Raw genomic sequence first — 56,428 nt, 5'->3', positions numbered from 1 at the left:
CGATCCTGTCGGACTTATGATAGCTACCTGAATCGTAACAAAGCACTGTTGGCCAGAGGAGAACTGGCCCCCCGACTAAGCCTGTTTTCTCCCAAGGTTTTTTTTCTCCATTTAAACAACTATTTGCCACTTGTCTGCCACCTGATGTCACCTGATGGAGTTTGGGTTACTTGCCGCTGTCGCCTTTGGCTTGCTTAGTTGGGGACACTTGACATTTGACTTGACATTTGATATTCAACAGTGCTTTGATCTGCCTGCATTGACACTATTCTTTTAAGAGCTGCTGTGCAGCCAAATAATGTACCAGTTATCAATGTAAAGCTGCTTTGACACAATCTACATTGTAAAAAGCGCTATATAAATAAAGGTGACTTGACAAGTAACGTGAGTTACGTAATCTGATTACTTTTCCCATTTACTAGCACATTACCACATTACTTTTAAATGTACAACTCAATATCGGAGTTACTTTTTCAATTGAGTAACGCAAGTTACTTTTTCCCATTTATTGACTGACACCTCTCCTGTCCCCATATATATATATATATATATATATAAATTGGTATATAAAAATTATTTTTCATTTTTATTAGTTTTTTAATGTTTCTATATAGTTTTAATTTTTATTTCAGTGGTCATTTTGTACTTCAACCTAAACTTTTTTTCAGTTAGTCTAGGTTTTTCATCTAATATTATTGTATTTCAGAATAATTTCAATTGCCAAAAACAATTGGGTGACTTTATTTTACAGTGTCCTTGTTACATATGTTACATGTTCTGTATTAATAACAGTGAATTATGCATAATTACATGCAACTAACCCTAAACCAAACCCTAATTATATATTAAGTACATGTTGTTAATTAATATTACTTGGTACTTAAATGTAAAGTTACACTGTAACAAGGACACGTTAAAATAAAGTGGATCCAACAATTTTACTAGTGAGTTTACATGTTTCCCTGTGCCAGTGTGGGTTTCCTCTGGATGCTTCAGTTTCTCTCACAATCCAAAGACATGCAATAAACTGTAGGTGAACTGGAGATACAAAATTGCCCATACTGTAGGTGTGAGTGAATGTGTGAATGCGGCAGCCCTCCTGCAACCCTACAGAGGATAAATGGTATATGGGGAATGGATAGATGAATTTTTAATAGTTAACAATAACAACACTGTTCCAGACAGGCCTACAGTATGATGGAACACCATATATAGAAACCATTTGATGTCGTATTTGATTTGTTGATGGATTTACTATGTCTTGTGTGCTTGTTTTTGTTTCTGCGCAGACACATTTGGAGGGAGGCGTGTGCATGTGTAGTAGGGCTGAGCCAATGACCTTGAGTTATTTATAGCCAGTTAGAGTAGCTGCAGTCAGTATGCAGGATTGTACCGTTCTGCTCAGACTCCCCTAAGAGAGTGAGTGAGAGAGGGAGAGAGAGAGAGAGGGGAGGAGGTAAGGGAAGATGCAGCATCCCTCTCTCTAATTTCTCAGTGTGCCAGCTCATCAGAATCCCTAAAGTGAGACCCTGAAAATGTAAAGAGATCTGAACATTTCTGTATAGCTCATGCACAATTACACACACGTGCACACGAATGCTAAATTTAAACTGTTGGTTTTTTTTCTGTCTGAGAGCTGGTTGATAGCTTTGCCTTTGTGTTTTACCTCTTTATTGTTCTCTCCATTTCCCTCTAGCACAAAATTTTGCATTGCTGATTAGGTGAATTTCACTATCAAAAGCATGTCTGGGTCAGATTTCACCCCATACTCAAAAGAAAGAAATAAGCATAAGCTATTTTTAGTGCTCTTAAAGGGATAGTTCACCCAAAACTGAAAGTTCTTCATAATTTAATCACCGTAATGTTGTTCCAAAGCCATTAGACTTTGGTTAATCTTTGAAACAAATTAATATTTTAAATTTGAAGTGTTTTTTGTTGTTGTTGTTGTTTATATGTAAATAAAAGCCTAAAATAAATCTGTTCGTCCTATAAAGAAATTGTATCTCTTCACAAGACTTTGATTAAACTGCTCAATTCATATAGATTTGTTTTATGACGTCTTTATGACTTTTTGGATCTTCTAATTTTGGTTATCTGAACTTTCAACATATAAGATTTAATTAAAAATAGCTTAATTTGTCTTTCAAAGTTTAATCAAAGTCTTATGGGTTTGGAGTGACATGAGGGTGAGTAAATGACAGAATTTTTATTTTTGGGTGAACTAACCCTTTAAGGGTTTTTGCATCACAACATTATTTTCAAGACAGTTTCCCCCATTCTCATTACTTTTATGTAAAACAAACAGATTTCATAAATTCTTAATTTCATTAATTCTTAAGTATATGCACATCATGGTATTTTTTGCTACATTGCCCTATTTTTTACCTGATTTAAATAAAATCATTGTATTGCATTCTTTTTTTTATTATAGTAATGTTAAAAGGACTATTATGGTCTGAGAATGAATGAGAATCCTCATTGAGAATGATGGGTATAAAAAACTTTAATTAAAATTTCTGGAGTCATTATGGTAATGAGAAATTGGGGGGAAAATGTGCTTTTCCAATTATTAATTCCTTAAATGCCACAATGTAAAAAGTCTTAATGGTCCTATAATCATAGGCGTAATTTGCGGGTGGGACATGTCCCCACCACTTTTTGAAACATCTCGCGGCACGGATGTATCTAATACAAAAGAAACATCTCTAGTTGATTAGCGAGTCGTACATTTGTGTTAAATAAGAGGCGATCTGGTGCTAGGATGTGTTGTTTTTTAAATCACGCTGAGTGCTTGTTGCCGCTGTTATCAGTGGCGCAACAGTTCTTTTGACGCTTGTGCACACTGCGCAGTCTTCACACGGACGAGCGCTTCAATCTATCGCTTAACACTTTGGCGGAGACTCTATCCGTTCTGGTGAAATAACAAAAACAAAATGCACACAAACGTGTCCCTACTCTTGATATACAATCACTGATGAACATTTTTGGTTTCAATGAGGAAAAAATAAAATAAACTATACGAGTGGGGATTAGAACCCAGAACCTCTGGCACGCTTGACAAAAATTCTACCACCGGAACATATGCATTTTTAAAGCGGATCTACGTATTTATTCACTAATGTAAATACTCTCAAGACTTAATATAGTGTATTTTTGTAGATGTAAGTATGAAACTATCACATTAAACATGAGTTCTATGTCAATAAATGTTGTTCATTTATTATTGATGACCCCCCTCCCCACCCCAACACACACACACACTCCTGTCCCACCCACTTTTTAAAACAAAGTTACGTCACTGCCTATAATTATATTTTTCTCATGATTTAGGGGTGAAATGTGACCCAGATATGTTTAACCCAGTAGCTGACTGCTGACTGCAGTTGCTTTGTCAACATTACACATTATGTAAATGAAGCCCTTGCATGAAGATATTACATATGCAAATATATGCCATTTCCATTCACTTCTTATACACAATGATTTCACGTTTTCAACTTTTATTTCATCACTTTTATTTACACATTCTGCATGACATAACAAAGTATATTCCCTTTTTGTCATCCTTGCCTTATTCACAAGCTGTTCATTTTGTGTCCATCCTCCATAGTCCAAACTCTCAGTTTCTGTTATCCCGTCTCAACATCTCACTTTCCGCGCAGCAGCTGTGCCTCTCAGTCGACTGGCCCTTGGAAGATGAGTTTGATGTGGCCTTGTTCCCCAGTCAGCCACGTTCCACAGAAAGGACAAGCAGCGTGGAAGGCATGCGTTCCGTGCGGCAGTGGGATCTGACTCCAGCCTTGCACCGTCTTTTCCGAGCACACGTGACCGCAGGGGCAGAACGCATGTGTTGGAGGCCCTGCATCCAGGTATAGGCCCCCTTCGCACCCAAGCCAGAGGGGCACATAGGGGCCTACCCCTCTGCACATGGGACACTCACGCTCTCCGGTCGTGGCCGGAGCTGTGCCTCCACCCCCGGTTAACGCCACTGCAGAGGATCCCGCTTTCTCCTTCCGAAACCCCCAGTTGTGGTAGCCATGCACGTGGCCGCAGTTCATATAGACCCAGGGCTGTTTCTTGTCAATGGTGGCGCGCTGTGCCAGGCTGGGGAAGGCGAGTGTGTTAAAGCCCACGGGGCACTGGGGACGGGCGGCGTTTAGTTCCTGACGTAGAGACTCGAGCTGTTTGAGAGTCGGGGTGTGACGAAGACCGCTTGGGGTCCGCCAAAGCAGAGTGGCCCCGCAGAGATCGATGAGAGAACCATCCTGCAGCATGTTTGACTCGTTCTCTACCTGTGAGGTAAAAACACACACATATATTCACTCAGGACATGCTTTGTGTTCCACAGAAAAAAGAACGTCATTAAGGTTTGGAATGAAATTAAGTTAATTATGACAGAATGTACATATTTGGGTGAACTGACCTTTTAAGCCTGAAACTGGCACATAATGTGCCATAATATCCAACTCATTTTATAGTTTGTTACTTAACAGGTGAGTAATATATTTTATTGAACAGATAAATTGCCATATGTAGCTCTCTAACAGAGTTCAATGTAAACCATTATCCACTGTGAAGAGTCATTTCATTATGGTTGTTGTAGCTGTGCTGGAGTTTATTTTCAAGGAAGTTTTGGGTAATGGGTAAAGCCACAGTAACGTCTTCAGATAGTCAGCTTGAGCTCCTTTCCAACTAAACTGGTTATATCTCTTAAACCTATCTTAATATCTTAAACCTATCTCTTAATATCTTTCTGTCTTTTTAGTAATGAGAAATAATCATATTCATTTGCACAGTCACACAGAGCCAAAGCACAACGAAAACAATGTTCTTCCACAAAATGCATTTTGTTTTTTAAGTTACGTAGTGTACCTTTAATGTTAACAAATGTCTGATTTATGTAAACGTAAAGATACACTATGAATTTTTTGTAAAATTAGAATTAAAATGACTTTAACTTTTAAATGTAGAAAAGCAAATTTAGTCAAGAATATCCTTTTTTGGCCTCTTTTACCTTGAATTAAAGTTTTGAACAATATTTAAAAAGCCTTCAGATCTGAACGTTTATAGGCCTTACAGACAGATAGTTTGTTTGATGTTTGAAATGCCACCTTAAGAATTTTGTAGTTGGTTTATATACACTACAGTTAAAAGGTTTGGGGTCAGTAAGATTTTGTACTCTTTTCAAAAGTCTCTTATCTCACCAAGGCTGCATTTATTCAATTAAAATACAGTATAAACACTAATATTGTGAAATATAATTACAATTTATTTACAATTACAATGTTTTCTGTTTTAATATATTTTAAAATTTAAAACAAAGCTGAATTTTCAGCATCATTACTCCAGTCTTCAGTGTCACATGATCCTTACAGAAATCATTCTAATATGCTGATTTGCTGCTCAGGACACATTTCTTATTACAGGGATGCAAACAGGTAAGGGGGGAAAAAGGTGAGAACATTGCGTGGGGCAGGGGGCATGCTCTGCACTGATTTTTTTTACATTCGCTTTGCTTTACATGCTCATTTGTAGTTATTTTAAGTTTTTTATTTTTTATTTTTTATTACTTTGTATGTCCAAAACTGTAATTTTTCACAAAAAAATAAATAACATATTGTTGCAACATTGGGTCATGTTATAAAAGATGAAGTGCTATGCACGCTATTTAAGGCGGTATTGGCTGAATAGACGGCAATACTGCGCTAAACTGCAAACTGTTTGCCCTCTCTCTCTTTACCGTTCCCACATCTCAGACCTTAAATACATAAAATATGACCCTTTATAGGCATAGTTTTTAAAGTAAAGAGTAAAGTAAGCACTGTACAGTACTTATTGAAACAACCAGTTCTTTATCTACCCTTGTAAGACCCCCCACCCCCCATAAAACACTTTCTCATTGGATCTATGCAAATCCCATAGGTTACCTGTTTTGATCTCAAAAAGGTGAGTTGTCACTGAAAGGTGAGGAGTTCGCATCTATGTATTATTATCATTGTTAAAAAACAGTTGCTTAATATTTTTGTGGAAACCTTGATACATTTTTTTTTGAGGATTCTTTAATTAATACAAAGTTCAAAAGAACAGCATTTATTTGTGTACAAGACTTTACTGTCACTTTTGATCAATTTAATGCATCCTTGCTGAATAAAAGTATTCATTTCTTTTAAAAGAAACCTTATTGACCCCAAACTTTTGAACGGTAGTTTATAGTATGTCAAACACAGATATCCATAGCGAGGCCGGAATTCCGCAGTGTACCTTTTAAACATTTTTACTGCCGATTCATTACTGAGATAAAAGCAAATTCTCACCAGTTTTCCTCTCTGCTGGGCGGACCGTGTCTCTCGAAGGGCAAAAACATTCCCACATACTGAGATCTCCCTCCACACCCCTGGAGCGGGCTCAGATACGAACTCCCCTGCTGGGTGCATTACCAGCACCCCATTGGTTGTTAGTCCATCCATCAAACCATCTGAGGTCCTCCATTTAGCAGCTCGCTCCTGGAAATCAAGCATATCAAGAGGATTTTACTAATCTCTAATGTAGATGACATCAAAACGTGTCGTGGCTTATTGTCAGATTATTTTGTTTGTAATAGACGTTGTGTGTTATATAATAAATCACTGACTAACCAAGCTTAGAGGATTATAATGCACAGACAGACACTGTATGCTTTCCGTTTATAGCTACTAGCTATTACACAACACACCTACTACTTGGAGCTGCATTATAGAGTGGGAGTCTGAAATATTTATACCCGACTGGAATACAGTATCCATTCTTTCTCTCTCGTTCTTCTTCCACCTCCACAGAACAGCAGTGGGCAGAGAGCCTGTCAAGGACATTTGTATGAGGCCATAGCCATGTGTTGATAAGTCATGCATCACTGCAGGCAACCGGACCATTACCGTCCTCGAGGTGTCTGTGTATTTTTCGGAGTAAAAGCGAAGCGTATCTCCACTAATGTGTTAACTACTATCAAGGTCAAAGGAAATATTAAGGCCACAATTTGAAAAGGCCTGGAATGAAAGCATACAAATACTAATGGATTAAAGCAGTGTTCCATTGAGTCAAATGCGTGATATTCCTATACCCTCATGTAGAGCTGCACGATTCTGGATAATTTTTTTTTGTTTGTTTCAAATAGAGATCACGACTCTCTGACTAAACAAAATAACATGTAATTTACTAGAGGTTCTGACAAAATGTTAATTGCTGGAGCTATTTAAAATGTATAATTAATTTGAATGAATTATTTAAAAAAAATCGGTTTGAATGAATGATTCAATGATTTGTTTCAGTACTGGATGACAAATACATTTATTAATAGTCATTTGTTGCCACTTGGTCGCGTAACAATGTGATCTATATAATCGTTATTTGAAGCGCTAAGTTGCTTTCAAAAAAGTGATTTGCTTTATTTTGATCGCTTCCGTAGACATCAGTGTTTATAACCGAACTATAAACTTTTATCCCAGTACTTCTGTGATAAGTTGACTATTTAACACAGAAATAACGATTCTGTGTGGTTGAAAAGACCGTTTGTAAAGCTGTTTCATACCTAGATAGCCTAACTACTTTCGGTGGATCAGATGCAGCGGAAACACAGATTTGAATGTTCCGGTGTGATTTTGTCAAAGGTTTAATAGACATAGCCGAATTGTTGTAATTTAGGATTGAGATCGTGTGGGTGTTTTGCGAATTTTTTTTTTTTTTTAACAATTAATTGTGCTGCTCTACCCTCATGTCACTTTTTGTTTATACGATAAAGGTCAATGTTATTTACCCCATTGACTTACCTTGTATGAAGCGCCCCTTGTTGGCAAACGCTATTTACACTAGCTCTGCCCACAAATGTCTGGTTGGGCCACTCAAGTTTTAAAAAAGACGCCTAGAATTTAACGTCTTCAGTGTTGCAGCAGTAGCGAGTAAGGCTCGCAAACCTGGCTTTTAACGAATCTATCTCAGTTAACAAATCTTTAATTCGAATCTGCCTTTTGCCAAGCTCGTATTTATTTTCAATAAAAATGAAAATAACGTTCTAAAAGTAGAAATAAACTGCGAACGAGTGTTTAATAATATTAAAAGTGTTTATTGGGTAGGGTTAGGGGAAGGTGTAGGGAGAGTTTTTATTCTCCCAATAAGGCAGCATCCATTTAATAATTTTAATAAATATAATCATTTACACTCTATGATATTATTGCATCCTGTTAATGTACAAAAATACTGAGGTGCAAATACTATCTGCCAATATAGATAGCATTTAATTGATATTTACTCTTATTGCAAAGAATTAATACTTTTACATAATAGAATATATCGCTATTTTCAATAAGTGTAAATAGCATATCGCTAAGAAAATGCTGCTGTTGTCACTTAGTGTAAATAGCATCTATTGCAAATAGCCACTGCCTTAAATGTATCAACAACAACAGTTGAAACATTCTTCAAAATCTCTTGTTTTGTGTTCTGCAGATAATAATAATGAGTCGGTGTCCGCCAATAATGAGTCGGCACTCTGACGAAGAAAAACACGGAAGCCTGTACTGCGTCAACTGCGTAGGAGACTGACATGAAAGAAAAGAGATTGTTGAAAAGTGGTTAGATTTGTTTTGTTTAAAATTAAGGTTTAACCACTGTAGTCTCGTTGACTGTTTTAACAATGTCTTTAGTACCTTTTTGACCTTGACAGTGGTGGTTAAATTGCTGTCTATGGAGGAATCAGAGAGCTCTCAGATTTCATCAAAAATATCTTAATATGTGTTCCGAAGATGAACGAAGTTCTTATGGGTTTGGAACATGAGGGTGAGTAATTAATGACAGAATTTTCATTTTTTGGTGAACTAACCCTTATCCTTTAATGTAAATTACATTCTAATAACACAAACACATTTATTTACAGTCAAAAAAAAGTTACTGCAGATGAAGTATTTTCAAAAACAACAGTCACAGTAATAGTATGAATTGTAGCTGAAATATAGCTATTGGTGCATAATGTCCACTATAGGAGACAGATGATTAATCATAATTTTCTCCCAATCTAGAATCAATACTTGGAAAATTTAAATGTGATGTGACTCAGTAGATATTGCTTGATACTACAACTCTTTTACTACACATGGATAGTCCGGAGCAACTTGGCATTTCTGACTGGCCATCGGCCATCTTGGTTTGGAGGGAAAAAAAACAACATACAACGGCTTGCCACTTGGTGGCAATGTATAGGATGATGCACTGGGGTCCACTGTAGAGGTTGATGTGCAACTATGCCATCAAAACCCATGCATATGCAAGAAAATGCTTTTTGAATAGCCGTCCACTGTAGTGACCTCTATGCATGAAAGGGTTTTAAACAGCTGATCATTTAATCATGCGCATCAAATGTGAGTAGCAATGTGAGATGGTGGGAAATGAGTCATAAAGTCATTTTGATCTTAAGCACCTCAGTATGTGACAGCAGTAAGTGTAAACCTCGGTAATGTGCCTGCTGTTTATGAATGATTTGTCTTCAGAATTCAGCACATTTTTTTTTGTATCTGCATGTTTTCCTGTTTCGTTGCCTGGTGGTTGTGAGGACATGAATGATGGATGGTTTTATCTGCTTTCACTGGTTGCTTTTCAATGAACAAGCAAAACCTTTGTCCCCTGAAAAGATTTTACATAGCTCAAGCTACACTGAGAATGTTTACACTGATGTTAATTTCAGTCTGTGATGTAAATGTATCTATTAATGTTGTAAATATAGATCTACTGTATGTAATTAGCAGTGTTTGCTAAGGCAACAAACCTGTTTAAACAAACCCTTTACACTAAGTAACTCATCAAACACTGCTTGTACTATGGACAGCAATGATACTTGTGCTTGTAGAGGAAAGGCGTGCTATATTTTTCTAAGGAACAAGACTTGCAGTTCTTGCTGCAAAACTCTCAACCAACAGAAAAAAATTATAGATTTAGTCTTGGTTCGCTTAGCGTTCACACTGTAAGGATAAGGATAAAGTCACAACCCAAACATCCAAAACAATGTTGTATGCTGGGCTAACTGCGCTCCGTACCGATCTGTAATGGGCAACATCGCGACTATGCCAAGAAAAACCAGAGCTGTGTTCGAAATCGCCCCTTATACACTCATTCACTATTTCCTACATTACTACACTTATATAGTCCACTTGAAGGAATGAATGAAAACAAGTGAGCGAATTTGGACATTAAGTGCGCCGGAAGGGCTGCCGCTTTTACATAGTTTGTGCTTGCTTTTTAATAATCATTTGAAACTTAGCAAACTGGCAGATCCAGTAGTAATGAAAAGATTTATCTTGAACTCTGTCATGGAAACTAGCACGAATAAACCTTAATTAAACAATTTAATAATCAATTAAAAAGAAATTATAACTATATGATATTACTTCATACCCACATTGGACCAGCGGTTTGAAAAATGGATGGATGAATGATTCACCTGCTGGTGCCATCTTCTGGCGAGATGTGGGAATTCATTCGCCGCAACCGTCACAGTGCATTATGGGTTTCAGTTGCACACTCGTTATTGCGGTGCATTATGGGATTGAATGAGTGCACTCGATTACATCCACTATGGTTTCGGACACCACTACAAATGGCTGTCCCCTCTAATAGTGCCCTATTTAAGGGTATCTGGATTTTGGACACAGCCTATGTATACTTAAGCATTCTGTCCTTTTTAGGGTCACATCTTGTGACATCACATGCTGTTTTTGGTTTATTTATATGTCTTTGGTTCCGTGTTGTGGAATGTGGGTCTCGACTCGGTCCGCTTGTTTGGTGCGCACCAAGGTTCAGATGGCAGCGTTCACACTTATTCAAATGAACCGCACTAACAGAGCAATCGCACTAGAGTTCTTTTAATCAAACCAAACCTGCCAAGTGTGAACACACCCTAATTCTCATTGCCTGTTAAAGGGATAGTTCACCCCAAAATGAAAATTCTGTCATCTTTTACTCATCATTTCTGAAGATGAACTAAAGTCTTACGGGTTTGGAACGACATGAGGGTGAGTAAATGATGACAGAATTTTGGGGTAAACTACCCCTTTAAGACAACACAAACAGACTTTAACAGGCAAAACAGTAGGAAAATAATGTATCCTCTTCATCTGTGTCGCTTTCTTTGATATCACTGTAAATAATCCTATTGAGCCGAGTTGTCTTCTTCTGTACTTTGGCAAAGATTCTGCATAAGAAATCGCGGTTATGACTCAGTAGGCTGTGTTATGACTCACCCCAAGGAAGATGTTTTTGGAAGAGTCAAAGCCCGCTGCATATATTCGTGCTGTGTATGGAGCACTGCGCTCACACATGATGCGGCAAGCGTAGCGGGAGATCGTGCTCTGGGCCGACTGTCCTCCCTCTCCATTTGCGCCCCCCTGCCCTTGTCCTCCAGTGCCACTGCCCGCTGTGTCTGTCACCACAAAGTCTATCATGCTCTCTGTGGAACGGCCGATCTAAAGACACATTAACAACAAGAGTAAGTGAGATATTAAAGGATTCGTCTCATTGTTTACTCACCCTCATGTTTCTTTCCTTTCTTTCCTTTGTGGAACACAAACAAAAAAATGATTCATAATGTTCTGGTTGCTCTTTTCCATGCAATTCCAATAACTACTTTTATGATGTGTTTTTTGTGCATCTCTGTCCTTTTTTGAAGCTTGAAAGCATAACTCCCTATTCATTGTAATTTCATAGAAAAAACAACGTGCACTAGGGATGCACAGTAAATACACTACAAGTTTGGGGGTCAGTAAGACTTTTTTGCTTTAATGATATTATTAATAACTTTTATTCAGAAACATTTTTGTTGCCATCAAAGTAATAAAGTATATCTTAACATATTTAAATATATAACATTTCACAATATTACTGTTTCTATGATCAAATAAATGCAGCCTTGGTGAGTATCTTAGTTAATGTTAATTATTTACTAATGCATTATTTAAATCAAAAGTTGTTAATATTATGTAATAGACCTGAGCTAACATGAACTAACAATGAAAATTTTTTATTAACTAACATTAATAATACTGTTACAAATGTGTTTCTCATTGTTAGTTAATGCATTAACCAGTTTTAACTAATAGTGTTACCGGGCTTATTTTATTTATTGGTATCAATCAATATTGAATATTAATTGTGCAGGCTCATTTCCACCAATTTTTACGCTTTGATTTCTGACACCTTAGTCATCATAATGCTTACTTAAATTTAATTTTTATTATTATTATTATCAGCCTGACTTTTAATACTGATGCATCACTAACCAGTACAATATTTAAAAAATATTTTTCTTTTCTATGTCTCAAGGAAGGAAGAAAGAAATTAATTCAAATTTGGAATGACATGAGGGTGAATAAATGACAAAATGTTCATTTGTTGAAAAAACAAACACATTTTACATCACTGAGGCTAGAAATGTAGGAAGGCAAAGACATTCACCACTAAGACAGTATTAAATTAGTTTAAATTTATTTGTAGATATGTTTAATGAACTCAATAATTAGATGTGAGCAGACAGTTGATGTGAAATGAAAGAATCCTCTCTTTCTCCTGTCCTGGTATGATGCTTTGCTCACCTGAAACATGTCTGTGTTGGGGTCATGTGTATATTCCACTATAACAGAATGACTCCGGGACAGTGTGTAGGAGATGCTGTGCTGGCTTTTGTTGCTTAGGGCCTGCAAACACACACACACAATTCTTTGACAAATGGCTTTTGTTGCATTATGCATCCCTTAACAAGTCAGAGGAACATAAGGTACTTTCAAGTTCCCTAACCTTATGCAATAGATTGGCAAAACACTCAGTTGGTTGCAATGTTATGCAATGACTCTTACAGAATTTAGTGGGTGGGTCAAGAGGACACTTATGCTGGAACAGATTTCAAATCTTTTGGAAGCCATAAAAAATGTTTGAGATATAGTATTTTGTCCTATCAAATGTTAAGATATTAAAGTGCCCCTATTATTTTTTTTCAGATATTATTTCATGTAGTGTGTGTAATATAGCTGTTTGTGAATGTAAAAGGTCTACAAAGTTTCAAATATCAAAGGATAGATGGAGTTATTGTCTCCCAAAAGGAATAACAGATTCTAAACTGCCTGAAACAAGTCGTCAGTAATTCCAGTCTTAACACAAACCTACGTAGGTTTGTAACAAATGTGCATAATGCCAGCCTAATGTCTTCATTGGCTGTCTGTGTACAACATCTACTTTGACTTTCAAACACTGTAGTTGTAGCTTGAGTTTGGTTTGTGTTGCCGACATGTTGAGAAGGCAATGTTTTCTGCAGTGTGAAAGAAAATACTCTTTGCATACACCTTAAGATTCGGTCTCGAATTGATCTGGTAAAACTGACGCCATTGTTACTGTTTGTATCACTGTGTATCAAGTGCTAAAGAAGCCCTCTGAGATGAATTTCAGATATGGTAATAGGCGTTTGGGTTCTGATGCGCGCTGTAAGCGGTAGACCAATCACAACAGACTGGGCATTCTGACCAATCACAGCAGAGTAGGCTCTCGGAAAGGAGGAGCTTAGAGAGACTGAATTCTTGAATGAACTGTTTCAGACACTGTGAGAAAAAAGGTGATGCTGCAATGTATATTATGAGAAAATTGAAGTGTTTTTTGACCTTTAATGCATGTACATCTATTTTAGAAGACCTCCAAAACAAAATTAGGAACCTTTAAAATAGCATAATAGGTGCACTTTAAATTTAAACACTTTTATATTTTTATAACTAGTCACAGAAATAGGAATTTACGCTAAAGCTTTTACCTTGGACACCAGAGGTGTGGAGACATTGTGGATGACATCGGGTTTGACACCATTGGCTTTGGGCCGTTTGTAAAGGGCCAGCCGACTCCTCCTGCGACCCTTGTCCCCGCTAGCTAGTGAACCATTATGCCTGCGTGTAGCAAAACCACAATAGTACAATCTAAGCTTTGCAAATGCTTGGAACAATAAAGAATTAATTAATCAAAACACATTTGATGCTTAATTTAGAAGTAGCACCACACCCGCTGACTTATTTTTGATAGAGCTGACAGATTGAGGACAGACTATTGTCTTGGGATGACAAAAACTAGGCATGGATGACTTGTTTTCACTTAATGGCATTGGTGTGTACTTAAAAATAATTAAATGGCATTAATCTATCTCTCCGTCGATACTATGACAGGAGTCATGAGCCATCCACAAAATGGCTGATGCAGGCCTCTGAGAGTCTGTCAATGAGGAGGCGAAGCCATCTTATAATTCATCTAGACAACGATCAATAGTCCAGACACTTAAATGAGCTCTCTTTCATATGACTGGGAGGCAGTGTTAATTTTTTCAGTTTTTTGTTTCAGTTGTAGTATCTTGTGATAAAAATGTCCTTTTTAGGTATTTTTTGTCTATTCAACCTATACTGGACTTTAAAGGGGTCATATAATGCCACTTTTACAAGATATAAGATAAGTCTCTGATGTCCCCAGAGTGTGTATGTGAAGTTTTAGCTCAAAATACCCCACAGATCATTTTTATAGCATGTTAAATTTGTCACTTTTTAAGGGTGAGCAAAAACGCTCCGTTTTTGTGTCCCTTTAAATGCAAATGAGCTGCTGCTCTCAAGAAGAGGGTGGAGTTTCAAGAGCTTGTGTTAGCAGCGCTGATTACCTCATGCAGACTCACTGAAAATGTCAGAAACTGTTCAGCCTTTTATGTTCAAACCGGAGTCGGACAATGATGGAGAGACTCAAGAAGAAGTGACAACATGTAGAATGCAACAGGACGTTTCTGAATGGTTAGTTGATGAATTTATGTAGCTGATGTGGAGTTAACTATCTTAAAGTCATTGATTAGCATATTCTGTCATGATAATCTATAAATTGCTAATGTGGGAACTATTGTAAGATTCCTACAGAGCCAGAGAATATATGCTGCATGAAGATAGAACAGGTATAGTTTAGTTGAATTACGGTTATAACTTGTCATGTTGTCATCTTACTTTTATGACATGCTATTGTATTTGTGATACGTACTGTATTGCAATAACATGGCCTCACCCCCTTTGTTGCGTGTTCTCGGGGGCGGGGTTTATGTAAATTTTAAGGTTAGTGATGTCACCAACCCGGGAAGAAGCTCGTTGTAGTTCCTACCAGCCGTTTGTTGTAGTCCTTAAACAGAGAATTCTTTAAAAGAAAATATCTCTCTTTGCTGAACTTTGAGCGTCGTAACTTGCAGATGTTGTTTATGCTCTAACAGCAACATTACACACTAACTAAAGTTAAAAAAGTGAAATCATATTAAACCACCCCTTCAATATTTAGTCTGCAAAAAACATCATTTTAAAATTGTTGATAATGTGCAAAATAACAAAAACATGTCAAGCTGTGACAGACTAATCTTACTTTGAGTTACCTGTCCATTCACTTCATTGTCTGTGCTAAGTAGTCATTTATTCCTGTGGGGAAAAGCTGAATTTCAGCATCATTACTCCAGTCTTCAGTGTCACACGATCCTTCAGAAATCATTCTAACATACTGATTTTATCACAGTTAAAAGCCGCTTCTCCACCGAAATTACTGGGAACATTTTGTTCCAGGAACTTTTTTTAACCCAGACCTGTTGCTGTCTGCGTGTCCATCGTGGTCTAAAGTACCATGAAGATTAGACAAGTGACGCAGGACTGCGTCCGACTTTCAGGTTCCCGCTGGATTTCGTCCTCCGCATATAAGCTTAAAAAAGCCTGAACCTCGTCGTCGGTCCATCAGTCATAGTTTTTAAACTCCACTGTTGATTCAAATAGCAAACAACTCTTACTTGTAATGCCACACCAGCAGAGGGAGCCCTCGCCTGAATTCTGACTGTGTGCCACTCCCTCTGCTCACTCTACAGTCACTTCCTGTTTGGCAGCCATTTTAAGCATGGCATGACCAAACAGGCCTTGCGAAGTATTGCCAGTTCTGCCTTACCGAGCGTTTGTATCTACTGTCTGTTTACCTTGTGTATGACCATTTGCCTGCTTTCTCTGATTACTGATTTTTGGATTTCCATTTTTTACTTGGCTGCCTGTTTGGATTGCTTTTGTGTTTGACCATCTTGCCTGCCTTTTCGACACCTGCCTTTGGACTACCCCTTTACCTGTTTGCCTTTTGGACTGTTTTTTGTGGTTTTGACCCTTGCCTGGCTTCATGCTCCTTCTGGACTGTTCCTAATAAACTTCAGCACATGGATTCCAACACGGCTTCCGCCTCCTCGTTACATTACTGCACGCACCGCAACAGACTTTTAAAAATGGTGGTTGAAATAAAATGCTGCATGGAGTCAACCAATCAAAATGCTGCGTGAACCTTAACAATCAGCATGTTCAGTACCCAATTCCCATCCCCAAAAGTTCCTGAACTTTGAAAAAGTACTACCTCGTGAGCAGGGGCTTTCTGAGGGGGGGATTTTTACCTGGAACTTCATTTAGACCCTAGTCCCTGCGGTCAAAACACACCGAATACCACCCCAAAGTCTCTTGTTCCTGGGGGAAGTTCCTGCGTGGAAAAGCGGCTAAAGACAGCTGTTCTGTCAGCAAACATTTTTGTCAAATTTTACTGAAGATATCATCTTCCTGACACATTTTAATACATTTGAATATAGATGTGCAAAATAGAAAAAAATTAGAAAGAAGAGATGAACACTTGTGCTTTCTCTTTCCCACTTCTTGTTGCTCAAGGGTTAAACTCTCTTCCCCCTCCTGGCACAGGAAACATTCATTGCTCTGCTCTGCTCCATGGCTGTGTGCTTTGAATGACATCTTTGTTGGCAGTCAAATGAAGTGTTTTGCATCCACAGCTGAAATCTAAAGATAAGTCAGGAAAACCAACCGCAGGTACACCGGGGGAACCAATTGGCCCAGGTGACGTGGCATTCATTCATCTGTGAGAAAAGATGTTAATTGAAGTCATATTTATTTGAGGGTAATTTTACCCTTGAACTCCCACTGAACTCCTGCATTCAGCAAAATGCTGGCTGAGTGGAGGAGCTGTAATTTAGATAAATGGATTTCAGGAATCTGAGACAGTATCTTACAGTTCTAAGGTGTGTGGGTACAGTTAAACCTGAATGATAATAAACTCAGTGTTGCTGACGTCAAAGATTGAATTTAATCACAACTAATTATGTTCAGACACAATCCATTAAATACTTAATAATCTGCAACATCTCTTTGGAATAATTTTATGATTTCCTTACTTTGCAGCAATTCATGTTCTGGGCTCAAAAAACTGTCGCCTAATATTAAAATTTTTGATTAATTACCATTTTAATGCACTTACAATGGAAGTCTAAGGCAAGAGAGTACAGTAAGTTTTAAAGCACAAATGTAATGTTTTTGTTGTTGTTGTTGTTTAAACAATGAATGAATGAATTGAAAAAAAAGTGTATTATTTGACTTTATTTGTCTAAACCATCATATTTGTTTTAGGTGATTTAACCTCATCACCAACTATTCGTTTTCTCTTATCCTTCTGCATATCATCAAAGTTACAGGGTTTACCAGCTTCACATGATCATGATGCAGTGTTGGGTAAGATACTCTAAAAAAGTAATTAATTACTAGTTACTAATTACCTATTCAATAGTGTAATTAGATTACTGTACAAATTACTCTCTTCAAAAAGTATTTAATTGCTTATTACTAATTATTTAGTCCTTTATCAACCTCGACAAGTGATAAATGATACAAGGATAGACATGAAATGGCTCTTTTAATTCTTTCAAATAAATAATATAAAACTACATAATCCATTCTGGTCACACTTTAGATTAGGGTTCAGTTCTCACTATTTACTAACTATCAACTATGACTTTTGCCTCAATAAACTCCTAATAACTGCTTATTAATACTTAGTAAAGTAGTTGTTAAGTATTGGGAATCGGGTAGGATTAAGGATGTAGAATAAAGTCTTGCAGAACATAAGGCATTAATATGTGCTTTAAACATCCAATATCAATATTCATGCTAATAACTAGTTAATAGTGAGTATTGGACACTAAACTAAAGTGTTACCATTATTTTTATTAACTCACTAAAGTATTTAAAGTGAGAAGGATACATAAAAACATGCATTTTAACATTAGACTTAAATTTTGATGTTAAATCCACTATTGTATTATATATAATTGTTCTACAGTCTATACACAGTATTTAGTTCAATTACTTCAGAAGTAACTGTAATTAAATTACAGAAAAAATAAGAGTAATCCCTTACTTTACTTTTTCAAGGGAAAAGTAATTAAATTACAGTAACTAATTACTTAGTAACTAGTTACACCCAACATTTTAAAAGGTTAGTAATCAGTTCTATCACTCAAGTCTCATGTTAACATGCATGATGTTTCTGTGTTGTGGCTCTACTGGTTGTATGTGCATTTTAACATTTATTGGCTTGTCTTCTTTACTTCCTTCATTACTGTATACTACAATGTTTGCTTAAAAAAAATGACAAGTCGAAACGAGTAGAAATTATTTTCTGTGGTAACTGACATATGTCTGTATGATTTTCTATTTTTGTGAAGATACTTTGGTACATTGGACCCCATTTACTTTCATTGTATAGACTGTATTAAAAAAAGGAATTCACCCTGAATCCTGAAAACAATATATCACTGTTTCCACAAAAATATTAAGCAGCCATTTTCAACACTGACAATAATAAGAAGAAATGTTTCTTAAGCCGCAAATTCGCATATTAGAATGATTTCTGAAGGATCATGTGACACTAAAAACTAGAGTAATGCTTCTGAAAATTCAACTATAACAGGAATAAATTATATTTTAAAATATATTTTAGATCAAATACATGCAGCCTTCGTGAGTATAAGAGACTTCTTTCAAAAACAAAAAACAATTGTACGATAGATAGATAGATTTCCTCCTTTCAGTATTACTGTTCTCCCCTCAGGGGATGCTGTGGACTTTCTCTTACCCCAGTACAATCAGCTCCCCGTACTTGATGGGCTCCTTGTCCTCAGGGCAGAGAGCATCATGGGACTGAGATCCTGAGCCCAGAGGAGGAGACGGCTGGTTCTTGTTGCATGATGGGCGCAGCTCCAGGGACGGAGGAGGGCAAAGAGCTTCGGAGCTCCCTTCCAAAACCATATCCACAAGAACGACTCGCAGCTATGAGAGAGAGAGCGAAGGGAAGCATGTGAGACTGATATTATTGTTCAGCACATTTGCTTGTTTTCTCACAGTGAAATGACAGCTTTATCTAATAAGCGCTATAGGGAGAGGAAATGGAAAAACAGTATGATTCTTATCTGCATCCCAACCCTCCCCACCACCAGTTACTTCACCTGTAACAAACAATAACAGGCGTATCGTGGATCAGCTGTTATGTATTTATGTAACAGCTGATCCTGTGAGAACAGCCTGAGATAGTGTGGCTGTCTCTGCAGTGTTTTGAAGTCAACAAGCAGCCAACCATCAATTGACAACCTGTCGGGAACAGGAGATTTAACCAATCCCAAGAGAGTAACAACCTCTCTGCAAACACAGTCAAGTGCTCCAGTGCAAATGACTTCATTGTTGTTTTTCATACAGACTTAATGGAAACACAGTCACAGCAGTGGCACTTCTGTCAGACAAATTGGTGTGGTCATTACTTCAAGTGCTTAATGTGTGTTATTTGGGGGAAAACATTGATATATATCTATTTATCTATCTGTCCATTCATTGTCTGTTTGTCAGTCTGTCTGCCCATCCTTCCATCCATCTAAACAGACTTTCATTGAAGGAGAGACCTGTGCCATGTCTATGAACCAGAATAGAGACTTGTGCAGTAGGCTCTTTGGTGGCCAGTAATCACCAGCATCTACCTGTGCTACCAACCACTCAAAGTTCAGAACATCTTAGCAACCACATAGCAATGCCCTGGCAACACCCTAGAACACTTTACGAGTGTTATTTTAGTGTTATTTGTACGCAATTATAGTATGTATTAGTATTTTGAATTAGCTTTTATTTTTTATTTTTTTCAGTTTTCATTTTTTATTTTAGATATCATAATTTTGTTACATGCTTTTGCCATTTTTTGACAAATAATGACCTTCACATTATGCCTCAGCCATAGATATAGATTCATAGACAGACCTGTTGTGAGCTCCGAGGTTGTTAATTGCTATCTGTTTGCGTTAATTCAACTTATTTTTAAAATATTCGTGTTTAATAGCAGAATTCTTGGTAAAAAACTACATTTCCCATGATGCTGTACTGAAAGTTCCACCAATCAGAGAGTTGCACAGAGAAAAGAGCGCCAAACAAGATCTTTAGCTCCACCCACTCCCATGAAGCACCGCAAATGACATAATCGAATCAGTCTCCCCATGCTCTCAAAACACTTACATATTTGTATATATATGCATATCTTAAAATAAGTTGTTTTTATAGATAAAATAAACAACTTTAAATGAATAGTTTTATATTCCTCCATCGTTTTTAATTTGATTATGTCATTCACAATGCTTCATGGGATTGTAGTTTTTTCCCCCACCAAAGGTACACAGCCTTGTACCTTTGTGTTTTGTCTGATATTCATATACTTTTTGCTTCAAATAAAAGTTTGTAATGTTGTGATTCACCTCATAGCTTGTTGGCTTGGTTCATGGCTTATAGCACTTTAATACTTTTCAAAAACCCCTATGGGAAAAAAATGACTGGGAAAAATACTTCTGGAACCAACGTCGCTGAAAAAGTGGGCGAACACTCTTTATCTATGGCTTCAGAGGTCTAACAACACTCGCCAATGTCAAAATGTTTGAGATGACCAATCAAATCAAAGTAGGCGGGCTTTATGTTCACAGAAGCTGCTGAGTGTGAATTCCAGCACAACACTTCAGCTAATGGTCATAAACTGCAAGATAAGATAAAGCTAAACTCTAAACATTTGATATTTTGACAGCTGTTTTATGATAGAAATGTTAAACAACCGACAGAAATAATCAGGGATACAAACGAATTAACGTTGGTCTAATTTTGCCGTTTTGAATTGAAAAATATAATTTACGTGATTCACGTAATGTAATTCGTAACTGTCAATGTAACAAGATGAAACATTAATGAAGTCATTTTCAATTATCATCATATTAAGCATTAGATTAATTATGAATATGAATGTATTGTGAATGAATAAACCTAGCTTTCCAATTAGCCGTCAGTAAATTAAGAAAATGATTCATAAAACATATAACTATCATTCAACACTGTTTACTTTCTTCACTGACACAAAGGAAAATAAAAAGACTGTACCAATCAAAGCTCAGCTTAAAGGGATAGTTCACACAAAAATGAAAATTCTGTAATCACTTACTCACCCTCATGTTGTTCCAAACTTGTACGGGTTTCTTTCTTCTGTTGAACACAAAAGACGAAATTTTAAAGAATGTATAGAAGTCAATGGCTACCGTCAACTGTTTGATTACCAACATTCTTTAAAATATCGTTTTTTGTGTTCAACAGAAGAAAGAAACTCATACGGGTTTGGAACAACATGAGGGTGAGTAAATGAGTTTTCATTTTTTGGGGAACTATTCCTTTAAGGCAAGAGATACACAGGGTAAGATAAGGATCTATTATAAAGCTTCCTCACTGTAGCACTAAATAAAAAAATTTTTTTTTTTAATTCTAAGCATCTTGCAGTGCAGTTTTTTTTGTGTAATGTTTAACTAAATTAACAATATAAAAAATTTCATTTCATTCTTCCAGGCTCCCTTATGCAGCAAATTAATCAGAACCGAGTGCAAACCCTCGCCTTCACAGGAAGCTCACTGGTTTAGAAATGACGGACAGCACGGATGAGCCAATCTCTGCGCTATTATGGCACTGCATGACTGTGGGTGTGCAATGGTGAGAGGTGGACTGGAGGATGTGGGGTGAGTGAGGGAGGGAAACTGAGAGAGGACAGAAATAGAAATAGCATGGTGGTGCAGGTGATGGAAGGGAGAGGAGCAGGGAGGGCCAGCGGGATGGAGAAGGGTATGTAGAGGTGTAATACATATAGAGTGCTTAAAAAACAGCAGATTGTAGATAACAGAAGATTACTAGGGATGAACAAGCACTGTTACGAAGAGATTGCGTGTGTGTGTGTGTGTGCGTGCAGGGTGATGGATTGCCTGTTTCGTGCCACGCACTTTCTAATCAGCCCACAACCTGGGGGAGGAAAGAGGGAATGAGAGAGATATGGGAAGGAAGATCAACAGGAATGCAGGGAGGGGTGGTGAGAACAAGATGCACCATTATGGAATGAGATCTTTCCAGACACAACAATCTTAGTGTATAGTGCATGGCTGTAATAAAATGACGAGCACCGTCTCTGAGCTCTAACTGTTCTCCACACATTAATGGGCAGCTTATTAATAATTCATTTTCTTCTGGTGCCTTTATTAAAAGGCTCAAGTCCCACAGTGCAGGTACTTCTACTATCTTTCTCCTTCTTGATTCCCTTCATCTCCCCTTCTCAGATCACCACATCCTCCCTCCGGTCTGATTTTATGTCCTCCTTGCTTACTGTATCATCTCCCGTCACCTTCTCTCCTCATTCTCACAATCCTCTATACTGCCTCTGCAGCGGGGTGAGCGAGTGCGGCGTGTGAGACCGTGCGTATGAGTGTGAGCGGGGTAGACAGAGAGCGAGTCTGCCTCATCCATCTCTATCAGGAGCCAGATGAAGTGGGTTCTAAATATACACGCGCAAGGAAATGATCTCACGAATAACTTATGAGCCTTACTCGAGTCCAGGCTTGCCAAACTTAATTCTTCAAAATCTATATCTGCTTTTCAGCAGATCATTAGCTGTTTCGCAGCTTTGTTGGAGCTGCATTTTTTTGTGTAGTAGTACACATCTTGAATGCTTGTAGGGCTGCAAAATTTCTGTCTGCATTGTTTTTCTGACTGCAAACAATAGTATTTCTGTTATGCTTTAACACATATGAGATGCTGTTGTAAAGTGAATTGCAGGAGTCAGCTGAAGTGATGGCATCTCATAAATGCAATGTTATACAATTGCGTATTCATTGTGTCTACAATGGTCTGTTATTGTATATGATTGCACAGCTCTCTGGAGTACTTGCTTCTGATTGGTCAGTGGCAGCAATTTGTGGTTTAAATATATTTGTATAACAAGTAATTTCCTACACCGATGGTTTGATGTCTCTCAGTGGTCTCTTTGTTCTCACATAATAAAAGTAATATTTTTTTTATTTTATTGGCCAGTAGTAAAAGTGGAAATCTGCAATTGTTACTGTTTCTACCTGATCTAACTCTTCAGTTTTATTGGTGTAATCTAATTTATTTATGTGATTTAGTGATGCTAAATAATATTTTTGACTTAAATAAAATCTTTAATTTAGAAGTTACCACATAAAACATTTTTAGGTTAGTATTTTGTTAGTATACAGTCAGTTTGTCATTATTGCAAAATAAATTCAAGATGGTGCATCCTGATTACCCTGTGAGGGTTTTATTTTGTAATAATGACTCACTGTACGAAAACCATTACTTAAGTATTATATAGTTATAGTGACTATAAGATATTGTTTAAAATGTCTGCAGAGTGACTGTTGGTCATTGTAACCCTGCATTATTGTATATTTATTTAAACTAGCTACCATTCAAAGGTCTGGGGTCAGAATGATTTTTAAATGTTTTTGAAATAAGGGGCTGTTTACATGGCACCTTTGTCAACTAAAAACTTTGTATGGATTTTGGCTGTTCATTTTAAGTCTCTTAAGGATGATTTATACTTTCTTTGTCAAGTGTACACCGTAGCTACCGCGTGGGATGTGTGTAGCACGCTTAGCCTGACGTGCACCTCTTAAAAAAATGTAACAACGTGGCAATTCTACGCAGACAGCAAGCGCTGTGATTGGTCCGTTAGAACCCCTCCCTCAGGTCAAAAAACTGTCACGGAGCAAGCGGAGCATGTGCTTTCAACTTCCATAGGAATGAAAAATGCTGTTTCAGGGGACACACACCATCAAACTGCAACAAAAGTCATTGCCTATTTGCCGCCATCACTGCTGAAGCTTCTCTGACAACGTACATGACAAGCTGCTGCTTCTTCGGCTTTTGCCTTGATACTCAACATGACACTGCCTATAGTCTGCATGTTTCACGTGGACAACGACGCAGAAGTATAAATGAAAATCGATGCATAGCCTATGGTGCAGAAGCTCCGGCGTAGGTCCGACGCAGGAGTATCAGCCTTTATGCTCATTTATTGTATCAAAAATATAGGCTACAGAGAAAATATTATGAATTAATTATTATTACAATTTAAAACAACTGTTTTTATTTTAATATACTTTAAAAAAGAAATGTATTCCTTTTATGACAAAGCTGAATTTTTAGCATAATTTCTCCAGTCTTCAGTGTCACATGATCCTTCAGAAATCATTCTAATATGCTGATTGTCAGGTTTAGTTCTAGGTTTCTGTTTCTGTGTATAGTTCCTGTGTCCTTTGTTCCCTTGGTTTCCTCTGCTGTTTTGTTTCCATGGTTTCTGATCCGTGATTACGCTCCCCTGTCCCTTATACGTATCTGTTGATTATCTTCTTTGTTTTGTTATTTAAGTCATTTAGCTGCATTTAGGCTACATTCACACTGTCATTTCAAAACCTAATATTTGTGTATCTGATTAGAATCTAAATTATTGACTGTCCACACTGTGTAACGCAACTGTTTAGATCCAATTTGTGTGTCCCATGCCCCTCTTTAATTTTCTGGAATATCTGCATAGGCTTTTATGGCAATGACGTTGCGTTGATAGGTATATGCCAAAAACAACAACCACAACATGTCTTATTTATATCATGACAATGTGTAGCCGCCGCACTGGACTACTGCGTCTTCTGAGGCAGCAGCAGAAACATAGGAGGCTAGTATGATTCCACGCTGTCATCTCTGCCAGTCTCAACGCATGTCTCTGTTAATATTGTAATTTTCTGCTCGTCCGGCACTGTACTTTCTGTGACTTTCAGCATGTTTTCTATAACAATGTCTGATATTTACATTTTAGGTGGCATAAGAAAGTCACATAAACCATGTGAAATCCGATCAGAGCAGTCAGACTGAAACGGATTTTCAGAAATCCAATGAATTTCAGAAATGTAGCTCGAAACACATTTCATGTGATTTTTTTTGCTGTTCACATTTGCTAAATCTGATCGGATTTTAATTGTAATTGCACAAAAATCTGATTTTGTCTGGACAGTCTGAACGAGGCTCAAGATCCAAATCTCCTCTTCCTCGCCTGACTACACTAATTTGGTGCTCAATTAACATTTCTTAATGGTGAAAACAGTTGTGTTGCTTAATATTTTTGTAAAAAGAAAGTTCAAAAGAACAGCATTTATGTAAATAGAAATCTTTAGTAGCATTATAAGCATTTTCACTGTCACTTTTAATCAATTTAATGTGTCCTTGCTGAATAAAAATATTCATTTCTTAAAGTTACTAACCCCAAACTTTTGCATGGTTGTGTATGTTTCATTTTAATCCTTGTGTCATGCGATATTCTCTCTCTTGTACCTCACATTTGCATTTTTTCAAGGTAAACAAATCAAACAAAAACTTTCTGTATTTTGTATCTTTGAGTGCTTTTCTTGTAAATCATTAGGCCAAATTAACATATACAATAATGTTGTATTGACGGAAATATCTTGTATACACACACAGTACACTATGTTCTACATTAGCAACATGTTGTCTTTTAACAGAATAACACCATTCATTTGTTCTGGTGAGCTGAATAGACTGCAGTCTGCACCAGTTCAACAGTGGTGCATATTGCATAATTAATGCGCAAACGCCATCTATAACAGTGCTGCTCATTGTACTATATAATGTCATTATCTCTGTAGTCAGCAGCAGCTTGTTGAATGGATGTCATGGCTGTTGCAGTGTGCTGTGAAGCTGTGCTCTGCAGCAGGTGTGTGTGTGCGACTCATGATGGAGTGAGTGTCTTACAGTGCCGTCTGACCCCGCTGCTCCTGTCTGGACGAGCGGTGGAAAGAGCTGCAGCCACCAAAGGGAGGGAGGGAACGAGAGAAAGAGCGAGAACACGTTGACATCGTCACCCCGTTAGAGGTATCGTGATTGTGAAACATGATAGTGACCTTCAGAGCAGGAACCTCTGCAGAAGCTCTATCATTTACACTCTTCCTGTTCTAACAGCACATCAGCATTCACAGATGCATGTCAGCAAAATCATATATGGGTCACCTATGTGACATTGCAAAGACATTTGTTTATAATTTAAAAGGTTCTTTCAACTGCAGAACAAAACAAACCCCAATTCCAAGAGGCATTACTATGCATCACATAAAGACAATATGTGAAGAAATAAGCAGTCACTACAGATGAATGAATGGGAGTATTTTAAAACTGTGTAAACTTCAAACATAATTATCCCACACCTCAACACAAGCAAACTTTGATCATGTGAGCTCATTGCACTTTCACAACCTCATAATAACATCACATTCTGCCACTTAAATATTTTTGGGGGGATTTTAACACATTAACCCCGGCTTCACAGACAAAGATTAAGTCTAGTCCTAGACTAAAATGCATGTTTGAGCTGTTTTAACTGAAAGCAACTTGCACTGACATATCTTAAAATATATCATTGCCATTGTTTTGTCTCAAGATGCACACCAGTAATGTTTTTTTCTAAGGCAGGCACGTTTAAAAAAGCTACTTAAATGTCCTAATTGAACTAAGGACTAATCCTGACTTAATCTAAACCCTGTCTGTGAAATCAGTCCTAAGAAATATAAAGAAAGAACTAGATTTTAAAATGATGTTATGTTCGGTTAAATAAGCACTCATTCCTCTCAATCTAATGATAATTGAGAAATTTCTCCTCTCAGACATGGTTCAAAATGGGAGAAACAAAATCATTTTCTTAATCATTATGTTTGTCTTGTTACAGGGCTACTTGACATGCAAAATAACAAGATATTATGTCTAGATTTCACCGAAAACACTTATGTCATTATCCTTCTCCAGTAAATGTGAAGTATATTGTTTTAAAGATGTTTACTGGAAATCAAAATTATTATTAAGACTTATTTTTGGTGTTGCATGTGGCTACTCCCCATCTATACACTTCAAAGAATGGAGACATGTAAAACAAAGCATCTTTTTAAATGAATATGTTGTGTCAGACAAGTAAACGGGGAAGATTTATGAGATCAGATTGATTAGTCACCAGAAAGGCATGTATTTTTATCTGAACATGAACAAATACTGTAGCTTACCTGAAGGTTTATGAGAGAAACATAGATTGTGTTATTTGAAAAAATCATATTCTGTGCTTATTGGATGTCTCACTATAAGTTGTAAACACAAGCTCAGCAATTTATTATGTAAAATTAACAAACCACCCAATTAATTAATTATAACAATAAATTAATAAATTATATTCATTTTTAATGTATACTCAACATTCTGTGATGTAACTCCACCACATAGTTGTCCAATTTAGATTTACAACAGGACCCGTTAAAGTCTTTTCCCCCCATTATCTGTTCTATAAATGTTATTGTACACATGAGAAACAAATATAAACAGGATTATGTAATGATATTGCTCATATTCTGCTCATTTACTCGAGACAGCATGATCCGTGGACCAGCCCGTGCTCTCAGACGACAGATTGCAGCGGATTGCGTCTCAGTAAGAGCAGAGCATCTGAATCCAAAGATTCGAAGTCTAAGATCCGAATTATAATTCGATGTCTAATTCGAATTTTACGACGTAATCATACTGATTCCCCCGGGAAACACGTGAGACGTTTACTATAAATGAAATATGAAAAGTCAGGCAACACTTTTTAATAATAATTAATTTATGAGGTGTCACCATGATGTGTCACACTCGCATTATTCCCATTTCTTTTAATCCGTCGGTAAAGACTGTTTAAAAAAACAAAAAAAAAAAAAACATGCATGTTACATATGGACATATTACATAACGTTACTATACCAAAACTAGATCTATTTGGTATTCATCAAAATCATCACTGCAATTGTTTCCCACTAGAACTGAGATGCTCTTATTTATCCTGAGCCATTTCACAGGCCTAGGAAGTACACAAGGAAAATAAATACATTATTAATTTAATGAATTATAAATAGTATAATTTAATTATAATTAGTATAATTTAAATAAAACACTTTAAATACAATTATTTATTACATTCATTGTTAATTTGCAGCTTAGAAAATAAATAACCAACTACAGAAGAACGCACGCATCTAGACATGGCACTCCGCACTGACATAACGAGAAGACTGTTTAAGTGATAAATAATAAAACGAGGAAAATATTTCGGTGGCAGGCCGCCAGAACAAGCATGTCAAGCAAAAAACTATCCGAATACTCACCTGATGATGTTATAGACCCCTGACTTGAATATCCTTGGCTTGTCAATCCCCGTGTGGCCTGAAAATTGGGCGTCGTGCTGTTAATTCATCACTCGCGGTGTTAAACTGGATGGCACGCGCATCACGTCGTGTGGTTTGCATTGCCACACTCCGTTGTCATCAGTAACGCGGAAGACAGCGCGGATCTTAATCCAGGAGAAGAGTGTTTTCAGTCTACTAGTCCAGACACTCCGTTGTCACGCCCATCTCATCTCTCCCTCGCAGTACTCTGCCGTTAAAGAAATCCGAGGAAGGGTTTTGCCCTCGCCCACATCATGCGCCTCTGCGGTTGGTCAGGGTGCCACGACACGCTTAGGCCCCGCCTCCGGATGCGAATTTACGAATTCTAGTATGGTAGGAGGCTTATTAATATTCACGAGCAAAACCTTCGCCATTGGACTGTTAAAGCGCAACGTCAGCAGAAGCTAATTCATATTCGAAAATCAGGCTTCGCCATTAGAAGATTACTCGATCTGATTAATATTCATGAACTAAGCGTAGGCTTCGCGATTTCACCTCAGGATGGCGTTCGTGGGGTTGGCACCACAGCACTGCTGTTACATACGCGCACAGTGACGCTCGAGCGAGGGATCTGACAGCTCGTGGAATCCTCCGCATTCTCCACATTTAGGGATACACCTGTGGAACAGTCCTGTTATATATAGGCCTACACCTGTAATATATACAGTGATTGTGCTGTGTCACTCTTACTGACACCTCTTAATTAAGACGACCATCTGCGCGATGATGCGCATGTTATTCAAGCAAAACCTCCATATCTATGATATAAATAATATATAATATAATAATGTAATGTCATTTTCAGACTAAAACAGAGCCAATACATGCAACTTGTTAACCAGAGTTATGGAAATCCAAAATTGTTTTGGGGATACCACTTGACAATAGACAGAGACAATGTAGGCTAGTCGAAATATATATGTACCAAATAATCTAAAGTATATAGCCGAATACAGTTATGCAAGGAATGGCGTAGGACAGGGGTCAACGTTTTTCAGGGCGATAGTTAAAATGTATCAAACAGAGCTATATATTAAGCGCCTTCGATATTATTATGATAGTTATATGTTAGGACAGTAGATTAGAACATGGAAAAATACTATAGTAATTTATAGTAAATATATAGTGTTTTTGAACCATACTATAGTGAAGTAATTTAATTAATTTGTTGTGGTAATTCTATAGTTGCTGTGGTAATATAAAAACTATAGTAAACAAATTACTTTACCCAATACTGTACTAAGTTTTCTACTACTATAGGGTATATAATAAAAACTAAAGTATACTACAGTTTCAGTATTAGTTTATCAGTCACTATAGTTAATACTACAGTATGCTGTAGCATTCATTAACAAAGTGTTGTGAATACTATAATATATACAGTATACTACAATTTACTATAGTATGGTCCAGAAATACTATATTTACTATAAATTACTATATGCACGGTATTGTTGTTGCACATATGCATCATTGCCTGTAGCCTATATAATTTTTCTTTGTAAAAATGGAGATTTATACATCATAACAGGCATATTGCGATAAAAATCACAATTCATTAGTTGCTCACAGTTGTTGTAAATTATTTTAATGGATTTGCAGAGTCACACATTTTAATTTTACTAGTCAGACGAACAATTAAACATTTAACTGAACTTTAGATTCAAGTTTATTAAAAATTCACATTTTAATTTTACTGTGTGATGGACAATTAATAATAAAATCACGGAGGGTGCTTCTGAAATGAGTGAGGATGTAATATGTAAGCAACGGCTCCACCATAACAAGAATAGCAATGTACTATGAGACATTTAAGATTATTTACAAGTCATTGCTTTTACAAATAATTGGTATGGAACTTACAAAAATATATATTGGTACGAATTTTCTTATATTAATCTATTAGTCTTCATTTACATTGTGCGTATCTATTTTGACATGCCATATTTTCGTCCCGCGTGCTAGTTATCACTGTGTCAACTGCACGGTGGGAAATGTATTTATTTAAAACTTATTAGGTTGCAACCATATTGTAATTGCAGCATCCCAGTGGGCCGTTATGTGTTTTATAAACTGTCCGTCGTTTCCCTTCTCCCCATTCAACAGACAGTGTATCATCATCATCACCTGTCATGAGTTGTGAATGGAAATATGGGCCAGCAGGACCGTCTCGCGTTGATGGCGTCATTCTGTGGCGCCAAAACAGTCTCCTCTCAGCTTCTTTCCAGAGTACCTCCATTGTGGAGACACACACACACACTTATCTAGGATAAAAACAAAATCACGTGTGTAGTGTTTAATGTGTCACCCAAACCTGCAGTTTTTCAGCGCGTCTAGTGGTTTTCAGCCCCTGTCGGTCTCGCCATGAAAGACGACGATGATTTGACGGCAGATTTTCGTTCAGCTCAACTCCATGCTAATGTGGCGTCTGTTCCTGATGGACTTTGCTGGGTGTCAATTCTCTCCTGTCTACTGCTTGCGTGCTCCTATGTTGGAAGTTTATACGTTTGGAAAAGCGATTTACCAAGGTATAGCTCGTGGACTTTGGCTGTGTCACAAAACCTACTGAGCTCCCTACCTAGACAGCATTTTTGACAATCATAACGTTCGATTCGACGCTTAAATCATATTATTTAAATCGAATGCTTAACATATAGTTTGAATCGAATGTTTAAAAAATGTTGTTTCAAAAGTATGTTTAAACATATTGTTTGAATCGAATCTTCAGTATTGTTTGAGTCGAAAACACTTCAGTATTGCTGTTCGAGTCACATGTTAAAAATACTTGACGACTGGAGCGTTCGAAACTTTTGCTATATATCGTTTCATTGTGCATTTCATTTTTCAGTATCTTATCTATCTATCTATCAACACTTGATATAGTTATTTATTATTTATTTATTTGGTCGATAATTTGCTGTGGCAGCCAGTCAGATTTTTTCCACTGTTTATGTTTGCCTTGTATTATGTAACATAAACAGATGGTAAGATGATGCAAACATATTACTGTGGAATGCATTTAAACAACACTGTTTGTTTGTTTGTATGGTTGGTTGTACCAACAGGGATCATCCTGCAGTGATAAAGAGGCGCTTCACTAGTGTACTGATTGTGTCTGCTGTGTCTCCAGTGTTTGTGTGGGCATGGAAAGATTTCACCGGCATCCAGGTTAGTTTACTGCAACACATTTAATGTTAATCTTTACAGTTGCTGTATGTGTTTACTGTGTTCTCCTAGTCACCATGAAATCAAAATGGACAATTACATTTTTTTTTTTATTGAATATTGTAGTATTTATTATAAAAAAAATTATTCGTACACATCATTATTTTATTAAAATTCATGTGCCTTCCTAATCTTTAATCAAAATAACTTCCCCTCTCTCTTGCAACTACATCCCTTTGTTTTGTTAACTGGTGCGAGGAGGGAACAACCTGTCACTCACACCTGACATCTCAGCAATAGCAAACTACAACAATCCAATCAATTCCCGATGGAGAAATAATAAAATCAAGATCTGCCCCTCATTTTTTCTTGTTCAAGAAGCTGTTATGCATCACAGTGGGGAAGAAAAGACTTCTGTTTCACGCAGACTTTAAATGTTTCAGTATATGAGAACTTTACCCCTGGTTTCACAGACAAGGCTTAAGCTAGTCCTAGACTAAAATGCATGTTTGAGCTGTTTTAACTTAAAGTAACTTGCACTGACAGATCTTAAAATATGCCAGTGTCATTGTTTTGTCTCAATATGCACACCAGTAATGTTTTTTTTTCTAGTGTATGTTTATAAAAGCTACTTAAATCCTGGCTTAGGCTAAGCCCGGTCTGTAAAACCGGGCCTTAAAGGCCCGCTGAAGTGTCTTGGAACGCGCAGCATTATTCAATGTGTTGACGTAATTTTAACTGAAACAGGAAGACAGGGCGATTATATCGAACAGCCCCGCCCCTTTTTTTTAAATGGCCAATAGCGTTTCGTTTATATCAGTAAAACCTCTGTTTCCTTTTAATATCTAACCGTTTATCCTCCTCATCTCCTCTTTATCACTTTAAAATACAGCATTCTGTGCAGAATTTAAATGGGTCCGATACCTTTCATGGTCTGAGCCGACTCACGGATATGATCCGCTCTGTGCTCTTGTGTCCCTGTGCCAGAGCAGACTGTGCTTGCGCTGCGGCAGTTCACGTTATACTAACGCGAAAATGGACTTCATTCGCATCAGTGGAAAGCATATTTACACTGTCTGAACCGTTCCCTATTCTCTATATAGTGCACTATGTGCCATTCATCATAGAAACTAGTAAATGTGTGAACAAATGGCCGATTTCAGCCGCGGCTTCAGTGTCTGTTGATAGTGTAGGAGGGGGCAGGACTTCAGATTCTAGATAGTATTTGATTGGACAGAAGATTTGATGTCATGAAAATCCGTGATGCATTTTAGCGTAAGTGAGAGACTGTAAGTTTTGAATGCTTACATCTCCTTAATGCGAATTTTGTCATTGTTTTGGAACACACCAGCTTATTCATAACATTAAGGCTACTAATTCATACTAAAAGCTAAAAAACTTAAATTTTGATTTCAGGGGGACTTTAATATGTTAAAAGGTGATTGGTTTGGAGAGTTTTTGTAAAGAGAATGGTTTTAAAGGTTTGAAAGTCTAACCAAATTTATCAGATGAGTAAAATCATTAATTGTAAATTTCTGAGTTTGTTTTCTTATTATTTGATATGTGGTTCTAGGTCTCGCTGCATCATACAATCCTGTTTATAGTTATAATAAAATAAACCTTTTTTTATAATCATTGTGTTGTGAAGCATTTTGTTTTTTGGCATTGTGTTTAATCTTATTTGATGGTGAAACATCAGATGTGTTTGATCTCTCCTATAGCCTGGTCCCTCATTGCTGGCCCTTATGGGGATCCGGTTGGAGGGGCTCATTCCTGCTATCGTTCTACCGCTCCTACTGACCATGGTAAATAAATGACAAAGTCTGTACTTGGTTCTTTTTAGACAGTGGAAAACAATGGTTTTCCTTAAGCCTAAAGCAAAGTGTTATCCAAATTGAAGATTTTGACTAATCTTCAAATTGCAGAAGAGTCTTTACATTGGATTTTTTTGTGTTGTATTTGATCATTTTATTACCTTCCTCTCTGTTAGGTGCTTTTTCTGGGCCCTCTGATCCAGCTAGCCATGGATTGCCCCTGGGGGTTCATTGATGGGATGAAAGTTGTAGTCGGTAAGCAGCCTTTTCCTCTTCCAGTAATTTCCCTGTGAATCTCTCTATTTATAAATCTATTTTGGGATTTTAATAATCTGTTAGTGAGCTGTCATGATGCTAGACTATTGTAAATGATAACTGTCAAGCCAAATCTTCTGGGGAGTTGAATCTGTGTCCTTAAATTCTCATATCTCTTTTGGTGAAGTGTAATAGGTGGTCAACTATCAGTAAACTAGATTGATCTGTGTTGCTGTAAAAGAATCAGAAAGGCTTTAGTGTGGTTGTTGTTATAAATGTGAATGGTCTGTTATGTTTTTGCAGACCCTTGCTTCTGGACGCTGTGTCTGAGCGACATGCGCTGGCTGAGGAACCAGGTTGTGGCGCCATTGACAGAGGAGCTGGTTTTTCGGGCATGCATGCTTCCCATGCTGGTACCCTGTGCTGGACCCTCCACCGCAATCTTCACATGCCCGCTCTTCTTTGGTGTTGGTGAGTGGTGACTAGGGATGCTAACGATTAATTGATAATTGATTAATTGTTAATAATAATTTAATCGATAAAACTTATTGATGGTTGAGTAAGCAATGCATAATTTTGAGTTGTGTGCGACAAGTGCACAAAATACGTGCTGCAGACACAGAAGGAAAAATTATGCGAGCGCACCATAGTTACGTATTCAAAGGCCCGTTTCACAGACAGGGCTTAGATTAAGCCAGGATTAGGCCTAAGTTCAATTAGCCTTTTTCACAAAAATCGGAAATCACGGTAAAGTTAGTTCCGCTATGGGCCTGCGGCTATTAGATTTATATGCTCTTTCCTCAAATATCGCTTCTTACCTTTTCTGTTTTGTCTGTTTTCCAAGTTGCTGTTGTATAATCTACAAAGAAACTATTTTCTACTTGTTTGTAACTTATACGGCCACCGTTGCTTGAATTTAGCGGTAGGCAGTTTTATTTCACCATCTGTCATACAGTATAGGCTACACAGCTACTCATTCAGCAATTCCCCTGCTCGTATCACCATACGACGAACATTATTTATAAAATGTGTTCATAAAAAAACAAAAACAAAACTAAACTCCCAATATATGCTTCAATGCGGGATATAAAGTCATGAGAGATGCGTAATATTGTTGTGAGTTTAATACGTTTTAAAAATATATAGATGTAATCTCATGGCATTACATCCCACATTCAAGCATATGTTATAACTAATCCTGACCGATTAAAATGATTAAACTAATTTCCAAGACCACACTGTACACAACTATCAGTCTTTGCATTAATGTTGCAACAGCGACAATACTACTAATGGGTTTATAATACTGTGCATATTACAGACTTTAAGATGATGACGACAGGAAAATATTGAGAATACTGAGTATCATTGAGAGATGACAGAAGTGTTTATATCCAGAAACATCCAGGGTGTGCGCGGTCCTGCTTCTCATTATGAATCAGAGGACCAGGTCTGCGTGATAAGGGAGCTGCCAACCGATCATTTCCCCAGCACTTCACGAAAAGCACTCCCTGCATCCCAATGTGCATACTATCCACCCTATCCGCCATAAAAAGTAGTGAATATTACTAATGTCACATACTATTTAGGATGGATAGTTTGCACATTGAGACACAGTCACTGTGTTTACAGCACATGGAGTGTGATAATGCACATCCGCACCAAACAGACACAAAGAATATAACCAATTTAACCGCCATCACTTCAGATTAGTTCTTAAATTTAGCTTTTAAGGAGAGCTCTGTAGTCTCACCATTACAGACCATTCAAACATTTTCATGACATTTAATTTGTAAAAAGACTTTGATTCCCGAAATAGTTCTTAGGCTCGGCTATCTATCACTGTTACTGGAAAAACTTTTACCCGGCGTGGGCTATTCCGGAAGCCAAAAACCTGGAAGTGTGAAAATGGCTAATAAGGGCATTTAAGTAGCTTTTATAAATGTTTCTTAGAAAAAAACATTATTGGTGTGCATCTCGAAACAAAACAATGGCACTGACACATTTTAAGATATGTCAGTGCAAGTTACTTTCAGTTAAAACAGCGCAAACAATTTTATTGTAATAAAGGTTGCTGCAGTAAAAGCAAATACTAAAAAAAAAAAAAAAAAGTGTGGTCTCCAGGGAAATTATTGTAGAGTCTCGGTACTCGATACCTGGTAATTAGAACCCTGAGCATTCCATACTGTTCTAGGTAATGGCAGTATTACAGTAAGAATCACCCTTGTATTAATATGTTTGTATGACTTGCTCAAGAAAAATGAGAACTGTTTCATTTGCGTTGCTTTGTAGACTATTATTGTAATAGTAACCTTGTTTTCTTCCTCCGTCTGTCTGTTTCTTTCTCTCTCTCTTTGCGTGTGACTGTAGCTCATTTTCACCATGTAATTGAGCTCCTGCGGTTCAGACAAGGCACTGTCTCAGGGATTTTCCTCTCTGCAGGTAACCGAGTCATTAGTTTACCGTCATCCTCAGTGCGAGTAGTGCCGCCCGCGAGACATAATTACTCATGTCTATGTTTGTTTGTGTGTCCTTTTCAGTGTTCCAGTTCTCCTACACTGCAGTATTTGGAGCTTATACAGCCTTTATATTCATCAGGACAGGTGAATCTGTGATTTATCTTTAATTCTACTGATGCTTATACTACTTCACAAGAGGATTAAAAGTATAAAATAAAAAAGTTTTGTGTTCAAAACGTCCATAATGCACAAAAATCTCAAGACTGTAATGAATAAAAAAAGTTTTAAATTGTATTTGTATTTAATAATTATATATCATGATATGATGATTCTTACATGACATGATGTCCAAACATGATGATTCTTACTGTAAATTGAGAATTACAATTAATAAGAATAACTTTTAGTTTGTATTACATACAGGCAAATTGTAACAGCCTACAAATTAATACCTCTTGCCTATTGGTGTGTCTCTAGGTCATTTGGTGGGTCCTGTGCTGTGCCATTCCTTCTGCAACTACATGGGTTTTCCGGCTCTGAGCACGGCCCTCGACCACCCGTACCGCCTCACGATTCTCTCTTTCTACGTGCTGGGGGTCGTTCTCTTCCTCCTCCTCATCTTCCCCATGACTGACCCGCTCTTCTACGGTTTGCCCACACCCGTCTGCACCCTGACCTCCACACCTGGATCCATCTGTTCCTGATCCATCCATACCTCCATCCTGCGTTTCATCCATTCCTTCTCTCCAGCCATTTGAAAAGGAATAGCTGTTTTGTTGCTGGTTTCACCAGGAGAGCGAGGGACTGCTGGAGAACAGGTATGAAAACTCACAGCCTCCGTGAGGTGCTTGGAAGAACTCGGTGGATCCAAAACATCCTCAGGTTTCACTGGAAGTTCTTTTTACCATTCAGCCGATGTTGCGTTATCAAGTGACTTCAGGCCTACATTTGATGACGACAAGTTGATTATATGCGTCTGCATGTTTTTATGACATATTTCAGTGTGTTTATCATGAGATTGGTGCTGGGGATAAAGATCAGACACAATTACGGGTTTTCTAGGAAGATTTGTATGCTGAAATGTGCATTTCTCAAATGCAAGACTCCCTATTTTTCTGTTCCGACAGTACAATCTTGCTCACATACACCTTACCTGTTTGGTCTGGTGCCCTTACTTGAAGACGACATTTGGTTTTCCAGACGTTACAGACTTTTTTTTTTGTTTGTTTTACTCATTTTTTTTTTTTTATTGTCTAGAAATCATGTCACTCAATTCAGTAGGCTTAAAGGGATAGTTCACCCAAAAATAAAAATTGTCTACTTACTCACCCTCAAGTGGTTCCAAATCTGTATGAGTTTCTTTCTTCTGTTGAACACAAAAGGCGATATTTTATAGAATGTTGGGAACCAGACGGTTGATGGCACCCATTGACTTCCATAGTAGGGGAAAAAAAACTATGGAAGTCAATGGGTGCCATCAACTGTCTCGTTTAAGTTTGGAACAACATGAGGGTGAGTAAATGACAATTTTTGGGTGAACTATCCTTTTAAATCTAGATAAATGCCTTTAGGTACGCTATTGGAGCAATAGACCTAGACGTATTAGAATAACAAAATTTAGTGAGTGTGTATCAGAAGAGCACACAGCTTTATGTGTAGGTCTAGAAAGAATTGTGACCTCAAGCACAACATTTCAAATTATGAGGTCTTTTTAGCGCATTGGTAGGTCCTGTCTTGGCTGTGTGTTTTTAAAAAAAAAAAAACAGCTAATACCAATTACCGTATAGAGATAATTTGTACAATTTCAGGATATATTTAGTGATAGATTTTGACCAATGGTATTTCGTTCATATTTAATGCAGAGCTAAAGATATTCTTTTTACATCAACATAGGAATTTAATTTCTTGTTAACTTAGTTTGGTCGCACTGGAGGATATAGTGGTAGATTGAACGCTTCTGCTTTAGAAATGGTGGAAATTCCAACACTTTCTATTTATGACATTACTGTGTAGTCATAAACCACCTGCAACAACACTGAAACTACCTAAATCAGAGAATTACACCTTGAGGTCTTTGACCGATGTGTTTTACGCTCTAAATCTAAATGCTAAGCTTTTTTATAAATCTTTTATACATTACATAGTCATGAACTGAAATTAAAACTCATACCACTGAACTGCATGCTGCTACACTGCTGACATACGGATGTTCGGATGATGACTGATATAGAAACACCAAATAAGACTCGCATAACTGCTTATAGGTATAGTTCGCCCAAAAATGAAATTCTGACATTATTAATATTTAGTCACCCTCATATTGTTTCTTCTGTAGACCACAAAAGATGTTAGTCAGATTGTTCATGCTGCTTTTTCCATATAAGTGAAAAATTTAAAGTCCATATGACTTAAGTGCTATATTCCACTCATTTGTGTGATTTGAATATGCACATATTCAAATTAACCTCATCAGGAAATTTGCATAACATCTTTTGTGTTCCATGGAAGAAAGAAAAAACAAAATGAGGGTGAATAAATGTTCACTTTTGCTTGAACTATCCCTTTAAGTTGGCAAATGCGGCTTGCTACTCAGAATAGAGGCTGCTTTGTGCAGAACATTTAATGTTATGTAGTTGTTTTTGGTTTCAGTTCTCATTAAATGTGAAAGCAGAGTATATAGAACTATATAGAACTAGTACTAAAGAGAGAGAGTATATAGAACTATCATGTACTTAATATATTGGCATGGCTAGCCCTGACGTTCATTATGTGTAGTTCATAGAGTCGATCATAGACTTTTCTGTGTTGTGAGAGACCATGCAAACATTTTAAGCAATAGTCTCACAAACAGGATCAAATCAGGGATTTCCATCTAGTGCCAAGTAAGAGGTTTGTTTTGGGTGTTTCTTTAATTCATTCCCAAAATAATTTCTTATTTGGCTCTCTACAACGAAAACATTTAAGTTCACTTGAACAGCCAAAGTCATGGTAGGAATTTATCACAACTTGTCCAAGTTACTACAGTGATCTGGTTTACTAGTCTCTCTAGCATTGAAAGAAGAATGTTTTTAAGTGTGCCATAGTGAATATGACTGTATCAACGTGTTTACACAAGGAGGATGCTGTATGTAAGCACTGTTTGCCTGTGATTCGCTACACTGAATGCTGCTTTAGTTTAGTTGCTTGTGCGCGTTGTGGTTACGGTCAACAGAGGGCGCCATTGTTGTGTATTTGTGTTTTTTCGTTTTCCTTGTGTTTTTATTAATTAATCTCTTTAAGTGTTTTGCTTTGCATTTGTAATCCTGTTATTAGATAATTTAATTAAACTATGATGAAATTATGCCCTGATACTGAAAAAATTGAAGAAGGTAAACTTTAACCTTTTTTTTTTTTTTTTTTTTTTCTAACTTTGGAGATTCATTCATTGTTCCAGATTTGTTAGATAATTGAATCATGAGATGCAGATCGGTCAGCTGAGTGGTTAAACTGCACTGTGGGATGTTCAGATTGTGATTTAAGGAAAGCTGAACACGGGTGCTCTGGCGAGGACAGGATTGCTGTCAGCGCTGTGATTGATTACTGGTGTAACTTTTAGATGAAGAATGTTTGTAGTCAATATGTGTCAGAAGCTTGTTAGTTTTCACTAATTGCTGTCCAATATGTTTTTCCTCACTTTCTTTCTTTGGTGAAGTTTCTGCATTCATTAATTTTACTAGAGTTTTTTTTTTTTTTCTCTTTCCTTTTTTCTTTCATCCCCTTTTCGAGTTCACACTGTTCGTTTTTTTTTAATCTGGTTAGTTGCAAGCAAAACATTCGCACCCGGGGCGGACTTATGTTTAGATACTTTGAACGTCTTCTTTACAGCAATAGATGTTCAAATCTATTTTTGCAAATGTGAAACGTAGCTGAGCGCTGTTTTAGCTCACTGAAACATCACCTGTAAAGTATATGAGAATCGCTACACAGATGAATTGAATTGACTGGTTTGTGATTACAAACATGTCTGATGTTTATACTGAGAGATATATTTTATAATCAAATCTATTTTGGTGAATCAGAGAATAATGTGCATGCTAGTTGTTTTTGATTAATGTGCCGATGCAATTCACTGATGGACAAATGTTTTATGACAATCTTTCTGGGGGTCTTTCAATCCACTCTGCAAAACTCTGCCGTTTGTAAATAAATGAATGATTTTTTTTAAACACCTCACTTGGAGTTGGGTTTTCTTTTTATTCTCATTCTTTTTATTCTCATTCTGCGTGTCGGAAACGAAATGCCCATTACCATATCTGAGTTTCACCTCGGTAGGCTTCCTCAGCCCTTGATGCACAGTAATACAAACAAAGGTTTTTCCGTATCAATTCCAGCGTGAGTCCTCATCCTTCTGAAGTGCATTAAAGTGGATTTGCAGCGCTGAAAACATCGTCTTCTCAACAAGTTGACAACACAAACTAACTCTTCCAGGCCTCAGCTACAACTACAGTGTTTGAGGGTCAAAGTAGACGTTGTTCACAGGCAGCCAATGAAGGCCATAGGCTGCCATTATGCAAATCTGTTACGTTGTTACTTAGGTTTACAGGAAGTGACGAATTATTGACGACTCATTTCAGCAGTTCAGAATCGATTCTTTCTTTTAGAAGACAATAACTTTATTTGTAACTTTTCAGACCTTTTACATTCACAAACAGCTATATTACACATAACATGAAAGGTAATATCTAAAAAAGCATAATAGGGGCACTCTAAGAAGTTTTTTTTTTTTTTTTTTTTTTTTTAAATCTCCTTTTGTTCTAAATTGTGTTACCAGTGTTTGACCACCAGGGAGAGGTGTTATGATAAAGATTTTACATTTAGGCATATTAAGATATGTTTGTATTAATTTCCTGTTCCACCCTACCATTTATTCATTTTTAGTAAAAATAAGCTGACATCTCATCTTTTGAAGTTTTTGAGCGTTGACAAAACTGGGCCAAGAACACGTGGAGATTGACAGTACCATTGTGGTCTCTTGTTCAGCCACAGGAGAGATGTCACGACGTCTATCTGTTCTCCCACTCTCTTTTAGATTGTGTGAATGTGATGTTTCAGAGGTTGTATCCATAGAATCATTCTTTGCAGACTTGGAATTCTTTAGAAGGTGTACAGATAACTGTGACCAGAACACTGAATTACATGTTATCTCATCTGTGATGATTCATTTGCTTCATACAGGTGTACTCCACATCGGAAAATAGACTCTGTAAGAGTTTTCTGCATTTATTTGACTAAAAACAGTAATATTATAAGAATTTAAAATATATATTTTTTATATTTTAAAATGTAATGTTCCTGCGATCAAAGCTGAATTTTCAGCATCATTACTCCAGTCTTCAGTGTCACATGATCCTTCAGAAATCATTCTAATATGTGCATTTGCTGCTCAACAAACAGTTGTGCTGCTGAATGCTTTTGTGGAAACTGCAATACATTTTGTCTAGATTCTTTTTGTGAATAGAAAGTTTTAAAGAACAGCATTTATTTGAAAAAGAGCATTACTTGTATAGAACTTTTATAATAAAAATAGAATAGAACTTATGTAATATTACAAATTTTGATCAATTTAATGCATGTTGCTGAATAAAAGTTCTATTAAAAAATGACATTGAAAAGATATGGGGAGGTATTTTCTTTTGCTTTACAGCTATGTATTTCAAAGCACTGTTCTATGCTTTTCTTTCTTTTTGTCAGTCTGTTTTCTATCTCTTTTGAGCATCTGTAGATATGTAACTTAGCTTGGCCAAAGCTTTTGAATGGAGAGCTTTGAAAACTGCATTGACTAAGCAAAACTCCATCCATTGTATGAATTCTCGTAAAAGCTTCTCTCAGTCAAATCATAATTAAATCCAAATGAATGTGAGTGCTTATCTTGATGAGTAAAGCTGTTTTGCTTTTGTCATGCTTGATTTAACCCGGTGAGAGTGCATTGTTGACATGAAGTATCAGTGCAAGCAAATGAACCGAAGAATCCAATGTTTGTTATTAATGTCGACCTGTTGGGTGAAGAAAACTCTGCAGGTGCCTTTTAGGGAAGGAACTGGTAATGATTGATTTTGGATAGATGAACATAAACATCATGGTTTTTTTATTTTTTGCCTCTGAAAGATTTGTTGTAAATTTTCATTTAATTTTTCACCTTTATTCAGGCAAATTTTTGGGGCATAATAAGAGTAGTGATTGGACATTAGTTTTGTTGGTGGTTGATTACTGACTTAAGTCAAAATAATCCATTCCTAAGTATGGGACTGTCCTAAATAGTGTACTTGACTGTGAAGTCCAAAATACCATAAAGTGTCCTATTTTTCATTGTAGGTTTCAGAAGGGTGCTTACGAATGCTCTCTGTGCACTTTTGCCGAGGCTGCTCTGATGCGGCCTTCACAACAGATATGGCTATTATTTGTAAATGTAGACATTTACGTCACCAAAGTGTGGAATCTGTGAAAGTGTGAAATCTTAAAGTCACCATGACATCAAAATCCATTCTTTTTTTAGTATTGCAGAATTTATTATAAATGATTTATCCATGCGCATCATTTTAATTATTTATTTATTTATTTATTTTTAAATCATGTGCTCTGGTAATCTTTAATCAAAATTACTTCCCTCTCCTTTTCTCTTCTCTGATGACTGGGGCGGGACAACCTCCTCACAATGAAATCAACCAATAGCAAACCACAACATCCAACGAACCAATTAATTCCTGATGGACAAAATTAAGTCCTGCCCTACTTTTTTTCTTTCTTTTCTTGTTTGAGAAGCCATTTCACTTTGATATATGTTAACTTACAACAGGGAAGAAAAGACTATTGCAACTTGCGTTTTGTGCTGACTTTTAAGTCAAGAATTAAGATAGGAAGTTTCTGTAATACAGCTCGGTCCCATATGTGTTGGACCATTTTCAATCGAATTTTAGGGGTATTTGGAAAAGTAATAGCACAGCTTTTCTCAAAAAGCCGCATTAAGGTATCAGTTGCAGTTGTCTAGAAGTCCCACCAGGTCGAAATTGAATTGTTGAGAGAAAAAGAAAACAACAGCAAAGAAGTTGAATCAGTATACAAGTAAATACATTCAGAAATAATGTAAAATACCAGTAAATTAAATGAAATGTAGTTCCCACAGCACTCCACAACAAATTCTTTACAAACATAAATTATAGAGGCATTAATTCATTACAAACAACATTTAATTGATTATAAACAGCAAGCCTAAACAAAACTACCTGTGTTTGGGATATGCACTATACGAAAAACATAAGTCAATTTGGAATATAAGTCACAGCACATTTCAGATGATTTAAAAAAAAAAAAAAAAAAAAAAAAAAAGGCTTATTCTGCAAAATGAATAGAAATTGTCAGCTGGATCATTCAACAATTTGGCAGCAATGAATATGTTGCAAATAAATGCACAGAAATGAACATTTGGCATATTCATATTCTTGTGTGTGATGCTGTTCATCACACAAGAGAATGCATGTAAATTCATGTATTTAAATATCACACCTGGTTCTATATTATAAGAAAAGCAGGGCATATGACAGGATTACTTGTCACATTCTTCCAGTTCTTTCATTATATTTGACAATTAATAAAAAAAAATAGGCAGGACATTGATTTTTCATAAAATGAAGCAGAGGGAAAACCAGAAGTGCCTTGTAGCCCTCTTTGACACCCCTTGATCACTTTAACAGTACAACTATTCCACCAGGAATGCAGCTTAAAAAGTCTTTCACCAGGTTTATACACCTGGAAGAGGCCGCACACCACCTGTTTAAATTTATTATTTTCTTGCTTTCTCTGTCTGTCAGTCTCATTTGTACTCAGTTTATTATGCTTAAATGAATACCAACGGAAGCTGAGGCTAAAATGCAAGGTTTCATGCAAACTGACATTGAAACTCTATTTATTCTACCACAGTAACAGTCCTGAGAGAGAGTTGTAGAATTGCCAATGTGACTCTATTGAGTTTCTGTGTATTTGGGAGAAGTACATTTCAGTACAATTAACTTTCTCTTACCTCTTTTTAAGAAAGGACCTTATTGACTATAAATGGTTCATGCAGTGGCTGTAGAAGGAATCAGTGACGGCTGAAGCGTTGTCCTGCGGTGACCTTCCAGCAGACAGGACTCTAGGGTGAAGTTCTGACTTCAGAGAGGATCCCACTCAGCTGTAAAGAACATTACTATTGCTAAATTCACAGGTGTGTCTGCTATATCAACCTCGAGTTTCTTTTTAAATGCACTTTGCAGAAGAATGCCTGTGCATGAAATTACAGTAATGTAAAAGTCTTTAGTAATAGGTTTATGAATATAAGTGATCATTGTACAGTGGAAGAAAACATTAGTGTTGTTTGAAACGTCACATTTTAGCCCCAGTGTACAGTGGGCCCGAAAAACTACTTGACAATAATGTCACAATGAATAATGGCAAAGGATAACTTTTGTTTTCAGTTTATATTTTAAGGTAATTTATTATTTTATATTTTTTGTTTTATTAAAGGTACACAATGTAACTTTTGGCCCTCTAACGGTTAAAAAAAAAAAAAAAAAACTGCATGCATTTTACAGAAAAACATTGTTTTGGTTGTGCTTGAATATGGTTCGTGGCACCTGTGAACACATGGAAATCCAAAACTTTCATCTGAGCATGTAAGTGCAAGATTTCATGCTGTTGTTTTGACCATTGGAAACACTGATATTTTAAAATTAATGCATTACAAAAGTTATCATGACAATTGCCAGTCTGAAGTGGTCAAACATTGCATTTTTTTAATAACTCATATTCTGGCCAAAGAGAGGGATTATCCTGCTGCTCATAAAACATTCACTACTAGTTTTAAAGGCAGGGTAGGTGATTTGCTTCAAAAACATTTTTGTTATGCTGGTTGAAAGCATAGACTGTAAAAAAAAAATATGGACGTAGTTTTTGTGACATCACCCATAGGTTTCTGAAGAGCATTTTTGAAGCCTAAAGTGGGCCGTCACCATCTTGGCAGCGCGTCACTCCTGGATAACTGAAAATGGGCAAAGAGGCGAATTGAGGTGCCTGGTTGCTGAAACCACGTCCGCCTAGCTTGACATGACCAAGTTAGCTCAGGCTAAGGAGCTACATATCTATCTTAGATATTATCTAAAATATTAATAAAGTTATATCATTTGAAAGTTCTAAAGGTTTACTGTCAATCTACAGTGTCTGTTTTACGATATACTGTAGATGCTCCAGCAACCGTAATATTATAATTTGTGTCAGGTGTGCAAATGACAACGCGCAAAATCAAAACGGGACTTCATACCTTTGTAATGAAATAGTGATCACGAGATGAATCCAGTTCATCGCACTTAAATCCATTCTAAACGATCTGCTCTCCATCATCGTTCTTCAAGAAATTATGCAATCTGAGCAGTGTTTATGTTGTAAAACTGTATACGATTGTATACATTGGACTCTCACAAACAAATGAGCCCGCGTCCAAAGTATAATTTTTCAAAATAGTGCAGCAGTTTTAGTTATAATATCCAAGCAGTGCTGTCGGATTTTGCGGTGTCTTGAGAGGCATATTCTCCAGACATGTCATTGTAGTAAATCTGGTGGACAAAACTTTTAGCCAATGCCAAGACGATCCAACAACGTGTGCTCTGTTTATCTTCCGCATGCGTGCGCATATCCACAGATGTACATCTGTCTTGACCATTAACTGCACAGCAAGCCAAATTATTTGATAATTGTATGAAATAATCCTGAAAAAAGCACAAACACGGCAGAGATGCCAAGTTCAGCGGCTGGAATTAGCTGAGGTGACAGACAGCAGACAAAAGGCTAGTAGAGACAGCAGCGGCAATCCACCTGTCACTCAAGTGGCCACGCCCTTAATTATGCAGAACTTCAAAGCTTAATATAATTTAAACGGATGAGCAAAATTAGCTGTATAGACCGAAACCACAATTTGTACCAGGCTGTAAACGTTTTTTTTTTTTTCTGCTGTAAAGCTGGGCATTTTAACATGGGGCTCAGTGAGATTCTGCTCTCTTTTGGAGCCTGTCCCTAGCGGCCAGTCAATGAATTGCAGTTTAAGTCACTTTTGTATTGGCTTCAAGAGAAACTGGGGGAGGTTGCCGCTTGGTTGAAAGTCTCTTCACATCACAATAGCTATCACTAAGTTAAGTGGTCTAAATGTATTTATATTATATCATCTGTGGAAGGCGTAGAACCATAAAATGATATCCCTCGGTCCGAGGAATACGACAGGATGTCCTACCTGCCTGTCAACGTATGTTTTTACATACCCTCGTGCACCCTGTTCGCACAGACATCATACATCATCAGCGTGTTTCATGCTATGCAGACTCGAGTTAAGGCAGACAACAGTCACAAGCATCGCAACCAAAACAGCAGCCATGTTTTACGGTTCCTCCTGAACCAAAACAACGAGCTTATGCTCCATTCACGCCATAACGTAGGGCTGGACGATTATGACCTAAAATCTAAATCTCGATTAATTGAACATTTGACATCGATTACGATTAATGAACGATTATTTTGTTTTTGTATTGCCCTCATAGTTCACTGACAAGGTTTGTACTGTAAATATGCTTGACTATAAAAGGTGGGATATTTTTTTCCTAATGAAAGCGTGCTCCAACTTAACAGTTCACTTTCAGCAGTTATTGTGTCTAGGGGTCGTAACAGTTCTTACAGATTTCTGCTCGTTGTAAATCAAATACAGATAAATTAGCACAATACCAGTACATTTATTTTAATGCATTAATGAGAGCCATTGCGTGTGTGAATTAGTCATACCATCTCTCTATTAATTGTGAAGCTGTGGGTTGTAAGTTGTTACTTCAAAAGTAGCAAATATATATGCTATAAGTTTTGCTTGTCCAAGCTACTTTACTGATAAATCACAGGACAGCGTTAACGACTTGTTTCTGCGCTCCTCTCTGTGCGCGATCTTCACGTGATGCGCAGCTCCTGCCTGTATGAGTGTTCGTGTGACAATGTATTAGCGCAGTAGCTCAATATAATAATACGCATCTGAGGGTCTAAAATCGCGTGAATGTACAAACTGGCAAGCCTTAAAACACATTAACTTGCAAAGTTTAGTGAAGACCAAAACGAAAGTAATCTCACTGAAGGCTCACGTTGTCTGACTGTTCACTCAGCGTTTTAGTTCGCCTCTGTGTTGATTCCATGGCACTGACTTGACGGGGCGGAGTCACGTGACTACACACTCGGTAGTATGTTTTTAAGGGGAAAGTATTAACAGAATTAAAAAAACGAAATAACCGACATGGGAAAATTACGTCGGTTATAGGTTCTGAATTTCGGTTTCGATTACTTTTAGATTAATTGTCCAGCCCTACCATAACGTAATTTGGAAGAGATGGAAACCCGTGATGTTATACTCGGATCGGTTCATGACTCAAATTTCTGCATTTCAGTGGCAACACTATCAACGCTGAAATGAATCTGCAGCAGTCAAGTGGTACAGGTCAGTGCTCTTTAAGTTGTTTACATTCATTATTGTTGTAATGTTATGTGCTTTGAGGCATGAGGTAATTTAACGGCGTCTCTCGTGACGCTTTGTTTGCTCCCTGCTGTACGCTTAATGTGTTTTGGAGGAGGCATGGCTTTGGAGACGCTCTGAAGGGAGGGCGGGATCTGATGCTTTCCAAGCTATCGCTATAGAGTATCTCAGGGATGACGTGTTTTTGTAGGCCAACCCGGAAGTTAGCGCCGCACGGGTTCCCTCGATCGAAAGCCTATGCATTTTTCCCATAGACTTTTGGAAAATCGCAAAAAATAAGCTCTGTGTTTAACAAAGGGTTATGACACTTACACGTTTTGTCTATCAAGATAATCTTTACAAGTTAACACAACATTTATACATTTTGAAAGTCATCAGATATAAAAAGCTAACAGTAGGCTATAAACAGACTACAGCACAACATGGTCGCAGATCAACGTCACCACCACCAAGCTTCCTCAAACTTTATTTAGAAAACAACTTTATTTAAAAACATGCTCGCTGATTATGATCTGCGCTGTGTATGAATACTTATCCACTTTTTCATGAGAAATGCTGTCCAAATGTCCTGTTTGTCATGATGACGTCTAAAGTCCCCGCCAAAGGAAGTAGTCCTTTTTAGCAATTTGTTAGTAACCGCCGTTTTTAAGACACAATAAAGGTTTAAAAAATCACAAGCGGGTTATAACTGGTGTGTTTTATGTCATAGATCAAAACGTGAAAATATTTAGAGGCTTTGTTAACCACAGACCTTATTTCAGGCGATTTAGCAAAAACCCATTCAAAAAACCCATTGACTTCGGGGCGATAGAACCCGAAGTCCTAAAATGCTAACTCACTTCCGGGTTTTGCCTACAAAAACACGCCATCCCTGAGGTACTCTATTGCTAGCCTCTCTGAATATGACCTACCCAACCTTTAAAGAGATATAACCAGTTTAGATGAAAAGGATCTGAAGCTGACTAGCTGAAGATGTTACTGTAGATTTACCCATTAATAGACTCGGTACTTCCTTGAAAATAAATTCCAGCACAGCTACAACAACCATAATTAAATGACCCTTCACAATAGATAATCCTTTACAATGAACTCTGTTAGAGAGCTACATATGACAATTTATCTGTTCAATAAAATACCTTACTCACCTGTTGATTTAAAAAAAAGTTACATTGTGTACTTTTAAATGGAAAATTGAAATCGAAATGGATAGATACTCTGTTCAAATTGAGCATCACATTGAGACCAGTAGTTTAAAAGTCATTGTAAAATGGCTCAGAAAAGCGAAGTTAATTCTGATAAAAAGTCATAATAATTTTTTTGCAGAAGCCACTTTGAAATGTTGTATCTAATGCCATGGCATTCAGATGTTTTTAAGTGTGACTTTGTTTCTTTTCAGTTGTCCTCTAACTTTCCCATTAAGTTTGAAATATTGCCTCCTATTGGGTGGTGGTGTTTATTCACACTATTTTTTTTTCCACAAAAAAAAGAAGCAATATACCTCTTGTGCTCTTTCTGGTCTCGTATGAAAACAGATGGTCGTGATATTGAAGGGGTGGAAGAGACAGCACTGTCGGTAATGACGGTGCTCTTGCTGAGTGCACATTTCTAAGATCTTAATAGATTCACAGTCTGCGAAGACAGTTTATCTCTAGGAACTAAAGCACTGCATTTCACAGTATTTGCTGCCTGTCTGATGACAGTGCAATGAGGGACACGATGATGGAAGAGTTTCCAGCCATTGTTGTTTTATGCTTTGCAGTTATAGTGGCATAAGAGACATTATCTCTAGGCAGTGTTCTTTCCCACAGAGAAAAATAATGACAGCAGCACCATGCCCGCCATCGCTCTCTGTTATGTCTTTGCCGCATACTAGCTCTCATGAAGTCATGTCTGTATTTCGTACACATTTTTGTACATCAACTGCCAGTTGAGGTATTGAGGTAAACCATCCCACATGCTGAACTGGATTACCCATTATTTACAAACTGCTACACCTCCTGACCCTGTCTGTTTGTTTATTAAATATTTTCGCTTATTTAATTATGCCTTTAGCTAAAATGCCTGAGCCCACTTGTGAAAATGCTTATATTTTGCATTAATTTGATACCCTTTTTTCATTACAAATTATCAGCATAACAATGTGAGTGAAAAATTGAATTGAAAAAATGAATTGATAACACTTCAAACTTTAACATTAACACTTTTTAACATTAGTTTTTACAGCATTCATTAAAATTTGTATTATTAATTATTAGTATAATGTTAAAGATATACTGTAGATGTATTGTTCATTGTTAGTTCATGTTATCTAATGTATAGTTAATTAGTGTCAGCAAATGAGAACTTATTGCAGTTCCAAGAGGTCCGGTCTCTATAGTTCTTTCCCAGCGGAGGTCTGCTGTTTGGAACAGCTATGAATTTCCACCAGGGCAGCTGTAGTACTTCCTAAAAATCCTAAAAACTCAAAATAGTCATCAAAAATGAAAATCTTGGACCCTGAGAGCCAAAGCAGCTTTTTTAACCAATATTTACTAAAAAAAAGTAAAGAGTGAAAGAACATTCACTTTGACGTGTTTAGTTTAAACAGCTTGTTTGCGTCTCTGTACAGACTTCAGAAAGATTCCAGCATTGGAAACAAGTGGGTGTTTTGTTTTTAATGCCCTCCGGGATCGCTTCAGAGGATTCTGCTTGTTCGAAGCATTTTGTTTTGTCAATGAGTCACAGTGTAATGAAGAGTAATTTTTTTTTTTTGAAAAATGAAGCAGTCAGCAGTATTGAATCTGACAGCAGGTGCATCACAAACTGTAAGTAAATGATTTCATGATGTTTTGTCTATAAATTACAGTTTTATATGGATAATGTTTTCAAAGAACTTACTCGCATGCAATAGCGATTGGGCGTTGATGTTTGCTGTGCAATGATGTTAGCCAATCATAACAACGGCCGTTTACTGACAAGTCTTAAAGGAGCCGTCCCTTAAAAATGTATCATTTCAGAGTGTCAGAATGAAGATTGAAAATGTATTTGTTTTGATTTTTTGTGCAAAAAACTTTATTAACATTATAAGTGAACCTCAAGGAACATATTAAAATAATACAAAAAATCCATGTCATGACCCCTTTAATTTAAAAAAAAAAAAATGTCCATGCTAATTAAAGCTGCAGAGTCTGCCTCTTTGTCGCCATCTCTGTTTGAAACCTGCAATTACAGTTATTTGTTGAATTATCATCTTTACGTGGGTTGTGCCTCGGCACGACTCCTCAGCACAGATAAATCTAATGTTTGCTGTCAGTCACCGCACTGGTATGGATACTGTACTACAGAATCACAGATTCTACATCTTGGAAGTATGACCAAAATAAGAATTTTCACCAGAAAATGTCATCTGAACGAGTAACGTCACAAGTAACACTTGTGAAAAAAGTATTACAATAAATCACGCTGACAGTGGTGATTAAATCTAACGATCACTTAGCTTGGATCATGTTAAACCATGCAAATTATTATTATTATTATTATTATTATTATTATTGTTATACTTTGTTCTCAAATTGTTAATTGTTAATGTAATTTCAATTTCTTTTGCTTTTGACTACGTGTGAATCTCCAGTTGTCACTGATGATTGTCCTTTGGACCTTTCTGGATTACAATCCACCATCAAAATAAGTTTAATTATTGCAGCTGCTGTAAGAAAAGGCTATAAATGATCCGTCACCTGCAGCATCCTCACATGATATAGCCTAATTGCTGGGACTCCTTCTTTATGTAAATAGACGTGACGTAATGACGCAAAGACAAACTGCTGCATGCTCGAATTTCCCGCGGAAACCCACTAGTACCGATTTTATTAGAACACATTATTACAAGCTTACCGTTGTGAATCAGGCTAAGGTAAGGAGATAGTTTTGAACACTGGCTGGTTATGTACTTGCTCAAAAATTGATTTTGGATCATTTTTAACCAAAAAAAGTTGCAACTGCAACTTTAAATTGAATTAGAATCCCAGCTTTTCAAGATGAAGTCATATTTGATTGATATTGTGTGTTGAGCACTAAATGATATTTCACTGTTTTCTTGTCCTCATCTATGCCTGATGCTATTTCCTCTAGCAATATTATTTATTTAAACTTCTGGTTAGATAATATAAAAGGCTAATATAATATTTAATTTAGTATTTAGTATTGTATTGTCATTGTGAATGTGATTTAACCAAGTACAACATCTTTGTTTACAGTTTACGTCAAGTTTAGCCTTACAGCAAAATGTCTGTCTTGGCAAAATCACAGTGACTGGCACGGGTACAGAGCCAATAAAGTTGAATCTAATCTACTCTACTAGAAACAGTATAGTGATATACAGTAGTACCCTTAGCTGCTTTTGACACATTTGGCATGTAATATCAGTGTAGAAAATGCATTAAATTCTGCAGATTCAGTCAGGCCCTTGATAGCACAAGATGCTTAAGCACACACCCAATCCCTCGCTCTTGTGTATTATTCAGTTGTGGTGTCGTGAGGTTATGGTCTTGGTCGTGACTCTGTGTGGTGTTTCTAGAAACTTGCTTTTCAATGTCAGTCTTTGAGTTTAAGCTAATATTACTAAGGGCAGCACGTTTTGTGTGCGTTCGCATGACCTTGCTGTTATAAAACTGACAGCTATCTTTGTTGTCTGACAAATTTGTATGTAGAATGTCAGTATTCAGCTGAAAACGTTTCTCTTTCAGACGAAAAGGTGATGAGCGTGCTTTTAAAAATCCAATGAATTGAGAATATAGATATTCAATCCAGGCTATATGCTCGTTTAGAATGTATCATACAATCCCCTTAAAACTGTCATATTCTCTGCACTTTTCATACCCTGAAGCAGCACGGATGCCTCACCTAAATTAAATAAAATGCAAAGAAACTCGCTGTTGGGTGCTTCGGAAATAAGCCAATGAAATGAAATGCTTCTCGATGTGAAACCTGAGCTATTATCCTAGCACTCAAAAGTGAACAGAATGAACATACAGGAAACAGATAGAGTAAGCAACATGCTTTGCTTTGAATTCCTAAGAGCTGCGTTTTGAAATCAACCCATATGTTTTCTCTAATTCAATTTAAAGAGTTGTAGAACCACTGGTGCAGTACAGAACCTTGGCCTTCTTTGATCCCATGTCACTTGGAACATTATTGCTCTTTGGGATTGCGGACACTGTGAGGTGAAGGGTAAATCAGGAAGGCTGAATGTGGAAGGTCTAATTCCATCATCCTCCAGAGACACTGAGCACACAAACGCAGAAGTTATACTGACAAAATTCTCCTCACAAGACAGTAACACAATACCCCCTAAGCTGGAAACTCATAGAAGGAACGTACAACAAGCAAAAAGTGTAACTCTTCAATCAGAGTGAATATCTGATTAATTGGCATTTTAGGCCATATGGATTATGCATATTTTAGCCCAAAATCAAAATGCTGACAAAATGATATTTTGAATCAGGGGCACAGCAACCGTTATTACACAGTCCACTGTCACTTCGGTGTGACACTGAATCAATGTTCAATGCAGTAGGTAATCTATTGTGGCTATAGAGACCACTTACCTTCCTTTCAACCAATAATCACCTAATTAATATTCATAAGAAAAGCTAATAAGGTTTATAATGTGTGTTAGTTTTTAGATTGTTCCTATGTCCTCAATTTGCATAAATGAAATCTAATTTTAGTACCATTTAGGTACACTGCATTGTGATATTTTCAAGACAATTTACAATTACAATTCTAATTTACAATTTAAATGTTTTTTTTTTCATGCAACTGCTGAAAAAGGTTTAGTAGTCATGCAAATCTGTAGTCTTCAGTTATTTGCATTAAAAAATAGAGAGTTGTAGAGATAGAAATACTATAAATGTATAATAATATTAATTATTATTATTAATATTATTGAAATGATGGTTACACTTTAGTTCTCACTATTAACTAGTATGCATAGTATGCGTATTACTAGGATATTGGCTTTTTATTAGTACTTATAAAGCAGATATTAATGCCTTATTCTGCATGATCATATTCTACATCCCTTAAAGGGTTAGTTCACCCAAAAATGAAAATTCTGTCATTAATTATTCACCCTCATGTCGTTCTACACCTTCGATCATCTTTGGAACACAAATTAAGATATTTTTGAAAAAAATCCGATGGCTCAGAGAGGCCTGCAATGTCACCGAACCTCTCAAGAGCCAAAAAGGTACTAAAGACGTATTTAAAACAGTTCATGTGACTACAGTGGTTCAACCTTAATATTATAAAGCGACTAGAATACTTTTTGTGCGCCAAAAAAACAAAATAATGACTTTTCAACAATATCTAGTGATGGGCAATTTCAAAACGATGCTTCATGAAGCTTTACGAATCTTTTGTTTCGAATCAGTGGTTCGGAGCGCCAAAGTCAGGTGATTTCAGTAAACCACTGATTCGAAACAAAAGATTCATAAAGCTTTGAAGCAGTGTTGTGAAATCGGCCGTCACTAGATATTGTTGAAAAGTCGTTATTTAGTTTTTTTGGTGCACAAAATTATTCTATTCACATTATAATGTTAAGATAGAACCACTGAACTCACATGAACTGTTTTAAATATATCTTTAGTACCTTTCTGGATCTTGAGAGGTTCAGTGACACTGCTGGCAATAGAGGCCTCACTGAGCCATTGGATTTTATCAAAAATATCTTAATTTGTGTTCTGAAGATGAACGAAGGTCTTACGGGTGTGGAACGACATGAGGGTGAGTAATTAATGACATTATTTTCATTTTAGGGTGAACTAACCCTTTAATCCTACCCAATACCTAAACATAACTATCTTACTAACTATTAATAATCAGTAATTAGGAGTTTATTGAGGGAAAAGTTGTAGTTAATAGTGAACATCGGACCCTAATCTAAAGTGTGACTCAAATTATTACTTTTGTTCATCAAGGACACACAATTTAATCAAAAGTGTCAGTTAATTAATAAGCGCACAATAATTAATAATTAGCATTAATAATGTTAAATGCTGTTCTTTTGAACTTTCTATTCATCAAAAAAATACTGAAAAAATGTATCATTGATTCCACTAAAATATGAAGCAGCACACTGTTTTCAACATTGATAATAATAAATGTATCTTGAGCAGCAAATCACAATATTAGAATGATTTCTGAAGAATCATGTGGACACTGAAGACTGGAGTAATGATGCTGAAAATTCAGCTTTGCATCACAGGAATTAATTGTCAAATTCAAAAAAATATTTTAGGGATATCAGTTAACTCAATTAACCTTGAGATGCGTGACTTCAGTCCTCAAATCCAAAAAGCTGTGACCGTAATCACAATTCATCTTTCAGCAAGAATGTAAGTGATTTGTGCTTATTTTTGTTGATCATCAAACACTGTGGCCACTGTTAGTCTGTACCCTGATATGCCCACATAAATGAACCACTTGTGCACGTTCCAGGGCATGAAGTACCCCAGACACACAGAGTAATTGTTATCAACATAATTGCCATGGCTACTCATGGCCAGCCTGATTGTGCGTCTTGCAGTCTACACACAGTATGTGTATGTGTGATGTATGAGTGTGATGTTCAAAAAACACTGATTAGAGCTGAGGAAAGTTGACGTGTAACGTTTCACAATGAACTAGTGAAGTCCAACTGGAGAAAGACTCCTAGATGTGTTTGCATTCAAATGCTCCTGAGACTGAATTGCACATTACAGCTGCCTCTCATCGTCCAATCAGTAATCAGGTGCGAAAAGTGGATGCAAATGAAGCTGGACTGGTGTGACCCTTACATGCAGCCACAAGGAGACTTATTATTAATGAATCACTGTGCACTACTGCTATTTTAGAAACCTGTTAGCTAGAAATTAATCTAGGTTATGGCCAGAAAACAGTCAAATAAAACATCAGTGGCTGTTACAGCTGATCTTTGTCTGTTGCAATACAATACAATGTTCTCCTTAAAACATTGCTCTGTTTGTTTGAACTATGGGGTCAAGGTTTGGCCATTGGTCTAAACAGCAGAAGTTTATGCGCATAACAGCTCAATAGAGACCTTATGAGAGCAGTCACGAGCTATGGCCCTAACATGTGACACTTCCTGTGAAAGGACAGGTAATAAGTTTACCATATATGCTGTCTTTTTGTCTCCACTAACTCATGCGCACACACAACTACTTTGTCATGAGGTGCTACTGTTCTTATGGGGGATGATGCTCATTGTGCATTTGTACCAACAAGTCTCTGTTTTCACAGAGCTTGTGTCACTGTCTGTCTGTCTATCTATCTATTGAGATACCAAAACATTAACATATTATATATAAATAATAAAACATACAAACAAACAAAACATATATGTATAGATCATGTCATATGTAGCATAGTAAATAGATAGATCCATCTAAATAAATGAATAAATAAAGCGGGTCTCTCTAGAGAGTTATCCGTCTCTAATATTGTGAATGGCTAACACATATTTAGCAGCTAGTGTAGCTGTGCCGTCATCTTCTCCAAGTATGAAGGGCATTTTCTCAGTATCACTCAGTTCAATGAATGACTGAATCAGTGTTTCAAATATGGAGAGAAACATTTCTCTTACATTGTGATATTTAGTACAGATGAGTAGAAAGTGTGT

The 56,428-nt window shown here is 36.8% G+C and overlaps 2 protein-coding genes across 5 annotated transcripts; one reads left to right on the top strand and one right to left on the bottom strand.

The window, feature by feature from the left end:
• Nucleotides 1–3,483: 3,483 nt before the first annotated feature.
• On the bottom strand, nt 3,484–28,773 carry peli3 (pellino E3 ubiquitin protein ligase family member 3). 4 transcript variants are annotated; one of them, XM_051898616.1, is made up of 7 exons: nt 28,454–28,773; nt 18,994–19,187; nt 13,811–13,940; nt 12,609–12,710; nt 11,262–11,483; nt 6,315–6,503; nt 3,484–4,292 (listed from the first exon to the last, which is right to left on the bottom strand). In XM_051898616.1, the coding sequence occupies exons 2-7, from the start codon at nt 19,164–19,166 to the stop codon at nt 3,675–3,677; spliced, it is 1,434 nt and encodes a 477-aa protein (XP_051754576.1). In that variant the 5' UTR covers nt 19,167–19,187; nt 28,454–28,773; the 3' UTR covers nt 3,484–3,674. The 4 variants fall into 4 exon arrangements, with proteins under 4 accessions (XP_051754576.1, XP_051754577.1, XP_051754579.1 ...); XM_051898617.1 differs by lacking the exon at nt 28,454–28,773 and adding an exon at nt 16,705–16,942; XM_051898619.1 differs by lacking the exons at nt 18,994–19,187; nt 28,454–28,773 and adding an exon at nt 16,475–16,685.
• A 1,810-nt stretch (nt 28,774–30,583) lies between these two features.
• Nucleotides 30,584–40,418, top strand: rce1a (Ras converting CAAX endopeptidase 1a). Its single transcript, XM_051898624.1, has 8 exons — nt 30,584–31,041; nt 31,579–31,681; nt 33,400–33,483; nt 33,669–33,747; nt 34,051–34,218; nt 36,118–36,189; nt 36,288–36,350; nt 36,684–40,418. The coding sequence occupies exons 1-8, from the start codon at nt 30,878–30,880 to the stop codon at nt 36,908–36,910; spliced, it is 960 nt and encodes a 319-aa protein (XP_051754584.1). The 5' UTR covers nt 30,584–30,877; the 3' UTR covers nt 36,911–40,418.
• Nucleotides 40,419–56,428: the final 16,010 nt, after the last annotated feature.

This window comes from Ctenopharyngodon idella, chromosome 7, assembly GCF_019924925.1.
Source record: "Ctenopharyngodon idella isolate HZGC_01 chromosome 7, HZGC01, whole genome shotgun sequence".
Taxonomy (NCBI): Eukaryota; Metazoa; Chordata; class Actinopteri; order Cypriniformes; family Xenocyprididae; genus Ctenopharyngodon; species Ctenopharyngodon idella.
The sequence above is the reverse complement of the archived record's forward strand: the minus strand, read 5'-3'. Positions and strand labels throughout refer to the sequence as shown.

Bases quoted from the DNA above. Each gene is read 5' to 3' on its own strand.
- peli3 (XM_051898616.1), bottom strand. From the start codon at position 19,166: ATGGTTTTGGAAGGGAGCTCCGAAGCTCTTTGCCCTCCTCCGTCCCTG. The intron at 13,941-18,993 runs GTAAGAGAAAGT...TGCTACACGCAG, and splicing joins GGGGAGCTGATTGTACTGGG to GCATAATGGTTCACTAGCTA. The intron at 6,504-11,261 runs GTGAGTCATAAC...CTTGATTTCCAG, and splicing joins CCAAAAACATCTTCCTTGGG to GAGCGAGCTGCTAAATGGAG.
- rce1a (XM_051898624.1), top strand. From the start codon at position 30,878: ATGAAAGACGACGATGATTTGACGGCAGATTTTCGTTCAGCTCAACTC. The intron at 34,219-36,117 runs GTGAGTGGTGAC...GTGTGACTGTAG, and splicing joins CCCGCTCTTCTTTGGTGTTG to CTCATTTTCACCATGTAATT. The intron at 36,190-36,287 runs GTAACCGAGTCA...TGTCCTTTTCAG, and splicing joins AGGGATTTTCCTCTCTGCAG to TGTTCCAGTTCTCCTACACT.